This window comes from Tachyglossus aculeatus, chromosome 22, assembly GCF_015852505.1.
Source record: "Tachyglossus aculeatus isolate mTacAcu1 chromosome 22, mTacAcu1.pri, whole genome shotgun sequence".
NCBI lineage: Eukaryota > Metazoa > Chordata > Mammalia > Monotremata > Tachyglossidae > Tachyglossus > Tachyglossus aculeatus.
In genome coordinates this window covers 35,375,923-35,442,717 of record NC_052087.1, presented here as the reverse complement: position 1 = coordinate 35,442,717, position 66,795 = coordinate 35,375,923, and the positions used below count along the sequence as shown (strand labels likewise).

At 48.3% G+C, this 66,795-nt stretch overlaps 1 protein-coding gene and 1 non-coding gene across 2 annotated transcripts; one reads left to right on the top strand and one right to left on the bottom strand.

Moving 5' to 3' along the window:
- Positions 1-15,266: 15,266 nt before the first annotated feature.
- CD5 (CD5 molecule) lies at positions 15,267-39,804 on the bottom strand. Its single transcript, XM_038765340.1, has 10 exons — positions 39,752-39,804; positions 39,627-39,665; positions 36,032-36,357; positions 35,764-35,826; positions 31,159-31,458; positions 29,682-29,969; positions 29,458-29,583; positions 25,098-25,151; positions 21,002-21,148; positions 15,267-15,436 (listed from the first exon to the last, which is right to left on the bottom strand). The coding sequence occupies exons 1-10, from the start codon at positions 39,802-39,804 to the stop codon at positions 15,348-15,350; spliced, it is 1,485 nt and encodes a 494-aa protein (XP_038621268.1). The 3' UTR covers positions 15,267-15,347.
- On the top strand, positions 38,107-38,179 carry TRNAV-UAC. The gene has a single exon. It is a non-coding gene; the product is annotated as a tRNA-Val (tRNA).
- Positions 39,805-66,795: the final 26,991 nt, after the last annotated feature.

Genomic DNA, 66,795 nt, shown 5'->3' with positions numbered 1-66,795 from the left:
CGGAGAGGCCGAGCTTATCGGAGGTCCCTTGGTCAGGAGCCCCGAAAGCGAGGCCGTCCTTCGGTTGGTTCCGAAAGACCAGAGCCCCCCGTTGCCCTTGGCTAGAGGAGTGAAGGACAGCTCCGAAGAGAAGCTGGTGGCTGCAAGGACCAGTGTCTTCATAAGCAAGGAAAACTCCCTTTCTGGTGAATCCTCTCAGTGTCTTTGCCTCCTTCCCATTCCTCCTTCTCCCCTTCCTCCTTCTTCTTTTCCTCTTCTCTTCCTCCTCCTCTTCTTCCTCTCTCATCCTCCTTCTCTTCCCCTCCTCCTCCTCCTCCTCCTCTTCCTCCTCCTTTCCCCTTCAAAAACAAACCAGAAAGAGGCCCCAGGAATTGCAAACCTAAAATACAAAAATTGTATAAGTCAAATGCCATCATGAATGGCTGCTCCTCTGCCCCGGGCTTGCTTTTGGACACGTTTGCCCACTGAGGGCAGGACTACGCCCTCGATCTGTGTCATATGCAGTACCCCATCACATCATGCGTCCCTAATAACTTTGGGGAGCAGTAATGGTAAGAACTGACGGGAAGGGGTTTTTAGGGTATGGGCATTAACTCCGATCGGCAGAGCTGCTATTGAATGGAAAGTCGTTTGTGCCTTGAATGAGCCGATCCTAAATCACTAAAGAGCCGGTGGGTCTGGGATTATTGGGGGAAATGTCTAAATTTCTGCTTCTGGTGCCGCCCCCAACTCCCTGGGCTCCCGCCGGTGGGAATGCCGATTCTCTAGTGCCAGCCAGATATGCTTTGCACAGCACTTTACCAGATTTCGCCTGCTTTCCCGTCAATTATTTATAAAGAGAAACCGCTAATGGGCTCTTGTGAGACGAGCAGTTTGGAACTAGATGGGTGACGTCCCTTAGCTATGATTAATCGCCGTAATAAAATGTGATGCGTTATGCACAATAAAGTCTGATGAGTTACACAGGACGTCGTGCATCCGAAGGATTTGGGAAGTGAAAACGTGATCGGTCGGGGTCGGTATTGATCTTCTTTGGGCTTTCAGCCCAGTTTTCCATGGATCATCCTCCCTTAATTCATAGCGACGAAGTCTTAGTTCCATCCGTCTCTCTCCTGGGATACGCGTTTTGAAAGCGTGGGGATTCAGGGCTCAAGAGGAAGTTATTTGGAAGGGTCTCAGATCTGGATTACTCATGAAGGTGTGGAAGGGATAGGACCAGCTATCTTGGGCTAAGCACAGGACTGGGAGTCAAGAAGCCTGGGTTCTCATCCTCTTCTGCCACTTACCTGCCGTGTGTGATCTGGGGTAAGTCGCTTCTCAGTACCTCAGCTTTCTCAGCTGTAAAATGGGGATCAAGGGATCAAATTCTCCCATTTCCCCTCTCCCTTAGACTGTGAGCCTTATGTGGGACTGGGACTGTCTCTGTTCTGAGTGTATCATCTCCACCCCAGTGTGTAGCACAGCGCTTGGTACATAGTAAGAGCACTTTACAAATACCACAGTTTTTATTCAGAGGACGATTCCGCCGGGGAAAGGTTGAGGTCTGTACCTCATGTCTCCGAGTGTTGTTTGGTCGTCCGTCTCCCCCTTCTAGACTCTGAGCCCATTGTCGGGTAGGGACCATCTCTGTATGTTGCCGACTTGTACTTCCCAAGCGCTTAGTACAGTGCTCTGCACACAGTAAGCGCTCAATAAATACGATTGGATGAATGAATGAACAGGCAGAATTTGTGTTTAACAAGGCTCAGGGAAGGCCGGAGGGCGGTCTGCCAGGGCGTTGTCAGATGGCTAGCGTCAGAGGCGAGAAAACTTGAACGAGAAGCAGCGTGGCTCAGTGGAAAGAGCCCGGGCTTGGGAGTCAGAGGTCATGGGTTCAAATCCCCGTTCCGCCACTTGTCAGCTGTGTGACTTTGGACAAGTCACTTCTCTGGGCCTCAGTGACCTCATCTGTAAAATGGGGATGGAGACTGTGAGCCCCACGTGGGAAAACCTGAACACCGTGTATCCTCTCCAGCGCTTAGAACAGTGCTCTGCATAAAGTAAGTGCTCAGTAAATACGATTGAATGAATGACTGAATGATGGTGAGCCCACTGTTGGGTAGGGACCGTCTCTATATGTGGCCAACTTGTACTTCCCAAGCGCTTAGTACAGTGCTCTGCACACAGTAAGTGCTCAATAAATACAATTGAATGAATGACTGAATGATGGCGAGCCCACTGTTGTGTAGGGACCATCTCTATATGTTGCCAACTTGTACTTCCTAAGCGCTTAGTACAGAGCTCTGCACACAGTAAGTGCTCAATAAATATGATTGAATGAATGATGGTGAGCAGGGAGGGTTCTGGGTATATTTGGTTTTCGGGTTGATTCATCATCAATCGTGTTTATTGAGTGCTTACTGTGTGCAGAGAACACAGGAGATTCGGCCGAAGTATTCATTCATCCATTCAGTTGTATTTATTGAGCAATCACCGTGTGCAGAACACTATACTAAGAGCTTGGGAGAGTACAATGCAGGAATAAACAGTCACATTCCCTGCCCACAATGGGCCGAACGTTACCACGGAGAGCACTTGGGAGAGTACAGTCCTTAGACATGATCCCTGCCCAGGAGAAGCTTACATTCTAATGGAGGAACCAAGTTTTATTGGGGGAGAAAGGATTTTTGAATTAAGGACTCATTTCATATACCTGACTTAGAGGCACCTATAATCATCATCATCATCATCATCAATCATATTTATTGAGCGCTTACTGTGTGCAGAGCACTGTACTAAGCGCTTGGGAAGTACAAGTTGGCAACATGTGGAGACAGTCCCTACCCAACAGTGGGCTCACAGTCTAAAAGGGGGAGACAGAGAACAAAACCAAACATACCAAAAAAATAAAATAAATAGAATAGATATGTACAAGTAAAATAAATAAAAACAGTAACAAATGTGTACAAACATATATATATATATATACAGGTGCAGTGGGAAAGGGAAGGAGGTAAGATGGGAATGGAGAGGGGGACGAGGGGGAGAGGAAGGAAGGGGCTCAGTTTGGAAAGGCCTCCTGGAGGAGGTGAGCTCTCAGTAGACTCTGTAATAAGTAGACTCTAAACTCAACCTCTAGACTGTAAACTTGCCGAGGGCAGGGAATATATCATCCAGGTCTGTTGTATCGTATTCTCCCCAACGCATGGTACTGTGCCCCGCGTATTGAAAGCCCTCAATAAATACCAAGAATTGATAATAAGTGAGCCCGTTGTTGGGTAGGGACTGTTTCTATATGTTGCCAGCTTGTACTTCCCAAGCGCTTAGTACAGTGCTCTGCACACAGTAAGCGCTCAATAAATACGATTGAATAAATGAATAATAAGTAGGAAGTTCAGAGTAGCTGGGATTAGGCTTTCGGGGGCCTGGCCATTTCGTGACACCATCCCAGGCCTCTGACACAATCTGGTTTATGGTGAGTCAATCGATCACTGATGTAAAGCAGCGTGGCTCAATGGAAAGAGCCCGGGCTTTGGAGTCAGAGGTCATGGGTTCGAATCCCAGCTCCGCCACTTGTCAGCTGTGTGACTTTAGGCAAGTCAATGAACTTCTCTGGGCCTCAGTTACCTCATCTGTAAACTGGGGATGAAGACTGTGAGCCCCATGTGGGACAACCTCATCCCCTTGTATCCCCCCCAGTGCTTAGAACTGTGCTTTGCACATAGTAAGCGCTTAATAAATGCCATTATTATCATTATCATTTATTGAGCGCTCACTGTGTGCTGAGCACTGTACTTTGGGAAAATAAATATAATAGAGTAGGTAGATCCCTGCTGTCTGTCCTTACTATGGCTTGCTCGATGTCGACAAGGCGGCATTTGTCCGTTTGCTGTTTTCCCCCATTGGATGCCGATCAGTCAGTCTCTTACTTTCGTATTTCCCCCAAAAAGATAAAGTTCATATCTTTAAATAATATACTATACATTATTCATTCATTCAATCGTATTTATTGAGCGCTTACTGTGTACAGAGCACTGTACTAAGCGGTTGGGAAGTACAAAGTTGGCAACATCTAGAGACGGTCCCTACCCAACAGCGGGCTCACAGTTTAGAAGGGGGAGACAGAGGACAAAACAAAACATATTAACAAGATAAAATAAATAGAATAAATATGTACAAATAAAATAGAGTAATAAATACGTACAAACATATATACAGGTGCTGGTAATGTAATGATTCGTATTAATATCTGTTTCCCCCTCTAGACTGTAAGTTCACTGTGGACAGGTAATCATCATCATCATCAATCGTATTTATTGAACACTTACTATGTGCAGAGCACTGTACTAAGCGCTTGGGAAGTACGAATTGGCAACATATAGAGACAGTCCCTACCCAACAGTGGGCTCACAGTCTAAAAGGGGGAGACAGAGAGCAAAACCAAACATACTAACAAAATAAAATAAATAGAATAGATATGTACAAGTAAAATAAATAAATAAATAGAGTAATAAATATGTACAAACATATATACAGGTGTGGGGAAGGGAAGGAGGTAAGATGGGGGGATGGAGAGGGGGACGAGGGGGAGAGGAAGGAAGGGGCTCAGCCTGGGGTAATGTGTTTGTTAATTCTGTTGTGCTGTCTTATGCACAATAAACGTAGTAAGCACTCAATAAATACAATTGATTGATTGATTGATTTCCCTCCCATCTCCCTGCTGTAGCCGCGCCTGCCAAAGAGGCTTGCCATAGCAGCCTGGCCTAGTGGAAAGAGCCCACAGTAGGAGTATTGCATTGTCCGCTCCCAAGTGCTTAGTACAGTGCTCTTCGTACAGAAAGCGCCCCATAAATACCGTCGATTGAAAGGGTTCTGATTCTGCGTGGTCACTTGCCTGTTGGGAGACCTTGGATAGGTCACCTAAGTTCTCCGGGCCTCCTCTTCCTTATCTGTAAAATGGGGATTCAGTATCTGTTCTCCCTTCTATTTAGACCATACGGGTCAGACACTATTTCCGCCCTGATTATTCTTGTGTCTGCCCCAGTGCTTAACAATAATAATAATGATGATGATGATGATGGCACCCTGATTATTCTTGTATCTGCCCCAGTGCTTAATAATAATAATAATAATGATGATGATGATGATGGCACCCTGATTATTCTTGTATCTGCCCCAGTGCTTAATAATAATAATAATAATGGTGGCATTTATTAAGTGCTTGCTATGTGCAAAGCACTGTTCTAAGCGCTGGGGAGGTCACAAGGTGATGAGGTTGTCCCACTGGGGGGGGCTCACAGTCCTAATTCCCATTTTACAGATGAGGGAACTGAGGCCCAGAGAAGTGAAGTGACTTGCCCAAAGTCACACAGCTGACAATTGGCGGATCTGGGATTTGAACCCATGACCTCTGACTCCAAAGCCCGGGATCTTTCCACTGAGCCACGCTGCTTCTCCTGAATACAATGCTTAATGCTTAATACAATGGTTGGCACATAGTAAGTGCTTAACAAAATACCCTTACTATTATATTATTAATTTGTAGAATTAAAAGCAGCGTGGCTCAGTGGAAAGAGCCCGGGCTTTGGAGTCAGAGGTCGTGAGTTCAAACCCCGGCTCCGCCAACTGTCAGTTGTGTGACTTTGGGCAAGTCACTTGACTTCTCTGGGCCTCAGTTCCCTCATCTGGAAAATGGGGATTAGGACTCTGAGCCCCCCATGGGACAACCCCATCACCTTGTAACCTCCCCAGCACTTAGAACAGTGCTTTGCACATAGCACTTAATAAATGCATGTATTATTATTATTATTACTTAACATCTCTGTGCCTCAGTTCCCTCATCTGTAAAATGGGAATGAAGACTGTGAGCCCCCCATGGGACAACCTGATCACCTTGTAACCTCCCCAGTGCTTAGGGCTTTGGAGTCAGAGGTTATGGGTTCAAATCCCAGCTCCGCCACTTGTCAACTGTGTGACTTTGGGCAAGTCACTTCACTTCTCTGGGCCTCAGTTACCTCGTCTGTAAAATGGGGATTAAGACTGTGAGCCCCCTTGGGACAACCTGATCACCATGTAACTTCCCCATCGCTTAGAACAGTGCTTTGCACATAGTAAGTGCTTAATAAATGCCATTATTATGATTATTATGATTGGTAGATAACAGGTCTGGAAGTCAGAAGGCCATGGGTTCTAATCCCAACTCTGCTGCTTGGCTACTGTGTGATCTTCGGCAAGGCACTTTATTTCTTGGGCCTCAGTTACCTCATCTGGAAAATGGGGATTGAGACTGTGAGCGCCATGTGAAGCAGCGTGGCTCCGTGGAAAGAGCTCAGGCTTTGGTGTCAGAGGTCATGAGTTCAAATCCCAGCTCCACCAATTGTCAGCTGTGTGACTTTGGGCAACTCACTTCACTTCTCTGGGCCTCAGTTCCCCCACCTGTCAAATGGGGATTAAGACTGTGAGCCCCCCATGGGACAACCTGATCACCTTGTAACCTCCCCAGCGCTTAGAACAGTGCTTTGCACATAGTAAGTGCTTAACAAATGCTATTATTATTATTATTATGTGTTCAAATCCTGGCTCCGCCAATTGTCAGCTGTATGACTTGGGGCAAGTCACTTCACTTCTCTGGGCCTCAGTTCCTCCATCTGTAAAATGGGGATTAAGACTGTGAGCCCCCCGTGGGACAACCTGATCACCTTGTAACCTCCCCAGCACTTAGAACAGTGCTTTGCACATAGTAAGCGCTTAATAAATGCCATTATTATTATTATTATTATTATGTGGGACAGGGACTGTGTCCAACCTGATCTACTTGTATCCACCCCAGCACCTGGCTCATAGAGTTGAACAAATACCATTAGTATTTGGGAAGCAGCATGGCCTAGTGGGTAGAGCCCAGGCCCGGGAGTCAGAAGGTCATGGGTTCTAATCCTGCCTCTGCCCTTGTCTGCTGTGTGGCCTTGGGCAAGTCGCTTTGCTTCTCTGGGCCTCAGTTCCCTCATCTGGAAAATGGGGATTATGACTGTGAGCCCCCCGTGGGACAACCTAATAACCTTGTATCTCCCCCACTGCTTAGAACGGTGCTTGGCACATAGTAAGCGCTTAAGAAATACCATTGTTACTATTATTATGAGAGCCCAGGCCTGCGAGTCAGAAGGTCGTGGGTTCTAATCCTGGCTCCGCCCCGTCTGCCGTGCGGCCTTGGGCAAGTCACTTCGCTTCTCTGGGCCTCAGTGACCTCATCTGGAAAATGGGGATTGACAATGGGATGTCTACGTGCTTTGTTGTCTGTCTCCCCCTTCTAGACTGTGAGCCCGTTGTTGGGTAGGGACCATCTCTGTATTCATTTAATCGTATTTATTGAGCGCTTCCTGTGTGCAGAGCACTGTACTAAACGCTTGGGAAGTACAAGTTGGCAATGTATGGAGACGGTCCCTACCCAACAACGGGCTCATATGTTGCCGACTTGTACTTCCCAAGCGCTTAGTACAGTGCTCTGCACACAGGAAGCGCTCAATAAATATGATTGAATGAATTAATGAATTGGGAGCCCCACATGGGACAGGGACTGTGTCCAACCCGATTTGCTGGTCTCCACCCCGGCATTTAGTACAGTGCCTGGCACATAGTAAGGAGTTAACAAATAGCTTTATTACTATTAAAACAGCATGGCTCAGTGGAAAGAGCCCGGGCTTTGGAGTCAGAGGTCACGAGTCAAACCCCAGCTCCGCCAATTGTCAGCTGGGTGACTTTGGGCTAGTCACTTAGCATCTCTTTGCCTCAGTTCCCTCATCTGTAAAATGGGGATGAAGACTGTGAGCCCCCCGTGGGACAACCTGATCACCTTGTATCCTCCCCTGTGCTTAGAACAGTGCTTTGCACATAGTAAGCGCTTTACAAATGCCATTATTATTTTTTTTCTTTGCACCTCAGTTACCTCATCTGTAAAATGGGGATTGACTGTGAGACCCCTGGGGGACAACCTGATCACCTTGTATCCTCCCCTGTGCTTAGAACAGTGCTTTGCACATAGTAAGCACTTTACAAATGCCATTATTTTTTTTCTCTGTGCCTCAGTTCCCTCATCTGTAAAATGGGGATGAAGACTGTGAGCCCCCCGTGGGACAACCTGATCACCTTGTAACCTCCCCTGTGCTTAGAACAGTGCTTTGCGCATAGTAAGTGCTTAACAAATGCCATTATTATTTTTTTTTCTCTGCACCTCAGTTACCTCATCTGTAAAATGGGGATTGACTGTGAGACCCCTGGGGAACAACCTGATCACCTTGTATCCTCCCCTGCGCTTAGAACAGTGCTTTGCACATAGTAAGCGCTTTACAAATGCCATTATTATTTTTTTCTCTGCGCCTCAGTGACCTCATCTGAAAAATGGGGATTGACTGTGAGACCCCTGGGGGACAACCTGATCACCTTGTATCCTTGAGAAGCAGTGTGGCTCAATGGAAAGAGCACGGGCTTTGGAGTCAGAGGTCATGGGTTCAAGTCTCGGCCCCACCGTAGGACCTGATCACCTTGTAACCTCCCCAGCGTTTAGAACAGTGCTTTGCACATAGTAAGCGCTTAATAAATGCCATTGTTATTATTATTATTATCCTCCCCTGCGCTTAGAACAGTGCTTCGTGCATAGTAAGCTCTTTACAAATGCCATTATTATTTTTTTTCTCTGAGCCTCAGTGACCTCATCTGTAAAATGGGGATTGACTGTGAGCCTCTCTCCATCCCCCTGTCTTACCTCCTTCCCTTCCCCATGGCACCTGTATATATGTATATATGTTTGTACATATTTATTACTCTATTTATTTATTTTACTTGTACATATTTATTCTATTCATTTTATTTTGTTAATATGTTTTGTTTTGTTGTCTGTCTCCCCCTTCTAGACTGTGAGCCCACTGTTGGGTAGGGACTGTCTCTATATGTTGCCAACTTGTACTTCCCAAGTGCTTAGTACAGTGCTCTGCACACAGTGAGTGCTTAATAAATGCCATTATTATTATTATTATCCTCCCCGTGCTTAGAACAGTGCTTTGCACATTGTAAGCTCTTCAGAAATGCAATTATTATTTTTTTTCTCTGAGCCTCAGTGACCTCATCTGTAAAATGGGAATTGACTGTGAGCCTCTCTCCATCCCCCTGTCTTACCTCCTTCCCTTCCCCACAGCACCTGTATACATGTTTGTACATATTTATTACTCTATTTATTTATTTATTTATTTTACTTGTACAGATCTATTCTATTTATTTTATTTTGTTAATATGTTTGGTTTTGTCCTCTGTCTCCCCCTTCTAGACTGTGAGCCCACTGTTGGGTAGGGCCCGTCTCTATATATTGCCAACTTGGACTTCCCAAGCGCTTAGTCCAGTGCTCTGCGCACAGTAAGCGCTCACTAAATACGATCGATTGATTGATAGAGAAGCAGCGTGGCTCAGTGGAAAGAGCCCGGGCTTTGGAGTCAGAGGTCATGGGTTCGAATCCTGGCTCCGCCACTTGTCAGCTGTGTGATTTTGGGCAAGTCACTTCACTTCTGTGGGCCTCAGTTCCCTCCTCTGTAAAATGGGGATTAAGACTGTGAGCCCCCCATGGGACAACCTGATCACCTTGTACCTCCCCAGCGCTTAGAACAGTGCTTTGTACATAGTAAGCGCTTAATAAATGCCATTATTATTATTATTATTATTGATTGATTGAGCCCCCTGGGGGACAACCTGATCACCTTGTACCTCCCCAGCGCTTAGAACAGTGCTTTGCACATAGTAAGTGCTTAATAAATGCCATTATTATTATTGATTGATTGAGCCCCCTGGGGGACAACCTGATCACCTTGTAACCTCCCCAGTGCTTAGAACAGTTAGAACATTAGAAGAGTGCTTAGAAGATTTATTATGAAATGGCGTTATTATTATTATTATTATTATTAATTATTATTATTAATAATAATACAATATGTCCTCTAGGGGGAGCCTGCAACTTGCTGAGTGGAGCAGGTGAGTTAGAAAATTCTTGCCGCGTCCCCTGCTGGAGAGACAGAAGAATGCAGGCTTGTGGCAGATTGAGACGTAGCTATGGGAAGGAGGGATTCTAAAATAATAATAATGATGGCATTTATTATCATTAATAATAGTAATGATAGCATTTATTAAACGCTTACTATGCGCAAAACACCATTCTAAGCGCTGGGGAGGTTACAAGGTGATCAGGTTGTCCCGCGGGGGGCTCACAGTCTTCATCCCCATTTTACAGATGAGGGAACTGAGGCCCAGAGAATAAGAATAATAACAATAATGGTATTTGTTAAGCGCTTACTATGTGCAAAGCACCGTTCTAAGCGCAGGGGAGGCTACAAGGTGATCAGGTTGCCCCGCGGGGGGCTCACAGTCTTCATCCCCATGTTACAGATGAGGGAACTGAGGCACAGAGAAGTGAAGCGACTTGCCCCAAGTCACGCGGCTGACAAGTGGCAGAACCGGGATTAGAACCCATGACTTCTGACTCCCAAGCCCGGGCTCTTTCCACTGAGCCACGCTGCTTCTCATAGTAGATGGTAAGCGGTTTGGGGAGTTGGAAACCACGTTAGGATTGACCAAGACTTCTTTCAGGAGGGACCCGGTCTAAGATTGAATCGAGGAACAAGTGAGAGGTTGGTATTTTGGTTTCGTGCCACCCAAATAAGCCCAGGGGAAATCAGACTCGACGGTTGCGAATGTCTTGTTCCAATGCAATTTATTGGGGTTTGCCGAAGGAAGATGGAGGATCGGGTCCAGGTGTAGAACAGAGTGGGGGCCAATTCCTCATCCCTATAGGTTTGGTTTTGTTCTCCGTCTCCCCCTTCTAGACTGTGAGCCCACTGTTGGGTAGGGACCGTCTCTAGATGTTGCCAACTTGGACTTCCCAAGCGCTTAGTACAGTGCTCTGCACACAGTAAGCGCTCAATAAATACGATTGATTGATTGATTGATCCATCCAGTGAACGACGCCGGCCCCCGGAAGCAAAGGAGAGCCCCCAGTCTGGCAACTAGCAAGTTTCATCTCCCAAACCAGAGTAAGCTCTTTCAGAATAACTTTCGCTAGTCGCCTGAGGAATTGGCCGGGCCTTTGGACTGGCCTTTGAGCAGACCAGTCAAGCCAGTAAGTCAGTGAGTCAGTCAATCATACTTACTGAGCATTTACTGTGTGCTGTACCAAACGCTTGGGAGAGTGTAATATAGCAGACACATTTCCTGCCCATAACGAGCTTACCATCTAGCTTAATTAATGGCCAGCTAGAAGGCCCAGGTCATCGAAGATGGCTACGCCATTGGCTAGTTGGTGCCATTTGTATATAGCAATAATTCTATTTATTTCTTATTTTCATTCATTCATTCATTCAATCGTATTTATTGAGCGCTTACTGTGTGCAGAGCACTGTACTAAGTGCTTGGGAAGTACAAGTTATTTATTCTATTGATTCCTGTTTACTCGTTTTGATGTCTGCCTCAACGAGCTTACCATCTAGCTTGCTTAATGGCCAGCTAGAAGGCCCAGGTCATCGAAGATGGCTACGCCATCGGCTAGTTGGTGCCATTTGTATATAGCAATAATTCTATTTATTTCTTATTTTCATTCATTCATTCATTCAGTCGTATTTATTGAGCGCTTACTGTGTGCAGAGCACTGTACTAAGTGCTTGGGAAGTACAAGTTATTTATTCTATTGATGCCTGTTTACTTGTTTTGATGTCTGCCTCAACGAGCTTACCATCTAGCTTAATTAATGGCCTGCTAGAAGGCCCAGGTCATCGAAGATGGCTACGCCATTGGCTAGTTCGTGCCATTTGTATATAGCAATAATTCTATTTATTTCTTATTTTCATTCATTCATTCATTCAATCGTATTTATTGAGCGCTTACTGTGTGCAGAGCACTGTACTAAGTGCTTGGGAAGTACAAGTTATTTATTCTATTGATTCCTGTTTACTCGTTTTGATGTCTGCCTCAACGAGCTTACCATCTAGCTTAATTAATGGCCAGCTAGAAGGCCCAGGTCATCGAAGATGGCTACGCCATTGGCTAGTTGGTGCCATTTGTATATAGCAATAATTCTATTTATTTCTTATTTTCATTCATTCATTCAATCGTATTTATTGAGCGCTTACTGTGTGCAGAGCACTGTACTAAGTGCTTGGGAAGTACAAGTTATTTATTCTATTGATGCCTGTTTACTTGTTTTGATGTCTGCCTCCCGCCCCCCCATAGACTGTAAGCCCATTGTGGGCAGGGATTGTCTCTCTTTATTGCTGTATTGTACTTTCCAAGTGTTTAGTACAGTGCTCTGCACACAGTAAACCCTCAATAAATTCGATTGAATGAATGAATCGCTAGGAGATATCAAGCCTGGGGGTTACCACCTCTCGTTTACGGTTAGTATTGTCGCACACATTCAAACATGCACACATGCACAGTGTGTGCATGTGCATGTGCATTTTAGACTGTGAGCCCACTGCTGGGTAGGGACTGTCTCTATATGTTGCCAACTTGTACTTCCCAAGCGCTTAGTACAGTGCTCTGCACACAGTAAGCGCTCAATAAATGCGATTGATGATGATGATGCACAGTCACACCAGGAGTTTGCCTACGTGGCCTGTCTGTTGGCCGTCGGTGAAGGAAATTTGAGCGTAGTGGAACCTCACTCAGATACCCGACGTCGACACTGCCTGGGTGTTTAGCATAAAATAGGTCCTGGGCAGACCTACTCTCGCTGACCCTTTCCAATGTCCTCCCACCATGATACCTCATCCCCGGGGGGTTCAAGAAAACTAAATTCAGGTCAAAAGACCTGGGAAGACTCAGCTGAATGTCACTGCATGGAATTCTCAGGATGTGTAGAAAGGTTATTTACATTGAGCATTTTTTTTAAAAAAAGGACAAGCGTTCATTCTTCCCTCTTCCTCTCCTGAGGAAGAGTCTGGTGGGAGATCTGGACTGCATGTTGGTTTGTTCCCAAGCTGGCAGAGGGGTTCGGCAGCCTGGGGGCTTCCACTGGGCCCCGAGGGGAGTTCTTTTTGAGGGGGCGATCAGGGAAATAGGTGCTTGGAATTCGAGAGGACGTCTCGATTTTGGATCATCTTCGTATTCTGCGGCCTTCCCGTTTCTCGCTCTTTGTCCTGAATTGCAGGACAGTCCAGTCGAGCTTAGGAAGTCTGGGTGCCTGGCGTTCAGGAGCTCCGAGCCGGTGAAGAAGGGCGTGAGGATGAAGGGAAGCTGAGGGAAGGTTGAAGGCCAGGAAAAGCAAACGCCCTTGCAGGGCCGCCCGTTGGCCCACGGAGCCAGGCACAGTGATTGATAGAGGCATCCATAGCATCTTCGATGGCCGGAAGGCCAGAAGGAGGGTTAGACTTTTGGAAAATCATCTTTGGCCTACTGGAAAGAGCTCAGGACAGCGAGACAGGAGATTTTAGACTGTGAGCCCACTGTTGGGTAGGGACTGTCTCTATATGTTGCCAATTTGTACTTCCCAAGCGCTTATTACAGTGCTCTGCACACAGTAAGCGCTCAATAAATACGATTGATGATGATGATTTGGGTTTTAATCTTGCCTCTGCCCCTTGCCTGCTGTGTGATCCTGGGCGAGTTTCTTGACTTCTGGGTGCTCCTCATCTGAAAAATGGAGATGAAATCCTTCTCCTTTAGACTGGGGGGGATGGCTGATCTGACTGAATGTACCCCAGCATTGGTGCGTAATAAGCACTTTAAGAAATCCCACAATCATTACGGGTAAGCAGTGTGGCTCAGTGGAAAGAGCACGGGCTATGGAGTCAGAGGTCACGGGTTCAAATCCCGGCTCCGCCACTTGTCAGCTGGGTGACTTTGGGCAAGTCACTTAACTTCTCTGGGCCTCAAGTTACCTCGTCTGTAAAATGGGGGTGAAGACTGTGAGCCCTCTGTGGGACAACCTGATCACCTTGTAACCTCCCCAGCGCTTAGAACAGTGCTTTGCACATAGTAAGCGCTTAATAAATGCCATTATTATTATTATTATTTCAATTATTATTTCCCTGGCTACACTGTACTCCTCGAGCTCCAGCTATTCAAAGAGCCCTGGCCCCTTCTCCTTTCCCCCTCACAGGCCCTCTTCCAGTTAGGCTCACTCTCGACTGTAAGCTCATTACGGGCAGGAAACGTGTCTGCCAGTGCTGTTGTAGCGAACTCTCCCAAGCGCTACGTACAGTGCTCTGCACATAGTAAGTGCTCGATAAGTGCCATTGATTGGTTGATTGATTGGTGGTGGGAAGGGGGGAGGTGAAAGGAGGGGGGCATAGTGATGGGAGGGAGATATGGTGGCCAGAGTGGGGAAAGAGAAGCTGAAGTTTGTGTCTTTCTCCTTCTTTCTCAGCCTCCCTCTCTTTCTCCCTGGCTCTGGGTTTCTGGCTTCCTGGGACGGTCTCTCCTTCTTTCTCCCTTCCATTCTCACTTTCCTGTGTTTGGATAATTCTTCCCGCCTCCTGAAAGTCTCTCCTCCCCCCAGCACAGGGGCATTTCCCCTTGGGCCTCAAGAGGAGTTGATTATTCAGCTGTCACACAGCTGACAGCGTTGATCAAGCGCTTAGTACAGTGCTCTGCACATAGTAAGCGCTCAGTAAATATGATTGATTGATTGATTGATTATTCGGGGAGGAAGGAATGAGAATAAATTCAATACCTCCCCATGATCTTTGTTCTAGTTTTGTCACCCGCGGAAAGGTGAACAACTCGGGGGAGCCGATTGGAGAGATAGTCTGCATTTTTCAAGGGATGGGGTTCGATACCCTGAACTCGGGGATGCCTCCGGTTACATGGGACGAAGATATATTTGGAGGTGGACCAAGCGGGATGGGTTTATGCTTGGAGAAGAAGCCTGAGGGCTCTAAGTAGACTGGAGAATCATTCAAGGTGATTAGTGCAGAAATGGTCTCAGGAAAACAGTTTCGGGTGATTCTTTCATGTTCCTGTTTTTGTCCCCCAGCTCGGTGTGCGTGAGAAGGCCACGCTCCCCAGAGGAACAGTTTCAGGGGGCAAAAGACTGAAGAAACAACGGGAGGCTGCCCTGCAGGAGTTGTTGCTAACTGCTCTCCCTCAGATCCCAGCTCCTTGACACAATCCGTCGCCGGAGAACTCTCGGGTGGCAAAAGTTTCAGGGTCGGGCGAAGCGATCCATCCCTTCAGTCGAGTCCAGGGCCCACCTCACCGCTCTTTGGCATTTCCTGACTTCTGTGCTGAAAACTAACGAGATTTGCCGTGCGTCCCCCGTGCCGTGCCGAGAAGGGTCTACCTGTAAAGGGGGAGGCTGTGGGCCTGAGGGCGGCCGGGCGTGGGTTCGGGCCCGTGTCCCGTCACAGCCTCTGGGCCCCGTGCAGGTCGTAGTCGCTGTCAGAGGAGTTGTCCGGGGCGTTGGAGGCCTGAGTCAGGGCCCCTTCGAGAGCTGGAAAAGGCCAAGACCATTTTGTAAGGGGGTATTAGATCCAGCATCAGATCGATCTCACTTATCTGGACGCCTACCCCTTACCCACATTCCAGCTCTGACCAGGAACTCCCTCCCCTCCCTATCCGCTCTCCTTCAAAACCCTCCTAAAATCCCACGTGGGACGGGGACTGCGTCCATCCCAATTTGCTTGTAATTCATTTTGGTATTTGTTAAGCGCTCACTGTGTGCCAAGCACCGTTCTAAGCGCCAGGGAGGATACAAGGTTGTCCCACGTGGGGCTCACAGTCTTAATCCCCATTTTACAGATGAGGTCACTGAGGCCCAGAGAAGGGAAGTGACTTGCCCGAAGTCACACAGCCGACAAGCGGCGGAGCCTGGATTTGAACCCATGACCTCTGACTAGCACTTAGTCCAGTGCCTTGCACATAGCGCTTAATACCTCAGTTACTATAGAGAAGCAGCGTGGCTCAGTGGAAAGAGCCCGGGCTTTGGAGTCAGAGGTCAGGGGTTCAAATCCCGGCTCTGCCAATTGTCAGCTGTGTTGACTTTGGGCAAGTCACTTCTCTGTGCCTCAGTTACCTCATCTGTAAAATGGGGATGAAGACTGTGAGCCCCCTGTGGGACAAGCTGATCACCTTGTAACCTCCCCAGCGCTTAGAACAGTGCTTTGCACATAGTAAGCCCTTTATAAATACCATCATTATTATCATTATTACTATTACATTTTATGTACTTTTAGACTGTGAGCCCACTCTTTGAGACTGTGAGCCCGCTGTTGGGTAGGGACTGTCTCTATATGTTGCCAACTTGTACTTCCCGAGCACTTAGTACGGTGCTCTGCACACAGTAAGCGCTCAATAGATACGATTGATGATGATGTACATTATTTATTTATAGTAATGTCTGTCTCCCCCCTCTAGACCATAAGCTCATTGTGGGCAAGGAATGTCTGTTTATTGTTGTACGGTACTCTCCCAAGCGTTTAGTACAGTGCTGTGCACACAGAAAGCATTCAATAAATACAATTGAATGAATGAACGTCTGTTCCAAGGGGCCTTCTCTGACTAAACCCTTAATTTCCCAATCCGCCCACCCTTCTGGGATAATTTTGCATGTGGCATTGAACCCCTTAGGAACTTTGATGCTCTCACCCCAGCTCCAAGGTACTTATGTACCTATCCTGCTAATTCCCCTGTCTGCAATTTCTTTTAATATCTCTCTCACTGTAGACAGCAGCTCTTTGTGGTCAGGGATCGCATCCATCAACTCGGTTTAAGCATTTAGCACAGTGCTCTGCACACAATAAGCACTCTACAAATACCATTTCTTTTTTGTAATGGTATTTGGTAAGTGTTTACTTCATGCCAACCACTGTTCTAAGTACTGGTAGATATAAACTAATCAGCCTGGACGTAGTCCATGAACCACATGGGCCTCACAGTCTTAATCCCCATTTTACAGATGAGGAAAGGGAGGCACAGAGAAGCTTAAGGGCTTGCCTAAGATCACAAGGCAGACAAGTGATGGAGGCAGGATTAGAACCCAGTTCCTTTGACTCCCGGGCTCGGGCTCTTTCCACTAGGCAATGCTGCTTCTCTAATTTTTAACCGTAAGATCCCCTCTAGACTTTAAGCTCAGTGTGGGCAGGGAGTGTGTCTGTTAAATTGTTGTATTGTACTCTCCCAAGCCCTTTGTACAGATAGTGAGCGCTAAATAGATATGACTAATTGATATGATTGATTAATTGAAGATAGCCTTGCTAATAATAATAATGATGGCATTTATTAAGCGCTTACTATGTGCCAAGCACTGTTCTAAGTGCTGGGGAGGTGACAAGGTGATCAGGTTGTCCCACGGGGGGCTCACAGTCTTCATCCCCATTCTACAGATGAGGGAACTGAGGCCCAGTGAAGTGACTGGCCCAAAGTCACCCAGCTGACAATTGGCGGAGCCAGGATTTGAACCCATGACCTCTGACTCCAAAGCCCGGGCTCTTTCCACTGAGCCACGCTGCTTTCTATAGGACTGCATCCAGAGCGGAGCTTCTGCTAATAGGGGAGGCGATAATTAATTGATTCAATCGTATTAATTGAGCACTTATTGTGTGCAGAGCACTGTACTTAGTACTTGGGAAAGTACAATACAACAATAAACAACAATAAATTAATGCCTGTTTTACTTGTTCTGTTGTGTCTATATATCTATAATTCTATTTATCTTGATGCTGTTGATGCCTGTTTACTTGTTTTGATGTCTGTCTCCCCCCTTCTAGACTGTGAGCCCATTGTGAGCAGGGATTGTCTCTCTGTTGCTGAATTGTAATAATAATAATAATGATGGCATTTATTAAGCGCTTCTTATGTGCACAGCACTGTTCTAAGTGCTGGGGAGGTTACGAGGTTATCAGGTTGTCCCATTTGGGGCTCACAGTCTTATCCTCATTTTACAGATGAGGTAACTGAGGCACAGAGAATAATAATGATAATAATGATGGCATTTGTTAAGCACTTACTATAATAGTAATAATGATGGCATTTGTTAAGCACTTACTATAATAGTAATAATGATGGCATTTGTTAAGCGCTTACTATGTGCGAAGCACTGTTCTAAGCTCTGGGGGGATACACGGTGATTAGGTTGTCCCATGTGGAGCTCACAGTCTTCATCCCCATTTTACAGATGAGGGAACTGAGGCCCAGAGAAGTGAAGTGACTCACCCAAAGTCACACAGCTGACAATGGGCAGAGCCAGGATTTGAACCCATGACCTCTGACTCCAAAGCCCGGGCTCTTTCCACTGAGCCACGCTGCTTCTCTACTTTCCAAACACTTCGTACAGTGCTCCGCACACAATACAGTGCGCTGCTTAGAGAAGCAGCGTGGCTCAGTGGAAAGAGCACAGGCTTAGGAGTCAGAGGTCATGGGTTCAAATCCCAGCTCCGCCACTTGTCAGCTGTGTGACTTTGGGCAAGTCACTTCTCTGTGCCTCCGTTACCGCATCTGTAAAATGGGGATTAAGACTGTGAGCCCCACGTGGGACAACCCTGATTGCGTTGTATCTCCCCCAGCTCTTAGAACAGTGCTTGGCACATAGTAAGCGCTTAACAAAAAAAAATACCAATACCAATAAGCACTCAATAAATATGATTGAATGAATGAATGAATGAATGAATGAATAAAGCAGACACATTCCCTGCCCACAGCCAGCTTACAGCCTAGAGGGGGAGACAGATATTAACATAAATAAATATAAGCCCTTTGCAGGACGTTTCATTCATTCATTCATTCAATCGTATTTATTGAGCGCTTACAGTGTGCAGAGCACTGGACTAAGCGCTTGGGAAGTACAAGTGGTCCTTAGGACAGACGGACCGCGATAGGGATCTTTCTCTGGTCCCCATCAGGGATGAACGGACTTGGGGGAACGTAGCACACGAGTCCCTGGAGGGCAGAATCTGGGCCTGGGCAACTCTGGGGGCAACGTCATCATCATGATCAATCGTATTTATTGAGCGCTTACTGTGTGCAGAGCACTGTACTAAGCGCTTGGGAAGTCCAAGTTGGCAACATATAGAGACAGTCCCTACCCAACAGTGGGCTCACAGTCTAAAAGGGGGACACATCCCAACGTCACTGTTGTGCTGTGAGCTCCCTTTTAGACTGTGAGCCCCCTTTTAGACTGTGAGCCCACTGTTGGGTAGGGACTGTCTCTATATGTTGCCAATTTGTACTTCCCAAGCGCTTAGTACAGTGCTCTGCACATAGTAAGCGCCCAGTAAATAAGATTGATGATGATGATGATAATGATGGACAGTATCGGGGCGGGAGACCGTGACAAGCCGGGCGAAGGGGCAGCGCCTCTGCCTCAGTGTCTTAGTGAGCTGCACTGAGGTCCACTTTGGACGTGTAATAGAAGCTTTTAACACTGTGGGCAGTGAGTCTCCTAATAATAATAATACTAATAGGGGTATAATAATAATAATATCCATATTATTATAATAATATTATCCATTTAGACTGTGAGCCCACTGTTGGGTAGGGACTGTCTCTATATGTTGCCAATTTGTACTTCCCAAGCGCTTAGTACAGTGCTCTGCACATAGTAAGTGCTCAATAAATACGATTGATGATGATGATGATAATGATGGACGGTATCAGGGCGGGAGACCGTGACAAGCCGGGCGAAGGGGCAGCGCCTCTGCCTCAGTGTCTTAGTGAGCTGCGCTGAGGTCCACTTTGGACGTGTAATAGAAGCTTTTAACACCGTGGGCGGCGTGTCTCCTAATAATAATAATAACAATAATAATAATAGTAATAATAATAATATGGGTATAATAATAATATCCATATTATTATAATAATAATATCCATTTAGACTGTGAGCCCACTGTTGGGTAGGGACTGTCTCTATACGTTGCCAATTTGTACTTCCCAAGCGCTTAGTACAGTGCTCTGCACATAGTAAGCGCTCAATAAATACAATTGATGATGATGATGATAATGATGGATGGTAACGGGGCGGGAGACCGTGACAAGCCGGGCGAAGGGGCAGCGCCTCTGCCTCAGTGTCTTAGTGAGCTGCACTGAGGTCCACTTTGGATGTGTAATAGAAGCTTTTAACACTGTGGGCAGTGAGTCTCCTAATAATAATAATAATAATAGGGGTATAATAATAATAATATCCATATTATTATAATAATATTATCCATTTAGACTGTGAGCCCACTGTTGGGTAGGGACTGTCTCTATATGTTGCCAATTTGTACTTCCCAAGCGCTTAGTACAGTGCTCTGCACATAGTAAGCGCTCAATAAATACGATTGATGATGATGATGATAATGATGGACGGTATCGGGGCGGGAGACCGTGACAAGCCGGGCGAAGGGGCAGCGCCTCTGCCTCAGTGTCTTAGTGAGCTGCGCTGAGGTCCACTTTGGACGTGTAGTAGAAGCTTTTAACACCGTGGGCGGTGAGTCTCCTAATAATAGTAATAATAATAATAATAATAATAATATGGGGATAATAATAATAATATCCATATTATTATAATAATATTATCCATTTAGACTGTGAGCCCACTGTTGGGTATGGACCGTCTCTATATGTTGCCAATTTGTACTTCCCAAGCGCTTAGTACAGTGCTCTGCACATAGTAAGCGCTCAATAAATACAATTGATGATGATGATGATAATGATGGACGGTATCGGGGCGGGAGACCGTGACAAGCCGGGCGAAGGGGCAGCGCCTCTGCCTCAGTGTCTTAGTGAGCTGCACTGAGGTCCACTTTGGATGTGTAATAGAAGCTTTTAACACTGTGGGCGGTGAGTCTCCTAATAATAATAATAATAATAATAATAATAATAATAATAATAATATGGGTATAATAATAATAATATCCATATTATAATAATAATAATATCCATTTAGACTGTGAGCCCACTGTTGGGTAGGGACTGTCTCTATATGTTGCCAATTTGTACTTCCCAAGTGCTTAGTACAGTGCTCTGCACATAGTAAGCGCTCAATAAATACGATTGATGATGATGATGATCCATCCCTTACCTGGATAAGCTAAGAGGCTGGAGTTCCTGGGAGGCTGCAAGAGGTTGGAGTTCCTGGGTGTGCGGCTGTAGTCGTTCTCCGTGGTGGACGCTCCGGGGTTTTCCACCTGGGGCCGGACGGTCATGGTTTGGTTGCGATGGAATGACACTGAATGAGAGCGAGCGAGAAGAGTCGTTTACTATACTTCTCCCCCAGAGGTCATGGGTTCAAATCCCCACCCCGCCAATCGTCAGCTGGGTGACTTTGGGCAAGTCACTTCGCTTCTCTGGGCCGCAGTGACCTCATCTGGAAAATGGGGATTGACTGTGATTCCCCCCGTGGGACAACCTGATCACCTGTAACCTCCCCAGCGCTTAGAACAGTGCTTTGCACGTAGTAAGCGCTTAATAAATGCCATCATCATCATTATTATTATCTCCCCCTCTAGACTGTAAACTCGTTATGGCAGGGAACCCATCTACTAATTCTGCCTATAGTAAGCACTCAATAAATAATAACAATGGTATTTGCTAAGCACTTACGACGTGTCAGGCATTATACAAAGTGCCGGGGTGGATATGAGCAAATTCGTTCATTCATTCATTCAATCGTATTTATTGAGCGCTTACCGTGTGCAGAGCACTGTACTAAGCGCTTGGGAAGTACAAGTCGGCAAATTGGGTTGGACACAGTCCTTGTCCCACATGGGATTCACAGTCTCAATCCCCATTTTACAGATGAGGTATCTGAGGCCCAGAGAAGTGAAGTAACTTGCCCAAGGTCACACAGCAGACCAGCGGTGGAGGTATCTGAGGCACAGAGAAGTGACTTGCCCAAGGTCACACAGCAGGCAAACGGTGGAGCAGGATTTGAACCCGTGACCTTCTGACTCCAAGGTCTGTGCTGTATCCACTACGCCGTGCTGCTTCTTATTGATAGCATTTATTTAGCACTTACTATGTGCAAAGCACTGCTCTAAGCGCTGGGGACGTTACAAGGTGATCAGGTGGTCTCACGGGGGGGGTTCACAATCTTCATCCCCATTTTACAGATGAGGTAACTGAGGCCCAGAGAATAATAATAATAACAATAATAATGGTATTTGTTAAGCGCTTACTATGTGCAAAGCACCGTTCTAAGCGCTGGAGATCAGGTTGTCCCACGGTCTTAATCCCCATTTTACAGATGAGGTAACTGAGGCTCAGAGAAGTGAAGTGACTTGCCCAAAGGTCACACAGCGGGCATGTGGCGGAGCCGGAATTCAAACCCTTGACCTCTGACTCCAAAGCCCGGGCTCTTCCCACTGAGCCACGCTGCTTTATGTCTCTGGGAGAAGCTGGAAAGGGTGGAAGTTTGGGGTTAAACTATCCAAGAAGATTTCCCACAGTGTTGAAATGCTGACTTCTAACTGTGAATGCTCTCTTTCTCTCTCTCTCTCTCTCTCTCTCTCGGTGGAAAGAGCCCGGGCTTGGGAGCCAGAGGTCATGGGTTCAAATTCTGACTCCGCCAATTGTTAGCTGTGTGACTTCGGGCAAGTCACTTCACTTCTCTGTGCCACAGTTCCCTCATCTGTAAAATGGGGATTGACTGTGAGCCCCCCGTGGGACAACCTGATCTCCTTGTAAGCTCCCCAGCGCTTAGAGCAGTGCTTTGCACATAGTAAGCACTTAATAAATGCCATTATTATTATTATTCTTTTTTATGGTAGTTAAGTATTTACTATGTGCCAGGCACTGTATTAAGCAATGGGTAGACACAGGACAATCAGGTTGGGCACAGTCCCACATGGGGCTCACAGTCTTAATCCCCATTTTACAGATGAGGGAACTGAGGCACAGAAAAATGACTCTCCCAAGGTCATCATCATCATCATCAATCGTATTTATTGAGTGCTTACTATGTGCAGAGCACTGTACTAAGCGCTGGGGAAGTACAAATTGGCAACACATCACACAGCAGATAAGTGGCGGCAGCATGGCCTAGTGGCTAGAGCATGGGCCTGAGAGTCCGTTCTAATCCCTGCTCTGCCACTTGTCTGCTGTGCGAACTTGGGCAAGTCACTTCACTTCTCTGTGCCTCAGTTCCCTCATCTGTAAAATGGGGATTAATACTGTGAGCCCCCCGTGGGACAACCTGATCACCTTGTATCCCCCCAGCGCTTAGAACAGTGCTTTGCACATAGTAAGCGCTTAACAAATACAAAAAAAAAAAAAGTGGCAGACACGGGATTTGAGCCCATGACCTCTGACTCCAAAGCCCAGGCTTTTCCCACTGAGCCACGCTGCTTCTCTTCGATGAGATCCGCCAAGCTGGCTCTCTTCCTCCCTTCAAGGCCCTACTGAGAGCTCACCTCCTCCAGGAGGCCTTCCCAGACTGAGCCCCTTCCTTCCTCTCCCCCTCGTCCCCCTCTCCATCCGCCCCATCTTACCTCCTTCCCTTCCCCACAGCACCTGTATATATGTATATATGTTTGTACATATTTATTACTCTATTTTACTTGTACATATCTATTCTATTTATTTTATTTTGTTAGTATGTTTGGTTTTGTTCTCTGTCTCCCCCTTTTAGACTGTGAGCCCACTGTCGGGTAGGGACTGTCTCTCTATGTTGCCAATCTGTACTTCCCAAGCGCATAGTACAGTGCTCTGCACATAGTAAGCGCTCAATAAATACGATCGATTGATTGATTGATGATGATGATGATGATGATGGAGACGAATCGGCCCCTTTGAGAGAGCCGAGCGGGGCGCCTAGGTGGACGGAGTCAGGCCGAGCGACCGTGACAAGCAAGGCAGAGGGGCAGCCCTTACACCTCGCCATCTGAGGTCCCAGTGACCACAAACCACTTAACCACACTGCAGGTGTCAGCCCTTCAGCTGACCACAACTGAGCGGCCAACACTTGTCGAAGGAGCGCCGGAGATCAAAAGGCCCCGACCATCCTCCCCGCCGCCGCCTGCTGACTTGGGTCAGAGCGTCGTCGTCACCCCAGCGGCCCCCCACCTCCGGCCCACTGGAGCCCATCCGAGGCCAAGATGAAGCAGCGCGGCTCAGTGGAAAGAGCCCGGGCTTTGGTGTCAAAGTCGTGGGTTCAAATCCCCACTCTGCCAATTGCCAGCTGTGTGACTTTCCCCTCCTCCAGGAGGCCTTCCCAGACTGAGCCCCTTCCTTCCTCTCCCCCTCGTCCCCCTCTCCATCCCCCCCATCTTACCTCTTTCCCTTCCCCGCAGCACCTGTATATATGTTTGTACATATTTATTACTCTATTTTACTTGTACCTAGCTATTCTATTTATTTTATTTTGTTAGTATGTTTGGTTTTGTTCTCTGTCTCCCCCTTTTAGACTGTGAGCCCACTGTTGGGTAGGGACTGTCTCTATATGTTGCCAATTTGTACTTCCCAAGCGCTTAGTACAGTGCTGTGCACATAGTAAGCGCTCAATAAATACGATTGATGATGATGATGATGATTTATTTATTTATGTATTTTACTTGTACCTATCTATTCTATTTATTTTATTTTGTTAGTATGTTTGGTTTTGTTCTCTGTCTCCCCCTTTTAGACTGTGAGCCCACTGTTGGGTAGGGACTGTCTCTATATGTTGCCAATTTGTACTTCCCAAGCGCTTAGTACAGTGCTGTGCACATAGTAAGCGCTCAATAAATACGATTGATGATGATGATGATGATTTATTTATTTATGTATTTTACTTGTACCTATCTATTCTATTTATTTTATTTTGTTAGTATGTTTGGTTTTGTTCTCTGTCTCCCCCTTTTAGACTGTGAGCCCACTGTTGGGTAGGGACTGTCTCTCTATGTTGCCAATTTGTACTTCCCAAGCGCTTAGTACAGTGCTCTGCACATAGTAAGCGCTCAATAAATACGATTGATGATGATGGTGATGACTTTGGGCCAGTCACTTTGCTTCTCTGGGCCTCAGTTCGCTCATCTGGAAAACGGAGATGAAGACTGGGAGCCCACCGTGGGACAACCTGATCACCTTGTGACCTCCCCAGCGCTTAGAACAGTGCTTTGCACATAGTAAGCGCTTAATAAATGCTATCATAAAGATGGCCTCCCCCAGAGTGAGGGGCCCGGCGTTGAGAGATGGCTTACCGTTCTGGTTCATTCTCGTGGGGCCGATCCACTGACGTTGCTTCTTCTGGCGAACTATACAGGGCACAGAACAGAAAAGGTGCTCTAGTCAGCCTCCTCCGTGGTCCATCCACCTTCCCCTCCCCACAGCACTTGTATATATATTGGTACAGATTTATTACTCTATAATAATGATGCTATTTGTTAAGCACTTACTATGTGCAAAGCACTGTTCTAATATATTGGTACAGATTTATTACTCTATTTATAATAATGATGCTATTTGTTAAGCGCTTACTATGTGCAAAGCACTGTTCTAATATATTGGTACAGATTTATTACTCTATTTATAATAATGATGCTATTTGTTAAGCGCTTACTATGTGCAAAGCACTGTTCTAAGCGCTGGGGGGGATACAAGGCGATCAGGTTGTCCCACATGGGGCTCGCAGTCTTCATCCCCATTTTCCAGATGAGGGAACCGAGGCCCAGAGAAGTGAAGTGACTTGCCCAAAGTCCCCCAGCTGACAATTGGCAGGGCTTTGGAGTCAGAGGTCATGGGTTCAAACCCCAGCTCTGCCAATTGTCAGCTGGGGGACTTTGGGCCAGTCACTTCACTTCTCTGGGCCTCAGTTACCTCATCTGTAAAATGGGGACTAAGACTGTGAGCCCCACATGGGACAACTTGATCACCTTGTAACCTCCCCAGCGCTTAGAACAGTGCTTTGCACATAGTAAGCGCTTAATAAATGCCATTATTATTATTATTTATTTATTTATTCTCTGTGCCTCAGTTCCCTCATCTGGAAAATGGGGATTAAGATTGTGAGCCCCATGTGGAACAGCCTGATTACCTTGTATCCCCCCCAGTGCTTAGAACAGTGCTTGGCACATAGTAAGCACAGATACCAAAATTATTATTATTATTATTAATTGGCGGAGCTGGGATTTGAACCCGTGACCTCTGACTCCAAAGCCCGGGCTCTTTCCGCTGAGCCACGCTGCTTCTCTATTATTTATTTATTTTGCTTGTACATATTTACTATTCTGTTTACTTTGTTAAGGATGTGCGTATGGCTGTAATTCTATTCATTCTGACGATTTTGACACCTGTCTCCGGGTTTTCTTTCGTTGTCTGTCTCCCCCTTCTAGACTGGGAGCCCGTCGTCGGGTAGGGACCGTCTCTAGATGTTGCCGACTTGTACTTCCCAAGCGCTTAGTACAGTGCTCTGCACACAGTAAGCGCTCAATAAATATGATTGAATGAATGAATCCAGCCCACAGTTCCGGGATGACCAAAGATGCTTTAGAGGAAGCGTCAAAGTCACATCCATTCCTTCACTCATTCATTCAGGCGTATTTGTGTGCTTACTGTACGCAAAGCACTGCGCTGGGAGAGAACGATACAGCATCAAACAGACACATTCCCAGCCCACAACGAGCTCACGGTCTACAGGGTAAGACAGGCAGTAATATACATAAATAAAAGATAAATTACAGATTTATTATGCTGTGCTGTGGGAGTGGGAGGGAGGGTGAATGAAGGGAGCAAGTCAGGGTGATGCAGAAGGGAGCTGGAGAAGAGGAGAGGAGGGCTTAGTTAGGGAAGGCTTCTTGGAGGAGATGGGCCTTCAATAAGGCTTTGAAGTGGGGGAGAGCGATTATCCGTCTGTTATAATGGGAATGGATGAATCATCTGGAATTCCTCCCCTAAATCAATCGATCAATCAATGGTATTTATCGAGCGCTTACTGTGTGCAGAGTACTGTACTAAGCTCTGGGTAGATCCAATTTAATCCCTGTCTCCCATGCGGTTCACATCCTAAGTATAGGGGAGGAACAACATTGAATCTCCCCCGCCCAATCCTTTAGCCCATTAATCTGTTGCCAGGAATCAATCAATCAATCAATCGTATTTATTGAGCGTTTACTGTGTGCAGAGCACTGTACTAAGTGCTTGGGAAGGACAAGTTGGCAACATATAGAGACAGTCCCTACCCAACAGTGGGCTCACAGTCTAGAAGGGGGAGACAGAGGAATCGATCTAAACCCTTCTGGAGGCTTCATTCCCTTTCCCTTTCCCTTTGTTGGGTAGGGACTGTCTCTATATGTTGCCAACTTGTACTTCCCAAGCGCTTAGTACAGTGCTCTGCATACAGTAAGCGCTCAATAAATACGATTGAATGAATGAATGAATAGAGAATATTCTGTGCTATTCGTGATGTGTTTATTTCCTCCATCCTTTACCACCCCCCCATCATCCCTCTAGACCGTAAGCTCCTTGTGGACAGGGAATGTTTATTCATTCATCCAATCGTCTTTGTTCATTCATTCCTTCAATCATATTTATTGAGCACTTACTATGTGCAGAGCACTGTACTAAGCACTTGGGAAGTACAAGTCGGCAACATATAGAGACGATCCCTACCCAACAACGGGCTCACTGTCTAGCGCTTACTGCATGCAAAGCATTTTCTGTGTACTAAGCACTTGGGAGAGAACAATATAATAATAAATAGATACATTCCCTGCCCACAGTGATCTTACAGTCTAGAGGGGGAAAACGTGTCTCTAGCTGTATTATATTGTACTTTCCCAAGTGCCCAGTATAGCATTCTGCAAAAAGTAAATGCTCAATAAATGCCATTGATTAATTCACCACTCCACTACATCCAAAGATGTCCAAAGCTCAGTCCCTACCTACTGTGGCCTATAATCCCAAGGAGGAAATGGAGGCACAGAGAGGTTAAGGGACTGTCCCTTGGCCCCACAGCATGATAGTGACAGAGTTTGAAGCTGAATCCAAGAATCCTTGGCTGGGACAGTAACGATTGACTGTGGACTGAATTGCCTTTTCTCATGCAGTCAATACTCTTTATTCCTCCTGAAAAACGACTCCCCTCCCTCTTTCCGTCCTACAACATGGCCAACCCAAATCCCCTCCTGCCTGAAAAATAATAATAATAATAATAATTGTGGTTTTGTTAAGCACTACCTATCTGCCAGGCAGTATACTAAGCGCTGGGGTAGATACAAGGTAATTGAGTTGGATGCAGTCCCTGTCCCATCTTGACTGTGAGCCCACTGTTGAGTAGGGACCATCTCTATATGTTGCCAACTTGTACTTCCCAAGCGCTTAGTACAGTGCTCTGCACACAGTAAGCGCTCAATAAATACAATTGAATGAATGAATGAATATAGCGCTTTCAGTCATAATCCCCATTTTCCAGATGAGGTAACTGAGGCACAGAGAAGTTAAGTGGCTTGCCCAAGGTCATGCTGAAGACAAGTGTTTTGTTTTGTTGTCTGTCTCCCCCTTCTAGACTGTGAGCCCGTTGTTGGGTACGGACCGCTTTTGTCTGTTGCCGACTTCTACTTCCCAAGCACTTAGTACAGCAACGTGGCTCAATGGAAAGAGCCCGGACTTTGGAGTCAGAGGTCATGGGTTCAAATCCCGGCTCCACCACCTGTCAGTTGTGTGACTTTGGGCAAGTCACTTAACTTCTCTGTGCCTCAGCTACCTCATCTGGAAAATGGAGATAAAAACTGGGACAACCTGATCACCTTGGAACCTCCCCAGTGCTTAGAAGTGCTTTGCACATGGTAAGCGCTTAACAAATACCATTATTATTATTAGTGCTCTGCACACAGTAAGTGCTCAATAAATACGATTGAATGAATGAATGAATGAAGTGGCAGAGCCAGGATTAGAACCCAGGTCCTTCTGACTCCCAAGCCTGTGCTCTAGACATCAGAGTCGTGTCCAGCTGTATTGCCTGCATCTCTCCACTCAAGAAGGGCCCCTGGGTCTATCCCAAGTGCTTAGTACAGTGCTCTGCACAAAGTAAGCGCTCAATAAATATGATTGATTGATTGATTGATTGATTGATCTATTCCCTACTTTATGGCCCCAGCCCAAGGATAGAGTTAGGAGTGACACTACAGAAGCAGCATGGCTCAGTGGAAAGAGCCCAGGCTTTGGAGTCAGAGGTTGTGGGTTCAAATCCCAGCTCCACCAATTGTCAGCTGTGTGACTTTGGGCAAGTCACTTCACTTCTCTGGGCCTCAGTTACCTCATCTGTAAAATGAGGATGGAGACTGTGAGACCCCCGTGGGACAACCTGATCACCTTGTAAACTCCCCAGCGCTTAGAACAGTGCTTTGCACACAGTAAGCACTTAATAAATGCCATTATTATTATTATTATATTATTACTGGAAGGAAGCATCCATTCAGGAGCCGCTCTGGTCTTCCAGGGTCACTGTCCCTGCCTCCGAGGATCAGCTATGGCCACCTTCCCTGCCAACAGTAGGGAAAAGCATCCTGTGAAGGGAGAGACGAAGAAGTCGTCGCCCTAAAGGAGGGCGTCGTTGCCACCTACATTTCTTGACGATCTTCCTGTAGGCCGGAGGGCCGCAGATGACCAAGAGGATCCCCATGAGAATCAGCGTCAAGATGACGCTCATCACGGTGCCGGCGCCCAAGGGGGCTGGGTTCGGATCCAGACCTGGGAGAAGGAAATAGAGCTGCTTTGCTGAAGGGACCTCTGCCCAACCTCTCGGCAAAGAGCCCCAGAACCAACCCGGGAGCGGGGTTGTCACTTACACGTGACAGTGACGCCTTTGCAGGCTGAGGGGCAATCCTCGAAGGTGTAACACTCGGAGAGGTTTACTTTCAGGCATCTGATCATCTCCCGGGATTTTCTGCTGGAATCTTGTAGCGTCTCTTTGGAGACGAGGGCCCCGCACTCCTGCCGCTGACACACGTCCGTCCACACTGAATCGCTCTGGAGTTTCCCCAGAGTTTTCCAGCTGCTCTGGTGAAACACCTCCATGACTCCGCTGCAGTGGCTGGTTCCTCCCGTCAGCCGGCTTTTCACTTCTGGTTGGAAATCTGAGAAGGGGAAAGCGCAGAGACGGAGAGGACCGGAGCGAGGGGGATTGGGTTGAGTTTCCTTCCTCTGGCTGAATCATCCGGCCCCTGGTTCCCCGCTCTCCAGCCCAGCTCTGTACCCTAGATGGCAGCCCAGTATAGGCTCCTGCCCTCCTGCCTTTGGGGTATCGCTGGCCCTGGGCAGCTCTTCCCACCCTATGGCTGTTAATAATAATAATAATAATGATAATAATAATAATAATAATGATAATGATGATGATGGTATTTGTTAAGCTCTTACTATGTGCCAGGCACTGTTCTAAGCGAATCAGGTTGGACACAGTCCCTGTCTGCTGTCCCTGTCCCACATGGGGCTCGCAGTCTCCATCCCCATTTTCCAGATGAGGTAACTGAGGCCCAGAGAAGTGAAGTAATAATAATAATAATGGCATTTATTAAGCACTTACTATGTGCAAAGCACTGTTCTAAGCGCTGGGGAGGTGACAAGGTGATCAGGTTGAGCCACGGAGGGCCTCACAGTCTTAATCCCCATTTGACAGATGAGGGAACTGAGGCCCAGAGAAGTGAAGTGACTTGCCCAAAGTCACACAGCTGGCAATTGGCAGAGTGGGGATTTGAACCCATGACCTCTGACTCCAAAGCCTGTGCTCTTTTTCACTGAGCCATGCTGCTTGCCTTGCCCAAGGTCACACAGCAGACAAAGTGGCAGAGTGAGGATTAGAACCCGTGACCTTCTGACTCCCGGGCCCGTGCTCTACAGTGCTTTGCACATAGTAAGAGCGCTTAAGAAATGCCATTATTATTATTATTATTACCCACTAGGCCATGTTGCTTCTCAGTATGGATCCATGGACCCGTATGTCCCGCCGAACCCCGGGGTGGGTGAGAGAGAGAGAGAGTTTCCCAGATGCTATAATAATGCTGGCATTTGTTAAGTGCTTACTATGTGCAAAGCACTGTTCTAAGCGCTGGGGGGGGGGATACAAGGTCATCAGGTTGTCCCCCGGGGGGCTCACAGTTTTAATCCCCGTTTTCCAGATGAGGTAACTGAGGCCCAGAGAAATTAAGTGGCTTGGTGACCCAGCTGACAAGTGGCGGAGCCGGGATTAGAACCCATGACCTCTGGCTCCCAAGCCCGGGCTCTTTCCACTGAGCCGGGCTGCTACCAGGAGAGGGGCCCCACACTCACTAGAGCAGACAACAGCCAGGGACGGGGTGTCCTGGGGGCTGCTTTTGTTGAAGCAGGTGTGGAGGGGAGGGCACGAGCCATCGATGATCTCCCAGCTCATCGGTAAGCTCGCTTTCGCCTCCTGATCCTTCAAGACGTCTAGGTAGTTCCCGCAATCCAGGGTCCGGCAGATTCTGTTCCCCAGGGTCTTGTTCCAGGTGTTTTTATTGTAGCTGATGGTGCCCACGGTCAGTCCGTCGTAGAAAATCACCGTTCCGGAGCAGTGGTGGTCTCCCTGCAGCAGCCAGAGGCCCGGACTGCCTGGGAGAAAAACGGGGACAGAGAGGCTCAGAGAAACCGTGGCTGCTGCTGGGCTTCTGGGACAGAGATATGGCTGGACTTTCTCAAATCAGCAAGGAGATAATCATAACAGTGGTATTTGTTATGCGCTTACTCTGTGCCAGGCACTGTACTAAGCGCTGGGGTAGATACAAGGTAATTGGGATCTAACCACCTATCCATCTCTGAGAATTCCTCAACACCTACTCTCTCCTCGATCCCCTCCAGTCTGGCTTCTGTCCCCTACAGTCCACGGAAACTGCCCTCTCAAAGGTCACCAATGACCTCCTGCTAGCCAAATCCAACGGCTCCTACTCTGTCCTAATCCTCCTAGACCTCTCAGCTGCCTTCAACACTGTGGACCACCCCCTTCTCCTCAACACACTATCCGACCTTGGCTTCACAGACTCCATCCTCTCCTGGTTCTCCTCTTATCTCTCTGGTCATTCATTCTCAGTCTCTTTTGCAGGCTTCTCCTTCCCCTCCCATCTCCTTACTGTGGGGGCTCCCCAAGGTTCAGTGCTTGGTCCCCTTCTGTTCTCAATCTACAGTCACTCCCTTGGTGACCTCATTTGCTCCCACGGCTTCAACTATCATATCTATGCTGATGACACTCAGATCTACCTCTCTGCCCCTGCTCTCTTCCCCTCTCTCCAGGCTCGCATCTCCTCCTGCCTTCAGGACATCTCCATCTGGATGTCTGCCCGCCACCTAAAACTCAACATGTCCAAGACTGAACTCCTTGTCTTCCCTCCCAAACCCTGCCCTCTCCCTGACTTTCCCATCTCTGTTGACGGCACTACCATCCTTCCCGTCTCACAAGCCCGTAAACTTGGTGTCATCCTCGACTCCGCTCTCTCGTTCACCCCTCACATCCAAGCCGTCACAAAAACCTGCCGGTCTCACCTCCGCAACATTGCCAAGATCCGCCCTTTCCTCTCCATCCAAATCGCTACCCTGCTCGTTCAAGCTCATTTAAGCTCTCATCCTATCCCGTCTGGACTACTACATCAGCCTTCTCTCTGATCTTCCATCCTCCTGTCTCTCCCCACTTCAATCCATACTTCATGCTGCTGCCCGGATGTCTTTGTCCAGAAACGCTCTGGGCATGTTACTCCCCTCCTCAAAAATCTCCAGTGGCTACCAATCAATCTGCACATCAGGCAGAAACTCCTCACCCTGGGCTTCAAGGCTGTCCATCCCCTCGCCCCCTCCTACCTCACCTCCCTTCTCTCCCTCTCCGGCCCACCCCACACCCTCCGCTCCTCCGCCGCTAATCTCCTCACCGTTAGGCCTCGTTCTTGCCTGTCCCGCCATCGACCCCCGGCCCACGTCATCCCCCGGGCCTGGAATGCCCTCCCTCTGCCCATCTGCCAAGCTTGCTCTCTTCCTCCCTTCAAGGCCCTACTGAGAGCTCACCTCCTCCAGGAGGCCTTCCCAGACTGAGCCCCTTCTTTCCTCTCCCCCTCGTCCCCCTCTCCGTCCCCCCATCTTACCTCCTTCCCTTCCCCACAGCACCTGTATATATGTATATATGTTTGTACATATTTATTACTCTATTTTACTTGTACGTATCTATTCTATTTATTTTATTGTGTTAATATGTTTTGTTTTGTTCTCCGTCTCCCCCTTCTAGACTGTGAGCCCGCTGTTGGGTAGGGACCGTCTCTATATGTTGCCAACTTGTACTTCCCAAGCGCTTAGTACGGTGCTCTGCACACAGTAAGCGCTCAATAAATACGATTGAATGAATGAATGAATGCCCTGGCCCTCTTGCTCCTCCACAAGAAGCCCCACTAGCTTTCACCTCAGAATGAGAAGGGAGCCATAAGTATCTGCAGCAGCAAAACTGGGAGGGGTGGGGAGAGATGGGACACCAGAAGGACCCCCGGGAGATCGGCTCCTGCGGTGGTCAGGGACCCTCGGAGAAAGCAGCCTCCCCCTTCCCCCCACAACCGATGAAGGTGGAGGTTTTGGGTGCCGGATGAGGCTGTACAGCTTTATGACTTGTTGACAGGAAATGACTTCGGCTCAAATGCCTCAAGTGAGTGGGTGGAAAATGTTCTCCTTTCTCCTCCAACGCCACCCTGCCATCCTGCGGGCCCTGGGGCTGAGCCTACAATGACTCAACTGGGTCTCTCTGGCGTCAAATCGGGCCTGACCCCTTTATATGCTGAGGCTGAACCAAGTTCCATGGGACTCGCGGGTGTGTGGGGGGATCATGAGGTCCTTAGAATGGCCAATGCGATGATCTGAAGCTCTAGGATCTTCATCTATAAGTTGCCAACTTGTACTTCCCAAGCGCTCAGTACAGTGCTCTGCACACAGTAAGCGCTCAATAAATACCACCGAATGAATGAATGAACGAATAGCCATCATGAGGGGGCAGAGCGGCTCGGCCTCTCCTCCGGCCTCTGCTGCCCCTCCAAGTGGGAGGTCGACGTGACCGTGAAAACATCACTCTGCTGGTAGGGAGGAAGTGTCTTCCCCGCCCGCCCTCACCTCCTCTCTACATGTCATGACAATCAGTCGACTGTGAACAGAGCACTGTCCTAAGCGCTTGGGAGAGCATAATACTGATATAATAATAATGATGGTATTTTTTAAGCTTTAGGTGCGGTCCTAAGCTCTGGGGTGGATACAAGGCAATCGGGTTGTCCCACATGGGGCTCACAGTCTCAATCTCCATTTTACAGATGAGGTAACTGAGGCACAGAGAAGTGAAGTGATGTGCCCAACGTCACACAACAGACAAGTGGCAGAGCTAGGATTAGAACCTATGACCTTCTGATGCCCGGGCCTGTGCTCTAACCACTATGCCATGCTCACACTCTCCTTCTGGGTATAATAATAACAACAATAATAATAATTATTATTAATAATAATTAACAATAATAATAAAGTATTTGTTTACCATTTATAATGTGCCAAGCACTGTACTAAACACTGGGGTAGAAGCAGCGTGGCTCAGTGGAAAGAGCCTGGGCTTTGGAGTCAGAGGTCATGGATTCAAACCCCAGCTCTGCCAAGTGTCAGCTGTGTGACTTTGGGCAAGTCACTTCACTTCTCTGGGCCTCAGTTCCCTCATCTGTAAAATGGGGATTAAGACTGTGAGTCCCCCCATGGTACAACCTGATCACCTTGTAACCTCCCCAGCGCTTAGAACAGTGCTTTGCACATAGTAAGTGCTTAATAAATGCTATCATTATTATTATTATTATTATCCTTGACTCTGCTCTCTCATTCACCCCACACATCCAATCCATCACCAAAACCCGCTGGTCTCACCTCCACAACATCTCCAAGGTCCACCCTTTCCTCTCCATCCAAACCGCTACCTTGCTGGTTCAGTCTCTCATCCTAGCCCAACTGGATTACTGCATCGGCCTCCTCTCTGATCTCCCATCCTCCTGCCTCTCCCCACTTCAGTCTATACTTCACTCTGCTGCCCGGATTTCTTTTGTACAGAAACACTCTGGACCTGTCACTCCCTTCCTCAAAAATCTCCAGTGGTTGCCTATCAACCTTCGTATCAAGCAAAAACTCCTCACCCTGGGCTTCCAGGCTGTCCATCCCCTCGCCCCCTCCTACCTCACCTCCCTTCTCTCCTTCTCCAGCCCAGTCCGCACCCTCCACTCCTCTGTTGCTGCTAACCTCCTCACTGTGGGCCTCGTTCTCGCCTGTCCCGCCGTCGACTCCCGGCCCATGTCCTCCCCCGGCCCGGAATGCCCTCCCTCCGCACATCGACCAAGCCAGCTCTCTTCCTCCCTTCAAAGCCCTACTGAGAGCTCACCACCTCCAGGAGGTCTCCCCAGACTGAGCCCCCCCTTTCTTCCTCTCCTCCTCCCTTCCTCATCACCTCCCTCCCTCCCTCTACCCTACCTCCTTCCCCTCCCCACAGCACTTGCGTATATTTGTATATATTTATTACCCTATTTTATTAATGATGTCTATATAGCTATAATTCTATTTATTCTGGTGGTATTGACACCTGTCTACTTGTTTTGTTTCATCGCCTGTCTCCCCCTTTCTAGACTGTGAGCCCGTTGTCAGGTTGCAACCGTCTCTATATGTTGCCGATTTGCACTTCCCAAGTGCTTAGTACCGTGCTCTGCACACAGTGAGTGCTCAATAAATACAATTGATGGAATGAATGAATGCAAGATAATCAAGTTCTGCACACAGTAAATGCTCAATAAATACAGTTGATTGAATCAAGTTGGACACAGTCCCCATCACACAAGGTGCTCACGGTCTACGGTTTAAGGAGCCTTTGACTTTTCTTACCAGTGGATTTAGGCTGGGTGGTGGGCTGGGGGCTTGTGGGCGCAGGTGAGGCAGGAGTTGGCTCTGAAACGGAAAGAAGATCAGGCGAGCGAATGGGGAAAAAATATTAATAATGGTGGCATTTGCTAAGCTCTTACCGTTTGCCGAGCACTGTGCCGAATGCTTGGCACGTAAAATCATACGATCCAATGAGATCAGCCCCGGTCCCTGCCCCACCCGGGGCTCAGAGATTAGAGATCAGGTGAGGGGAGAGTTTCAGTTACCGTACCTAGACAGACCAGGGTCAGATGCTTGGGACAGCTGCTGCTTGAGGTTTGGCGGCTGCAGTTAGAAAAGGAAAGTTCTTGGCCATGACAGAGAATTTTCTGGGCCTGCTCTTCGTAACCGGGGAAATCCAGGGCGGCCCACACAATCAAGGCCTCCCCACAGTTCAGCTCTTTGCAGACACCATTCCATGCATCCTGGTTCTGGAAGTCCAGATGCTGGTGGTTCTGGGAAGTATTCTGCTTCCAGGATCCCAGGCACACATTGCTCCAGGAACCACGGATCTTCACCTCCAGGACCCCCTGGCAATGGGAGCTGGAGCCGCTCAGCCTGATTGGAAACAACCCTGAGGAGACAAAACAGGTTGGAAGCTCATGCATCCCCATCTGGCTCTCTCCCCACACCTTCATTCGCTCACCAGCTTAGGTTTTTTTGCTTTATTTCCTTCTCCCACTCTGCCGTTCCTCTATCAATCAATCATTCAATCATATTTATTGAGCGCTTACTGTGTGCAGAGCACTGTACTAAGCGCCTGGGAAGTACAAGTCGGCAACACATAGAGACGGTCCCTACCCAACAGCGGGCTCACAGTCTAGAAGGGGAGACAGAGAACAAAACCAAACATACTAACAAAATAAAATAAATCGAATAGATATGTACAAGTAAGATAAATAAATAAATAGAGTAATAAATATGTACAAACATATATACATATATAAAGGTGAACATATATGCATATATACAGGTGAGTGTATATATATATATATATATACTCGAGACCTCCTTCTCCACCCACTGTGCAAAATGTGATTTGTACTGCGATTGGAAGCAGCGTGGCTCAGTGGAAAGAGCCCGGGCTTGGGAGTCAGAGGTCATGGGTTCTAATCCCACCTCCACCACATGTCTGCTGTGTGACCTTGGGCAAGACACTCACTTCTCTGAGCCTCAGTGACCTCATCTGGAAAATGGGGATGAAGACTGTGAGCCCCATGTGGGACAACCTGATCACCTCATACCCCCCCCAGCGCTTAGAATAGTGCTTCGCACATAGTAAGCTCTTAACAAATGCCATCATTATTATTATTATTACTGGGAGGGAGAAGGGCCAGGCCCCAAAATGTCTCCTTCTGGTTTAAGGGTGGGGAGGGAGAAGAAGGGAGGTTTGAAGAGGGAAAGTTCAACTGCTCCTGCCTGCTGTGCCATCTGCCGCCTTACATTTTTGGGGTTTTAAAATTTTTTTAAATGGCATTTGTTAAGCGCTTACTATGTGCCAGGCACTGTCCTAAGTGCTGGCGTAGAGACAAGCTAATCAATTTGGACCCAATCCGTGTCCCACATGGGGCTCACAGTCTTAATCAACGTGGCTGATTAAGCTGCGTGGCTCAGTGGAAAGAGCCCGTGCTTGGAAGTCAGAGGTCATGGGTTCCAATCCTGTGTGACTTTGGGCCAGTCACTTTACTTCTCTGTGCCTCAGTTACCTCATCTGTAAAATGGGGATTAATCAATCAATCAATCAATCAATCATATTCATTGAGCGCTTACTGTGTGCAGAGCACTGTACTAAGCGCTTGGGAAGTACAGTTGACAACATATAGAGATGGTCCCTGCCCAACAACGGGCTCACAGTCTAAAAGGGAGAGACAGAGAACAAAACCAAACATACTAACAAAATAAAATGAATAGAATAGGTAGGTACAAGTAAAATAAATAAATAGAGTAATAAATATGTACAAATATGTACAAATATATACATATATACAGGTGCTGTGAGGAAGGGAAGGAGGTAAGATGCGGGGGATGGAGAAGGGGACGAGGGGGAGAGGAAGGAAGGGGCTCAGATTGTGAGCCCCCCATGGGCCAACCTGATTACCTTGTATCCTCCCCAGCGCTTAGAACAGTGCTTGGCACATAGCGCTTAACAAATACCAAAATTATTATTATTATTAATCCCCATTTTGCAGATGAGGTGACTGAGGCACAGGGTAGCTAAATGACTTGTCCAAGGTCCCACGGCGGAGGCAGGATTAGAACCCGGGGTCTTCTGGCTCCCGGGCCAGAGTTCTACCCATTAGTTCAAGTGGTTCCATAATGTAGTGGTTATCACGTCTGCTTTACACACAGAAGGTCCTGGGTTCGAGCCCCAGTGGAACCAGAAACTGATTCCTTATTTTAAGTGCTTAGTACAGTGCTCTGCACATAATAAGCGCTCAATAAATAACGATCGTTTGATTAGGCCATGCTGCTCCTTGGGTCTTGGGTTACTTGGGTCTCTGACATCTGTTAGCATCTCACCGCTTGCCCTATAAGCGACCATAATACGGTCACCCGAAAGGTGACCATAAAGCAGGTCATCTCAAAAAGTTCCCCGGCGTCCTGGCAAAGCGCTTTTACAGACCAAGTTCTGCCCCTATACGAGATGCTGATATTTCCAGACTCTCTTGCAAAAAGCCAAGGAAGAATAAAGAGGGTGAATGTGGGAATACAAGTTGGCTGTTCCTGGGAATGGGGAGGGAAAGAGGTGTGATGCTGCGGTATTCACGGACGGGTGTACGTGGGGCCCGGAGCAACTGTGTCCTCTGTCTGCTGTTTATTCATTCATTCAATCGTATTTACTGAGCGCTTACTGTGTGCAGAGCACTGTACTAAGCGCTTGGGAAGTACAAGTTGGCAACATAGAGAGACGGTCAATCAATCAATCAATCAATCGTATTTATTGAGCGCTTACTGTGTGCAGAGCACTGTACTAAGCGCTTGGGAAGTACAAGTTGGCAACATATAGAGATGGTCCCTACCCAACAGTGGGCTCACAGTCTAGAAATAATAATGATGGCATTTATTAAGCGCTTACTATGTGCAAAGCACTGTTCTAAGCGCTGGGGAGATTACAAGGTTGTCCCACACGGGGGACTCACAGTCTTTATCCCCATTTTACAGATGAGGGAACTGGGGCACAGAGAAGTGAAGTGACTTGCCCAAAGTCACACAGCTGAACCAGGATTTGAACCCATGACCTCTGACTCCAAAGCCCGGGCTCTTTCCACTGAGCCACGCTGATTAAGACTAATTATGCAACTGTGGGCGAGGGTGTCAGTCACCCCCTGGGAACTGGGCCCCAGAACTGGCCCCCTGGATGGTACGGAGCAGTGGCCAGAGAACGCGCGGGACCGTTGAGGATGACGATGACCACCCCTGCCCATCAATCAATCAATCAATCAACCATATTTATTGAGCGCTTACTGTGTGCAGAGCACTGTACTAAGCGCTTGGGAATCACTAAGCGCTTGGGAATCAATCAATCAATCCATCGTATTTATTGAGCGCTTCCTGTGTGCAGAACACTTGACTAAGCGCTTGGGAAGTCCAAGTTGGCAACATATAGAGACGGTCCCTACCCAACAGTGGGCTCACAGTCTAGAAGGGGGAGACAGAGAACAAAACCAAACATACTAACAAAATAAAATAAATAGAGTAGATATGTACAAGTAAAATAAATAAATAAATAGAGTAATAAATATGTACAAATGTATATAAATATATATACAGGTGCTGTGGGGAAGAGAAGGAGGTAAGATGGGGGGACTCTCATTGCTGCCACTGACCTAAGCCGTCCTTTCCTGGTCTTCTTTGGCTTGACATGGCTGTGGAGAGAAGGAAAAGAAGAGTCAGGAGGAGGGAGATGAGGGTGCTGGGATGTGTGGCTCCAGATTCCCAAGCTCATTCGCACCGCACGCGCTTCCCGTCGATGGCTTCTGTGTCCCTGAGGGTCCCATTCCCCATTGCTCGCCTTCCCCCAGCCCCAGCTGCGGCCTTCTCTTTCACTCATTCCTTCAATCCTATTTATTGAGCGCTTACTGTGTGCAGAGCACTGTACTAAGCGCTTGGGAATCAATCAATCAATCAATCGTATTTATTGAGCGCTTCCTGTGTGCAGAGCACTGGACTAAGCGCTTGGGAAGTCCAAGTTGGCAACATATAGAGACAGTCCCTACCCAACAGTGGGCTCACAGTCTAAAAGGGGGAGACAGACAACAAAACCAAACATACTAACAAAATAAAATAAATAGAATAGATATGTACAAGTAAAATGAATAAATAAATAAATAAATAGAGTAATAAATATGTACAAACGTATATACATATATACAAGTGCTGTGGGGAAGGGAAGGAGGTAAGATGGGGGGACTCTCACTGCTGCTACTGACCTAAGCCGTCCTTTCCTGGTCTTCTTTGGCTTGACATGGCTGTGGAGAGAAGGAAAAGAAGAGTCAGGAGGAGGGAGATGAGGGTGCTGGGATGTGTGGCTCCAGATTCCCAAGCTCATTCGCACTGCACGCGCTTCCCGTCGATGGCTTCTGTGTCCCTGAGGGTCCCATTCCCCATTGCTCGCCTTCCCCCAGCCCCAGCTGCGGCCTTCTCTTTCACTCATTCCTTCAATCCTATTTATTGAGCGCTTACTGTGTGCCGAGCACTGTGCTGAGCGCTTGGGAAGTACAAATCGGCAACATGTAGAGACGGTCCCTACCCAACGACGGGCTTCCCGCCGGAAAGCAGCACTGAGACATTTGCAGCCAGCGGGAGGTCAGGTAAGCAACCCCGTTGCTTCACAGCTTCTCCTTAGCTCTACCCTTTGGGCCTCAGTCTCCTCATCTGTAAAATGGGAAGCACAGTCTTCACCCTTTCTCTACTGCTCTGAAGGTTGGGAGGGGGCACCCGCTTCTCAGGCAGCCTCTGCAGTAAAACTTGGGGGAAAAAAAAGAACATTAAAGGGCGAATCCAACTCAGTAAGGCAGAGCAGCAGTGCGGCCTCGTGGAAAAAAACTCGGGTGAGAATCACCACTTGTCTGCTGTGTGACCTTGGGCAAGTCACTTCACTTCTCTGGGCCTCAGTTGCCTCATCTGTAAAATGGGGATTGAGACTGTGAGCCCCAGGTGGGACTGAGACTAGCCCGATTTGCTCGTATCCACCCCATTGCAAGCACTAAACAAATATCACAATTATTATTGTTGTCACGATCGTACTCTCCCAAATTCTTGGTACGGTGCTCTGCGCGTAGGAAGTGCTCAAGGGTGAGGGTGAGAATCAGAAGAGCTGGGTTCTAATCCCTCTAGACATTCCTTCTAGACTGTAAACTCGTTGTGGGCAAGGAATGTGTCTGTTTATTGTTATATATATATATATTGTTATATTGTTATATATATGTTATTATCGTGTGTCGTCCCCTCCCTAGCACTTAGTACAGTGCTCTGCACACAGTAAGCGCTCAATCCCGGCTCCCCCGCTTGGCTGCTGTGTGACTTTGGGCAGTTCACTTCACTTCTCTGGGCCTCGGCCACCTCACCTGGAAAGTCGGGATGGAGATTGTGAGCCCCATGAAAATGGGTACGCCTTGTCTGCCCTGAGAATTATTTCACTTGTACATATTTATTCTATTTATTTTATTTGGTTTATATGTTTTGTTTTGTTGTCTGTCTCCCCCTTCTAGACTGTGAGCCCACTGTTGGGTAGGGACCGTCTCTATATATTGCAAACTTGTACTTCCCAGGCGCTTAGTACAGTGCTCTGCACACAGTAAGCGCTCAATAAATACTACTGAATGAATGTTGTGCTATCCCAAGTATTTTGCACAGTACTCTGCCCCTTAACTGACTGACTGACTGACTGACTAATCTTGGCTCTGCCACTTGTCTGCTGTGTAACCTTGGACAAGTCACTTCATTTCTCCATGTCTCAGTTACCTCACCTGCAAAATGGGGATTAATAATAATAATGGCATTTGTTAAGTGCTTACTACGTGCAAAGCACAGTTCTAAGCGCTGGGGGAGATACAAGGTTATCAGGTTGTCCCACGGGGGGCTCACAGTCTTCATCCCCATTTGACAGATGAGGGAACTGAGGCCCAGAGAAGTGAAGTGACTTGCCCAAAGTCACACAGCTGACGTTTGGTGGAGCAGGGATTAGAACCCATGACCTCTGACTCCCAAGCCCGGGCTCTTTCCAGAGAAGCAGCGTGGCTCAGTGGAAAGAACCCGGGCTTTGGAGTCAGAGGTCATGGGTTCAAATCCCAGCTCCGCCAACTGTCAGCTGTGTGACTTTGGGCAAGTCACTTCTCTGGACCTCAGTTACCTCATCTGTAAAATGGGGATTGAGACTGTGAGCCCCCCGTGGGACTGAGACAACGTCCAACCCGATTTGCTTGTATCCATCCCATTGCAAGCACTAAACAAACACCACAATAATAATAATAATAATAATTTTTTAATGGCACTTACTATGTGCAAAGCACTGTTCTAAGCACTGGGGAGGTTACAAGGTGATCAGGTTGTCCCACAGAGGGCTCACAGCCTTAATCCCCATTTTACAGATGAAGGAACTGAGGCCCAGAGAAGTGAAGTGACTTGCCCAAAATCACACAGCTCACAAGTGGTGGAGCCGGGATTTGAACCCATGACCTCCGACTCCAAAGCCCGTCCTTTTTCCACCGAGCCACGCTGCTTCTCTAATTATTCTCTACGTATTCTCTAAGTATGCATTCATTCATTCAATCGTATTTATTGAGCGCTTACTGTGTGCAGAGCACTGTACTAAGTGCTTGGGAAGTACAAGTTTGCAACATATATGTGTTGTCAACTTGTATGTGTTGCCAACTTGTACTTCCCAAGCGCTTAGTACAGTGCTCTGCACACAGTAAGTGCTCAATAAATACGATTGATCAAGCAGCGGGAGAAGCAGCGTGACTCAGTGGAAAGAGCCCGGGCTTTGGAGTCCGAGTTCATGGGTTCAAATCCCGGTTCTGCCAATTGCCAGCTGTGTGACTTTGGGCAAGTCACTTAACTTCTCTGGGCCTCAGTTTACCTCATCTGTAAAATGGGGATTAAGACTGTGAGCCCCCAGTGGGACAACTTGATCACCTTGTAACCTCCCCAGCGCTTAGAACAGTGCTTTGCACATAGGAAGCACTTAATAAATGCCATTATTATTATTATTATTGATATAGAGACGGTCCCTACTCAACAGCAGGCTCACAGTCTGGAAGTATTCTCTAAATATTCTCTAATTCTCTAAGTATTATTGTACTCTCCCAAATTCTTAGTACGGTTCTCTGCACCTAGGAAGCACTCAATAAATACCACTGACTTATTTCTATCCATAATTTACTTTAATGTTCATCCCCCCGCCCCCCCGAGACTGTAAGCTCCCTGTAAGTAGAGAACGTTTACCAACTCTGTTGCACTCTCCCAGCACTTAGCACAATCTGTGCCGGAAGTAAGTGCTCAATAAATAGCATTGATTGATTGATCGATCTGGTAGAAGATGCAGGAGACTTGTTTTCTTTCTTCCCCAGTGTCCCAAGGTGACCCTGAGGTACCGGCCATTCATTCATTCATTCAATCAATCGTATTAACTGAGCGCTTACTGAGTGCAGAGCACTGTACTAAGCGCTTGGGAAGTACAAGTTGGCAACATATAGAGACGGTCCCTACCCAACAGTGGGCTCACAGTCTAGAAGATTAATTAATAATCAATAAATTCATAAATTACAAGAAATCAATATATAATATACAGTAATATAGAATGTATTAATGATGAATAATAAGTGATGATAAATATATCAATAATGATATGATGTGTAATATAATCAATAATATATGAATAATAAGTTAACGGGAAGCAGCATGGCTTAGCGGAAAGAGCCCGGGCTTGGGAGCCAGAGGTGGTGGGTTCTAATCGCACCTCGCCACTTGTCGGTTGTGTGGCTTTGGGCAAGCCACTTCACTTCTCTGTGCCTCGGTTACCTCATCTGGAAGATGGGGATGAAGACCGTGAGCCCCACCTGGGACAACCTGATAACTTTGTTTCTCCCCCAGGGCTTGGCGCAGGATGAGCGCTTAACAGATACCGTGATTATTGTCATTATTATTATTAAGACATCGAGCCCCATGCGGGACTAGGGCTGTCTCCAACCCCATAACCTGGTGTCTACCCCAGCGCGCGGAGCGGTGCTCGGCCCACAGTAAGCGCTTAACAAATACCACAATGATTCTTCTTCTTCTCCCGAGCGCATAGTGAGCGCTTAACAAATACCACAATGATTCTTCTTCTTCTTCTTTCGAGCGCTCTGCACGCGATAAATACAGTCGACTGACAGACTGAAGGTGCCGGGGGGCCTGATGCGCCATGCACCTGATGCACCATTTCAAGGTCAAATGTTGTCTCGTGACCACCCGAGCCAACAGGCGGAACTCGGAAGGAAGGGTGGGATACCGCCTCTACAACCAAAACTGCCCGAGCCGGGAATTCGGATGGTGACCCTCGCCCCCGTGCCAATCAAATCAGGTATGAAGGAGGGGGGAGGGCGGAGATTGGGTAAACTGAGGCCGGAAGCTGGAATGGCCTAGGAGCACAGGCGATAAATACCTGTCATCATCATCAATCGTATTTATTGAGCGCTTACTGTGTGCAGAGCACTGTACTAAGCGCTTGGGAAATCCAAGTTGGCAACATCTAGAGACAGTCCCTACCCAACAGTGGGCTCACAGTCTAAAAGGGGGAGACAGAGAACAGAACCAAACATACTAACAAAATAAAATAAATAGAATAGATATGTACAAGTAAAATAAATAAATACCAGTCGCTTCTGACCTTCCGGGGGCAGAACACCGAGACACGCAGCAGCAGCAGCAGCGGCCCACGTGTCTTTCTCTGCCCAGCAGGCCAGATGCCCGCTCTGCAACCCCAACCAACATGCGGAGGGAAAGGCTGTGGGACAGCTGAGTGTCTCGCCCAGTATTCGTGGGTGGGAGCCAGGTGCCCCGCTGCGGATGGGGATCATAAGTGGATTCCTCCCATGGAGGGAGGGCGCGTGGTGAGAGCTAGCCGCCCGCCACGTGCGCGGGGAATGGAATGAATTTCTCCCGTGTGGGAAAGTAAGTGGATTCTTCCCATGTGGGAAGCGCACATGGGTGAGAGCTAGCTGCCTCACTCTCCCCCGGGCCTGGAATGGCCTCCCTCTGCCCATCCACCAAGTTCGCTCTCTTCCTCCCTTCAAGGCCCTACTGAGAGCTCCCCTCCTCCAGGAGGCCTTCCCAGACTGAGCCCCTTCCTTCCTCTCCCCCTCGTCCTCCTCTCCATACCCCCTATCTTACCTCCTTCCCTTCCCCACAGCATCTGTATATATGTATATATGTTTGTACATATTTATTACTCTATTTGTACATATCTATTCTATCTATTTTATTTTGTTCGTATGTTTGGTTTTGTTCTCTGTCTCCCCCTTTTAGACTGTGAGTCCACTGTTGGGTACGGACTGTCTCTATATGTTGCCAACTTGTACTTCCCAAGTGCTTAGTACAGTGCTCTGCACACAGTAAGCACTCAATAAATACGATGATTGATTGATGAGTAACGTATGATTGTATTCCTCCCATTAGGGAAGCTCTAATATTATTAATTGATTACATTTCTTCCAAAAGGGAAGCTCAATCCATTGGGCCTAAACAATTAAATAATTCAATTCGCCTCGAGGAATAAATTTAATATGAAACTCAGGCTTCCTGTCCCCGGCCTCTCTCTCTCTCTCTCTCTCTCTCTCTCTCTCTCTCTCTCTCTCTCTCTCTCTCTCTCTCTCGCCGCGCCGATTACTGAACGAACCAGTCTCTGGATGATGGGTGATACCCAGACACTAAAATCCTTCATTAGGGCGCCGTCCATGCTCCTCCCCTCAGCCAGAGATGGTCAGTACAGTTTCCCTCCATCCATTCATTCAATCAATCGTATTTATTGAGCGCTGACTGTGTGCAGAGCACTGGACTAAGCGCTTGGAAAGTACAATTCGGCAACAGAGACAATGCTCCCTAACCTTCAGCGGTGCCCCCCCAGGCTCAACCGGTAAGATAAGAAAAGTTAGAGAAGCAGCGTGGCTCAGTGGAAAGAGCACGGGCTTTGGATTCAGAGGTCATGGGTTCGAATCCCGGCTCCGCCAATTGTCAGCTGTGTGACTTTGGGCAAGTCGCTTAACTTCTCTGTGCCTCAGTTACCTCATCTGTAAAATGGGGATTAAGACTGTGAGCCCCATGTGGGAAAGCCTGATCATCTTGTAACCTCCCAAGTGCTTAGAACAGTGCTTTGCACATAGTAAGCACTTAATAAATGCTATTATTATTACTATTATTATAAGGGGATCAGGTGCCCTCCACCCTCTGCCAGCTAAGGACACGTTCCCAGCCCCACTCTCCATCTCCTGCCCCCCAAACCGTCTCTCACCCGGAGACCACGGGGGTCTTTTCTATGGATGTGAGCTCCAGACAGCCTCTTCCTCTACTGGGACCAAATCTTTTTTTTAATGGTATTTACTAAGTGCTTACTATATGCCAAGCCCTGTACTCAGCGCCAGGGGAGATACGAAGTAATCAGGATGGACACCGTCCATGTCCCACGTGGGACTCACAGTCTTGATCCCCATTTTATAGTTGAGATATCTGAGGCCTGAAGGTCACACGGCAGGCACGCGGTGGAGCCGGGATTAGATCCCAGATCCTCTGACTCCCGAGCCCAGGCCAAGCTGCTTCTCCGATTCTCCCAGGTTTTGAAGGAGGTGTGAATTCTGCTCTGCAAGACTGGGTTTGGGAAATCACAGTTATTATCTAGTTCATGACAACTTTGCTCCTCACACTCTCATGTATTTGAACTCACCCGCCCCCAAAACAGGACAGAATAAAGTAATGTGATGGCATTTAATAAGTGCTTACTGGGCGCCGAGCACTCAGTGAAAATAATAACTTGACCTTCTAGAACACCTTATTTTCCAAAGAAGTCAAAGGACATCGCCCTCTGTTCTCCATGGCCTTAAGCACTTTGATACTTCCTTCCCCCCTGAATCAGGAGTTAGGTAATTATCTGTAATCTGTAACCTGTATCTTTTTTTTTTTAATGGCATTTATTAAGCGCTTACTATGTGCAAAGCACTGTTCTAAGCGCTGGGGTAGATACAAGGTAATCAAGTTGTCCCACATGGGGCTCACAGACTTAATCCCCATTTTCCAGATGAGGGAACTGAGGCCCAGAGAAGTGAAGTGACTTGCCCAAAGTCACACAGCTGACAAGTGGCGGAGCCGGGATTTGAACCCATGACCTCTGACTCCAAAGCCCGAGCTCTTTCCACTGAGCCACGCTGCTTCTCTGTATCTGTAATTTATTTTAATGCTTGTCTGCCCCTCGAGACTGTAAGCTCCTTGTGGGCAAGGAATGTGTCCACCAACTCTGTTGCATTGTACTCACCCAAGCGTTTGGATAGTGCTTGCACACAGTAAGCACTCAATAAACTCCATTGATTGACTGACTCTAGCAAATTTCTTTTATTAATAATAATAATAATAATGATGGCATTTATTAAGCGCTTACTATGTGCAAAGCACTGTTCTAAGAGCTGGGGAGGTTACAAGCAGCAGGTTAGGGAAGCAGCGTGGCTCAGTGGAAAGAGCGCGGGCTTTGGAGTCAGAGGTCATGGGTTCAAATCCCGGCTCCGCCAATTGTCAGCTGTGTGACTTTGGGCAAGTCACTTGACTTCTCTGGGCCTCAGTTCCCTCATCTGTAAAATGGGGATTAAGACTGTGAGCCCCCCGTGGGACAACCTGATCACCTGGTAACCTCCCCAGCGCTTAGAACAGTGCTTTGCACATAGTAAGCGCTTAATAAATGCCCATTATTAATTAATTAATTAATTACAAGATGATCAGGTTGTCCCGCAGGGGGCTCACAGTCTTAATCCCCATTTTACAGATGAGGTAACGGAGGCACAGAGAAGTGAAGTGAGTTGCCCAAAGTCACACAGCCGACAATTGGCAGAGCCGGGATTTGAACCCATGACCTCTGACTCCAAAGCCCGGGCTCTTTCCACTGAGCCTTCTAGCCTTGTCCTATCATAACAGAGAGGAATTATCGTCTTTTACAGACGGGAAAACTGGAGCACAAATAAATGACGTGCCCGGAAAGACATAGATCCTCAGGGGAATAGGCCGAACTAGAAAGCTCGGTTGCTTTCTGTAGATTACCCTGCCCTCGGGCTCAATTGATTAATCAGTGGAATTTATTGAGCGTTTACCGTGTGGTTTGGGAAAATACAATACAGTAATATTGGTAGATACAATCCCTGCCTAGAGGGACTAGATTAGCCTCCGTACAATCGTGCTGTCAGTCCCTTCCACACCATGGCTCTCCTCTAACGGGGAGATCTTCCACCTCAACATAATAAGCAGCGTGGCTCAGTGGAAAGAGCACGGACTTGGGAATCAGAAGGACCTGGGTTCGAATCCCGGCTCCGCCGCTTGTCAGCTGGGTGACTTTGGGCAAGTCACTTCACTTCTCTGGGCCTCAGTTCCCTCATCTGTAAAATGGGGATGAAGACTGTGAGCCCCACGTGGGACAACCTGATCACCTTGTATCCCCCCTCCCAGCTCTTGGAACAGTACTGGCACCTAGTAAGTGCTTAACAAATACATTATAATAATAATAATAATAACGATGGTATTTGTTAAGCGCTTACAAGGTGCCAGCACTGTTCCAAGCACTGAAGTAGATACAATGTCTACTTATCACATTGTATCCTCTCCAGTGCTTAGAACAGTGCTTTGCACCTAGTAAGCACTTAACAAATACCAAAATTATTATTAGACAATATAACATGATGTAATCAGGTCCCACCTGGGCTCACAGTCAAGAGGAGGGAGAACTGAATCCCCATTTTGCACCTGAGGGAACTGAGTCTCAGAGAAAATAAATGACTTGCCTATGTTTACATAGAAGCGATCAATCAATCAATCAATCGTATTTATTGAGCGCTTACTGTGTGCAGAGCACTGTACTAAGCGCCTGGGAAGTCCAAGTTGGCAACATATAGAGACAGTCCCTACCCAACATCATCATCATCATCAATCATATTTATTGAGCGCTTACTGTGTGCTGAGCACTGCACTAAGCGCTTGGGAAGTACAAGTTGGCAACATATAGAGACAGTCCCTACCCAACATCATCATCATCATCAATCGTATTTGTTGAGCGCTTACTGTGTGCAGAGCACTGTACTAAGCGCTTGGGAAGTCCAAGTTGGCAACATATAGAGACAGTCCCTACCCAACAGCGGGCTCACAGTCTAGAAGGGGGAGACAGAGAACAAAACCAAACATATTAACAAAATAAAATAAATAGAATAGATATGTAGAAGTAAAATGTGGGGGAGCCAGGATTAGAACCCAGGTCCTCTGAGGCCCAGGCCCGTGCTCTTTCTATTAGGCCATGTTGCTTCTTTTACGGTGGCTGGGGAGCTAACAGCACTCAGAGATCAATCAAAGGTATTTATTGAGCGCTTATTGTGTGCAGAGCACAGTACTAAGTGCACAGTAAGCGATGTGGGGAGTGTTGTGGAGTTTTCACTCTGTGCAAATGACAACCACCACCTGGTCTGTTCACTCCTATCCCAAATGCCTCCACCGATCCCCCTGCCTCCAGCACATTTGGTCACCGAGCCCCTTCCTTCCTCTCCCCCTCGTCCCCCTCTCCATCCCCCGCATCTTACCTCCTTCCCTTCCCCATAGCACCTGTATATATGTATATATGTTTGTACAGATTTGTTACTCTATTTATTTATTTATTTATTTTACTTGTACATATCTATTCTATTTATTTTATTTTGTTAGTATGTTTGGTTTTGTTCTCCGTCTCCCCCTTTTAGACTGTGAGCCCACTGGTGGGTAGGGACTGTCTCTATATGTTGCCAACTTGGACTTCCCAAGCGCTTAGTACAGTGCTCTGCACACAGTAAGCGCTCAATAAATACGATTGAACGATTCTAAAGCGTCATGCTGAGAAGCAGCGTGGCTCAGTGGAAAGAGCACAGGCCTTGGAGTCGGAGGTCATGGGTTCAAATCCCGGTTCCGTCAGCTGTGTGAGTTTGGGCAAGTCACTTCTGTGCCTCAGTGACCTCATCTCTAAAATGGGGATGAAGACTGTGAGCCCCCCGTGGGACAACCTGATCACCTTGTAACCTCCCCAGTGCTTAGAACAGTGCTTTGCACATAGTAAACGCTTAACAAATACCATTGTTATTATTACAGGAAAGTTTAGTATAACAAATACCATTATTATTATTATTATTATTATTATTACAGGAAAGTTTAGTATAACAGAGTAGGTAGACATATTCTTGTCCAAAAAGAGCTTACAGTCTAGAGGGTAAGATAGAAGTTTAGAGTCAGTCAGTCCATCGTTTTTGTTGAGCGCTTACTGTGTGCAGAACACTGTACTAAGCACACAGGAAAGTTTAGTATAACAGAGTAGGTAGATATGTTCTTGTCCAAAAAGAGCTTACGGTCTATCAATCAATCAATCAATCAATCTATCAATCAATCGTATTTATTGAGCGCTTACTGTGTGCAGAGCACTGTACTAAGCGCCTGGGAAGTACAAGTTGGCAAGAGAGAGGTCTAGAGGGTAAGATAGAAGTTTAGAGTCAGTCAGTCGATCATTTTCATTGAGCGCTTACTGTGTGCAGAGCACTGTATTAAGCTCACAGGAAAGTTTAGTATAACAGAGTAGGTAGACATGTTCTTGTCCAAAAAGAGTTTACGGTCTAGAGGGTGAGATAGAAGTTTTACAGTCAGTCGATCGTTTTCGTTGAGCGCTTACTGTGTGCAGAGCACTGTACTAAGCGCTTGGGAAGTACAAGTTGGCAAGAGAGAGGTCTAGAGGGTAAGATAGAAGTTTAGAGTCAGTCGATCGTTTTCGTTGAGCACTTACTGTGTGCAGAGCACTGTATTAAGCTCACAGGAAAGGTTAGTATAACAGGGTAGGTACACATGTTCTTGTCCAAAAAGAGTTTACGGTCTAGAGGGCGAGATAGAAGTTTTACAGTCACTCAGTCGATCGTTTTCGTTGAGCGCTTACTGTGTGCAGAGCACTGTACTGAGCGCTTGGGAGAGTACAATGGAACAATATAATAGACCCATTCCCGCCCATTATGAGTCCTGAGAAGATGGTTGAGCAATTCTCTCCTCAGAGCTGGGGAAATGGAAGCCCAGATTGGGGGTTGGCTCAACCATTATCCGTCGGGCCCTGCTGCCCAACGAGCCCCTTGGCTTCTGTCAGGCCTGCCCCGGGTTGGGGGACACAGATGGTAGACACCGAGAAGGAGCATGGCCTATGGATACAGCACGGGCCTGGGAATCAGAAGGACCTGGGTTCTAATCCCGGCTCCTCCTTCTGTGTGCTGTGTGACCTTAGGCAAGTCACTTCACTTCTCAGTTCCCTCATCTGTAAAATGGGGATTAAAACTGCAAGCTCCACGTCTGACATTCATTCATTCATTAATTCAATCGTATTTATTGAGCGCTTAATGTGTGCAGAGCACTGGACTAAGTGCTTGGGAAGTATAAGTTGGCAACATATAGCGACGGTCCCTACCCAACCTGATTTGCACGTATACACCCCAGCACTTCATTCATTCAATCGTATTTATTGAGCGCTTACTGTGTGCAGAGCACTGTACTAAGCGCTTGGGAAGTACAAGTTGGCAACATATAGAGATGGTCTCTACCCAACAGTGGGTACAGTGCCTGGCACATTCATTCATTCATTCATTCATTCAATTGTATTTATTGAGCGCTTACTGTGTGCAGAGCACTGTACTAAGCACTTGGGAAGTACAAGTTGGCAACTTATAGAGACGGTCCCTACCCAACAGTGGGCTCACAGTCTAGAAGGGGGAGACAGAGAACCAAACAAAACATATTAACAAAATAAAATAAATAGAATAAATATGTACAAATAAAATGAATAGAGTAATAAATCCGTACAAACATATATACATATATACAGGTGCTGTGGGGAGGGGAAGGAGGTAAGGCGGGGGGGATGGAGGGGGAGAGGAAGGAGGGGGCTCAGTGTGGGAAGGCCTCCTGGAGGAGGTGAGCTCTCAGTAGGACTTTGAAGGGAGGAAGAGAGCTAGCTTGGCGGATGTGCGGAGGGAGGGCATTCCGGGCCAGGGGGAGGACGTGGGCCGGGGGTCGACGGTGGGACGGGCGAGAATGAGGTACGGTGAGGAGATTAGTGGCAGAGGAGCGGAGGGTGCGGGCTGGGCTGTAGAAGGAGAGAAGGGAGGTGAGGTAGGAGGGGGCGAGGGGATGGACAGCCTTGAAGCCCAGGGTGAGGAGTTTCTGCTTGATGCGTAGGTTGACTGTCAGCCACTGGAGATTTTTGAGGGGGGGGAGTGACATGCCCAGAGCGTTTCTGCACAAAGATGATCTGGGCAGCAGCGTGAAGTAGAGACTGAAGTGGGGAGAGACAGGAGGATGGGAGATCAGAGAGGATCAGAGAGTGAATCTTGTTAAACATATACCCAAGGTCATCCTGCAGGTCAGGGGCAGAGCCTGGACTAGATTGTGGTGGCCTAGTGGATAGAGCAGGGGCCCAGGAATCAGGAGGATCTGGGTTCTAATGCTGGCTCCGCCACTTGTCTGCTGTGGGGCCTTGAGCAAGTTGCTTCACCTCTCTGTGTCTCAAGTCCCTCATCTGTAAAATGGGGATGAAGACTGTGAGCTCTAGGTGGAACAGAGACTGTGTCCCATCCAACTACCTCATAACTACCCCAGTGCAAACTAGAAGTAGTGCTCAGGGAATGAGCCTGGTATAGTGGCTAGAGCCCCGGCCTCGGAATCGAAAGGTCATGGGTTCTAATCCCGGCTCCTCCACTTCATTCATTGATTCAATTGTATTTATTGAGCGCTTACTGTGTGCAGAGCACTGTACTAAGCGCTTGGGAAGTACACTTGTCTGCTGAGTAGCCTTGGGCAAGTCACTTCAATTCTCTATGCTTCAGTTACCTCATAATAATAATAATAATAATGATGGCATTTATTAAGTGCTTACTATGTGCAAAGCACTGTTCTAAGTGCTGGGGAGGTTACAAGGTGATCAGGTTGTCCCACGGGGGTGCTCACGGTCTTCATCCCCATTTTACAGATGAGGGAACTGAGGCCCAGAGAAGTCAAGTGACTTGCCCAAAGTCACACAGCTGACAACTGGCAGAGCTGGGATTTGAACCCATGACCTCTGACTCCAAAGCCCGGGCTCTTTCTACTCATCTGTAAAATACGGATTAAGATTGTGAGTCCTGTGCGGGACAGGGCCTATGTCCAACCTAATTTGCTTGTATCTACCCTAGCGCTTAGAACAGTGCCTGGAACATAGTAAGCGCTTAACAAAAATCGCAATTATTATTTCCAAGTGGGACAACCCGATAACCTTGTATCTATCCCAGTGTTTAGAACAGTGCTTGGCACATAGTAAACGCTTTATTCATTCATTCATTCATTCATTCATTCATTTAATCGTATTACTCGATTTATTTCACTTGTACATATTTACTATTCTATTTATTTTGTTAATGATGTGCTTATAGCTTTGATTCTGTTTGTTCTGACAATTTTGACACCTGTCTACATGTTTTGTTTTGTTGTCTGTCTCCCCCTTCTAGACTGTGAGCCCATTGTTGGGTGGGGACCGTCTCTATAGGTTGCCGACTTGTAATAATAATAATAATAATAATGGTGGCATTTACTAAGTGCTTACTATGTGCTTTATAAATACGATTATTATTATCATTATTATTACCATGCCCGACACATAGCAAGCGCTTAACAAATATCACAATTATTATTTTAAGATCTTCTAGAGCAGGGATTATGTCTACTTATCTTAACATAGTCTCCCAGATGCTTAGTACAGTGCTCTGCACACGATAAGCATCCAGTAAATAGCATTGATTGATGATCTGATTGGCTGATTGAACGAATCCAGGCCTCCGAGCTCCCAGCCTGGGTTTTGCCGGCCCAGGAAGCCAAATCAGAAGCCCAGCTAGAACCCTGCAAGATTAACCACGTCCAGAGTGGTTAATCTCACATCAGTGAGATTTCTCCCTAGATGCGGTCCAGTCTCCCCATTACCCCCGGGGGCTTCAGGAGGACAATGCTGTTGATGATGGTGGTATTGGTTAAGCTCTTACTACAGCCTGATGGCGAGGCGGGGCTGGGAGCTTGTTCATGATCATCATCATCAATCGTATTTATTGAGCGCTTACTATGTGCAGAGCACTGTACTAAGCACTTGGGAAGTACAAATTGGCAACATATAGAGACAGTCCCTACCCAACAGTGGGTTCACAGTCTAAAAGGGGGAGACAGAACAAAACCAAACACACTAACAAAATAAAATAAATAGAATAGATATATACAAATAAAATAAATAAATAGAGTAAAAAATATGTACAAACATATATACATATATACAGGTGCTGTGGGGAAGGGAAGGAGGTAAGATGGGGAGGATGGAGAGGGGGACGAGGGGGAGAGGAAGGAAGGGGCTCAGTCTGGGAAGGCCTCCTGGAGGAGGTGAGCTCTCATCAGGGCCTTGAAGGGAGGAAGAGAGCTAACTTGGCGGATGTGGGGAGGGAGGGCATTCCAGGCCCGGGGGATGACGTGGGCCGGGGGTCGATGGCGGGACAGGCGAGAGCGAGGTACGGGGAGGAGATCGGCGGTGGAGGAGCGGAGGGTGCAGACTGGGCTGTAGAAGGAGAGAAGGGAGGGGAGGTAGGAGGGGGTGAGGTGATGGACAGCCTGGAAGCCCAGGGTGAGGAGTTTCTGCCTGATGCGCAGATTGATTGGTAGCCATTGGAGGTTTTTGCGGAGGGGAGTGATATGCCCAGAGCGTTTCTGGACAAAGATAATCCGAGCAGCAGTATGAAGTATGGATTGAAGTGGAGAGAGACACGAGGATGGGAGATCAGAGAGAAGGCTGATGCAGCTTGTTCATGATGTGAAAAGCTGAATTGATTCTCATTTACGGTCTCCCCTTTTTAGACTGTGAACCCACTGTTGGGTAGGGACTGTCTCTATATGTTGCCAATTTGTACTTCCCAAGCGCTTAGTACAATGCTCTGCACGTAGTAAGCGCTCAATAAATACGATTGATTATTTAGCTTGGCCATGCTGGTAACAATAATAATAATGATGATGGCATTAAGCACTTACTATGTGCAAAGCACTGTTCTAAGCGCAGGGGAGGTTACAAGGTGATCAGGTTGTCCCCCGGGGGGCTTGCAGTCTTCGTCCCCATTTTACAGATGAGGAATATTCAAGTTAATCAGGTTGGACACAGTCTATATTCCAGATGGGGCTCACAGTCTCAATCCCCATTTTACAGATGAGATAAGTGAGGCACAGAGACCTGAGGTGCCTTGCCCAAGGTCACAAAGTAGACAAGCAGTGGAGCAGGGATTAGAACCCAGGCCCATGCCCGCTTGTATGTGATGGGGCATTTGGGAAAAGGTGGAGCGCCTGGCCGTCACCCCAGAGATCTAGAGCGAGAAGGAAAGAGAAGCAGCGTGGCTCAGTGGAAAGAGCCCGGGCTTTGGAGTCAGAGGTCATGGGTTCGAATCCCGACTCCACCACGTGTCTGCTGTGTGACCTTGGGCAAGTCACTTAACTTCTCTGAGCCTGAGTTACCTCATCTGTAAAATCAGGATTAAGACTGTGAGCCTCACGTGGGACAACTTGATCACCTTGTAACCTCCCCAGCGCTTAGAACAGTGCTTGGCACATAGTAAGTGCTTAATAAATAAATGCCGTTATTATTATTAAGGGCAGTGCGGCCACTGTTGCGAGCGACTTCCGGTCTCCCTCCCTCCCGGCCTCCTCCACCGTGTGCCCCCAGCCTCCTGGTTGCAGGATACTGGCCACGGGCAGGGCGTGGGGGCATTAGAGAAGCAGCGTGGCTCAGTGGAAAGAGCCCGGGCTTTGGAGTCAGAGGCCATGGGTTCAAATCCCGACTCCGCCACATGTCTGCTGTGTGACCTTGGGCAAGGCACTTAACTTCTCTGAGCCTCAGTGGCCTCATCTGTAAAATGGGGATTAAGACTGCGAGCCCCACGTGGGACAACTTGATCACCTTGTATCCCCCCCAGCGCTTAGAACAGTGCTCTGCACATAGTAAGCGCTTAACAAATGCCATTATAATAATAATAATAATAATCCTCCAGGGTGCAGGGGGCTCACTGGGGTGTCCCTCACAGGGGGCTCCATCCCACTGTCCGCAATCCCTGGGTCCGAACGCCAGATCCTCCATTCCTGGTGAGAGAGAATCCTCTGGCTCCCAATTCCCCCAGGCCCGGATTCTATCCTACTGTTTTCCCAGTGACCGGAGAGGCAAGGAGTGTTTTCCTCTGGAGAGGTCAAAGATGGAAGCAGAGCCTCAGATGTGCTGCTCGTCTTTTGTAGTGGAACCCAGAGATGTGCAAGTACCCTATCTGGGGGGGATCCCGCTATCTTCCGCCATCGCTGCCTCCCGCCATCGCTGCCCCCCGCCATCACCGGCCTTATTCCTCAGACCCCGCCTCAGGCTGGAGAGGGAATTCTCTGGAGAAGATGGGCTTGTTCCTCGCTCTCCTCTGTCCCTCTAGCCCTGAGACTGTGAGCCCACTGTTGGGTAGGGACTGTCTCTATATGTTGCCAATTTGTACTTCCCAAGCGCTTAGTACAGTGCTTTGCACACAGTAAGCACTCAATAAATACGATTGATGATGATGATGATGATGACAGGAGGTGGAAGTGAGCCTCAGTGTTAGCACCCCGCCTGGTGCTCCCCCTTGACATCCAGGACTCCACCTTTGCCATCTTGGGCTCCCGACCGTGCTCCCGAGCAGCCCTGGAAACCCGAGCCCGAGAGGCCGGATTTAGGACGGTGTGCTCAAGTGGTAGGGGGAATGGCGGGGTGACCCGGGATCCAAGGAGCCGGGCGAGTCTGTTTGGCCTCCGACAGCGCTGCCATCAATCAACCAGAGGTATTCATTAAGCACGCACCGTGTGCGCAGCGCCATGCTAAGCGCTTGAAAGAGTAGACAGTAGAGGAAATAGAGATCATTCCTGCCCTTGAGGAGTTTACAGTCTAGCTGGGAGTCAGGCACTAAAATAAAATACAGCCTGATGGCGAGGCGGGGCTGGGAGCTTGTTCATGATGTGAAAAGCTGAATTGATTCTCATTTAGCTTGGCCATGCCGGTAACAACAATAATAATGATAATGATGATGGCATTATGCACTTACTATGTGCAAAGCACTGCTCTAAGTGCTGGGGAGGTCACAAGGTGATCAGGTTGTCCCACAGGGGGCTCACAGTCTTCGTCCCCATTTTACAGATGAGGTAACTGAGGCCCAGAGAAGCGAAGTGACTTGCCCAAAGTCACACAGCTGACAATTGGCGGAGCCAGGATTTGAACTCATGACCTCTGACTCCAAAGCCCAGGCTCTTTCCACTGAGCCACGCTGCTTCTCCAAGGTAGAAAATCCGGGGGTCAACAAAGAGTCGGGGAGAAGCTGGGGGAGCTGACCCATGGTGGGGGGGGGGGGGGGGACCCAGGGGTCAGAGCGGTGGATGGAGCAGAGTAATAGCGTTTAGCTGGGATGCCCTTGAATTCTCAGTTTTGCCATCTGTAAAATGGGAACATAATCCTTTTTCCCGTCCTCCCAGCTTCTGTCAAAGCAAAGGGGATTTTGAGAGAAAATTTGAAACTAAGGTACAGCCTCAAAGGGGTCAGCGCAGATGGGTTCCCAAAGGACTCTCTCCTTAGGGCAGCGTGACTTAGTGGAAAGAGCATGGGCTTGGGAGTCAGAGGGTGTGGGTTCGAATCCCAGCTCCTCCACATGTCTGCTGTGTGACCTTGGGCAAGCCACTTAACTTCTCTGTGCTTCAGCTACCTCATCTGTAAAATAAGGATTAAGACTGTGAGCCCCATATGGGACAACCTGATTATCTTGTATCTACCCCAGTGCTTAGAACAGTGCTTGGCATGTACTAAGCGCTTAGCAAATACCATTGTTATTATTATTATTATTATTGAAGGAAGCACTCTAGACAGACATGTTATTTTGGCAGGGTCTTTCAGCTGGCTCATGCAGAGGAGAGGACCATTCCCCGTGACACAACCGGCCACATAATAATAATAATGATGGCATTTGTTAAGCGCTTACTATGTGCAAAGCACTGTTCTAAGCGCTGGGGGAGATACAAGGTCATCAGGTTGTCCCATGTGGGGCTCACAGTCTTCATCCCCATTTTACAGAAGAGTGAAGTGACTTGCCCCAGGTCACACAGCAGACATGTGGTGGAGCCGGGATTAGAACCCATGACCTCCGACTCCCAAGCCCGGGCTCTTTCCACTGAGCCAAGCTGCTTCTCTACTTCCTTGCGCACTTGCACTCCATCATCACCCTGCACGGTGAATCCATGTACGTGCTCTTACATCCATGCTCTCGCGTGTGCTCACATGGATACAGACGTGCATAGGGAACTGCAAGATCCCGTTGCTCCTTTCACCTTTGGAAAAGCCCTTGGATTTGGCTCAAACTGGGGCAGGGGCTCTTCGCTGCTGCCCGGGGCCTCCTTTCCCCTGAAGAAACCGACCTCACTTTAGATTTCCAGCTTCTTCCTCTTTGCCATTCCTTCTCCCAGTGTTCCCCTGGAGTGGCTGGTTTGTGGGAAGCACGTGTTTTCCCAGCCATTTTAAGGGCTGTGGTCATCCTGAAAAGCAGCGTGGCTTAGTGGATAGAGCACAGGCCTGGGAGTTGGAATGACCTTGGTTTTAATCCCGGCTCCGCCACGTGCCTGCTCTTTGACCTTGGGCAACTTCTCTGGGCCTCAGTTACCTTATCATCATCATCAATCGTATTTATTGAGCGCTTACTGTGTGCAGAGCACTGTACTAAGCGCTTGGGAAGTACAAGTTGGACCTTATCTGTAAAATGGGGATGAAGACTGTGAGCCCTACGTGGGACAGGGACTGTGTGCAACCTGATTAACCTCAGTGCTTAGAACGGTGCTTGGCTTGCAGTTAGCGCTTAACAAATACCATTATTATGATTATTATTATGATTATTATTATTATTGGCTAGATCTCGTGGCTCAGTGGAAAGAGCCCGGGCTTGGGAGTCAGAGGTCGAGGGTTCAAATCCCGGCTCTGCCAATTGTCAGCTGCATGACTCTGAGCAAGTCACTTCACTTCTCTGGGCCTCAGTTACCTAATCTGTAAAATGAGGATTAAGACTGTGAGCCCCACGTGGGGCAACCCGATCACCTTGTATCCTCCCCAGTGCTTAGAACAGTGCTTTGCACATAATAAGCGCTTAAAAATGCCATTATTATTATTATTATTATTATTATCCTCGAGCGCTCAGCACGACACCCCTTGAATTCTTGAGACTCAAAGGGTCAGACAGCCCAGGGACCCCTGAGCCCTACCCCATCGCTTCATCTCCAAACCGTGGCTGAGCCACTACCATAGTAAGCGCTTACTATGTGCAAAGCACTGTTCCAAGCGCTGGGGGAGATACAAGGTCATCAGGTTGTCCCACATGGGGCTCACAGTTTTAATCCCTATTTTCCAGATGAGGTAACTGAGGCCCGGAGAAGTTAAGTGGCTTGGTCACACAGCTGACCTGATCACCTTGTATCCTCCCAGTGCTTAGAACAGTGCTTTGCACATAGTTAGCGCTTAACAAATGCCATCATTATTATTATTATTGTTAGCAGAAGCCCCTCGCTCTCTTCTGTCCTCTCTTCCAGAGGCCAAGTGGGTCTTGGGCTGCTCTCTGGGCAGGGCTGGGGGGATCCAGAGCCCCCTTATTAGGCTTAGATTGTGAGCCCCTGAGGGGCCACCCCATCTAATTCTCTCCCATGTACTAAGTCTCGGCACAGTAGGCATTTGAAGCAGCGTGGCTCAGTGGAAAAGAGCGCGGGCTTTGGAATCAGAGGTCATGGGTTCAAATCCCGGCTCCGCCAGTTGTCAGCTGTGTGACTTTGGGCAAGTCACTTCACTTCTCTGGGCCTCAGTTACCTCATCTGTAAAATGGGGATGAAGACTGTGAGCCCCACGTGGGACAACCTGATCACCTTATAACCTCCCCAGTGCTTAGAACAGTGCTTTGCACATAGTAAGTGCTTAATAAATGCCATTATTATTATTATTATTATTACATCTACTGCCGCTGCTGCTAGGTGGAGACCCAATGCCCTAGTGGCCCCCTAGCCAATGTGGCCACCCAGAGTGGAGGCATAGAGGTCGGAGAGATCTTTTTGGCCCAGTGGTGGTTAAAAGGGTTTTCTGGCCTTGCGGCCCCTCCCCGCCCCACTCTACTGCCCAGCCCCAGTAGCAGAAGCCGGAGCCTGGTGTCACGGGAAAAATGCCGCTGGGGAAGAGACATGTGCCCAGCTGCCTCAGAGACCCTAATTAAGATGGATCAGGGACGGGAGGTTGCGGAAAACTCCGGCAAGCGGAGCTGAGCCCCGCAGCAGCTCCACAGGGAAAATCTCACTTGGCTTATAGAGCCCGGGGTCAGAGCCAGGGTCAGTGCCGGGGCCTGGGTTACATCCAAGATCAGGGGCAGGGGCAGGGTGGGCGGAGGAGAAGGGATCTGGGGAGTGAGGTACCCCTACTCAGGCTGAGCGAGCGAGTACTTTGGGGTGGAAAAGCAACTGCTGAGTTGTAGAAGGAAGAGGGGGACAGGACAGCTGCCCTTGGGACTTTCTGAGGGCGCAATCTTTCGAGGTTCAGCCGCGCTCCCTCGCCTCCCTCCTCGCCCCCAGACGTACTCACCGGGCAACCCCGACAGGAGCAACAGAGCCAGCAGAGGCCGGAGGAGCCCCATGGGATCAGGGCCGCTGGTGCCAGTGAGGGGCTTGGCACCCAGAGGGCGAGGACGCGTGGGCGGCGGTGGCAGCCGTCTGCTCCCACCGGAGGGGTGCCCGGGGAGAAGGAGCGGGCAGCGGCCCTCCCGGCAGCGGGGCCGTGCGTCACCTGTGTTTGAAGCCCGAACTGCCAACTTCCTCCCAACAAACCACCCTTCCGCGCGTGAGCGAGGTAGCCCGGCTTCCTGCTCGCAGTTCCCATAGTGCCTTCTGCTTCTCCTCCCTCAGAGGGGAGCAGCCCACACATAGCCCCCCAAGAGGAGCAGGCCCTGGGGAAGGGAGGATGGGGGGTGCCCAGAGCTCCAAAGTTGGGGTGGGACCCCCTGGGCAGGCCACAGAAAGGCACCACGGCGTAGTAGGCTCCCAGCATGAACCTGGGAGTTGGAAGGACCTGGGTTCTAATTCCGGCTCCGCCACTTGTCTGCTGTGTGACCTTGGGCTAGTCCCTTCACTTCTCTGGAGCTCAGCTTCCTCATCTGTGAAACAGGGATTAAGACTGGGAGGCCCAAGTGGGGCAGGGACTGTGTCCGACTTGATCTGCTTGTATCCACCCCAGCGCTTAGTACAGTGCCTGGCACTAAGGAAGCGCTTATCAAATACCAGAATTATTATTATTGTTGTTACCACAGGGACACAGAAGTGGGGGTCGCCTCACAGATGGGGCGGGAAGTGGGCCACCGGACCCTCGCCCCACTTCAGTCGATAACTTCCCAGACTGGATGGGAATGGTCATCTGTAGTGTGCCCGTGGATGTTGCCAACTTGTACTTCCCAAGCGCTTAGTACAGTGCTCTGCACACAGTTTAAGCGCTCAATAAATACGATTGAATGAATGAATTACCATCACATACGTAGCTACCATATGAATGACGGCGCGGGCTTGCGTTACGGTGCGTACACTATGGCCGAGTAGTAGCAGGACGGTCAGTCAATCCATGGTGTTTGTTGAGCGCTTACCGTGTGTGGAGGAGCACTGTACTAAACGCTTGGGAGAGCTCAGCGCAACAGAGCGGGCAGTCACGCTCCCTGCTCACCACGAGCTTACAAGTCTAGAGGTCCTTCGGCAGGTGTGAATGAAAGTGCCAGCGTGCGTTTGGGGGGTGTGTGTGAGTGCGTGGGTCTGTGAGTGTGTCTTGTGTGTTTCTCAATCTATATTTAAGTCTCTTATCTCCTTCTGTGGTTGGCGTTTTAAGTGAGAAGTTTTGGTACCTCGTGGCAGGAAACTAACAACCTGTCCTTTTTGTCTCAGCGAAGAATTGAATAATCAGCCAGGGAAGGGCGTTCTGGGGAGAAGGAGGGGGTGGAAGCGAGGCAGGGGCAGGGACGGGTGAGACCAGGGGTGGGGGCGGTGACTGCAGAGCCAGGGGGGCCGCTAAGCGGGGCTCGCGTCCCGTCCTGCTAATGAGGCCAAGGCCTGGTCCTGTCCCTGCCCCACCCAGGGCCACCCTTGGGTTGCCGGGGCTTTGGGCCCCCTTCAAGACCCTACTGAGAACTCACCTCCTCCAGGAAGCCTTCTCAGACTGAGCCCCTTCCCTCCTCTCCCCCTCGTCCCCCTCTTCATCCCCCCCTTCTTACCTCCTTCCCTTCCCCACAGCACCTGTATATATGTATATATGTTTGTACAGATTTATTACTCTATTTTACTTGTACATATCTATTCTATTTATTTTATTTTGTTAGTATGTTTGGTTTTGTTCTCTGTCTCCCCCTTTTATCAATCAATCAATCAATCAATCAATCGCATTTATTGAGCGCTTACTATGTGCAGAGCACTGTACTAAGCGCTTGGGAAGTACAAATTGGCATCACATAGAGACAGTCCCTACCCAACAGTGGGCTCACAGTCTAAAAGGGGGAGACAGAGAACAGAACCAAACATACCAACAAAATAAAATAAGTAGGATAGAAATGTACAAGCAAAATAAATAAATAAGTAGAGTAATAAATATGTACAACCATATATACATATATACAGGTGCTGTGGGGAAGGGAAGGAGGTAAGAAGGGGGGATGGAGAGGGGGACGAGGGGGGAGAGGAAAGAAGGGGCTCAGTCTGGGAAGGCCTCCTGGAGGAGGTGAGCTCTCAGCAGGGCCTTGAAGGGAGGAAGAGAGCTAGCTTGGCGGATGGGCAGAGGGAGGGCATTCCGGGCCCGGGGGATGACGTGGGCCGGGGGTCGATGGCGGGACAGGCGAGAGCGAGGTACGGTGAGGAGATTAGTGGTGGAGGAGCGGAGGGTGCGGGCTGGGCAGTAGAAGGAGAGAAGGGAGGTGAGGTAGGAGGGGGCGAGGGGATGGACAGCCTTGAAGCCCAGGGTGAGGAGTTTCTGCCTGATGCGCAGATTGATCGGTAGCCATTGGAGGTTTTTGAGGAGGGGAGTAATATGTCCAGAGCGTTTCTGTACAAAGATAATCCGGGCAGCAGCATGAAGTATGGATTGAAGTGGAGAGAGACACGAGGATGGGAGATCAGAGAGAAGGCTAGTGCAGTAGTCCAGACGGGATAGGATGAGAGCTTGAATTAGCAGGGTAGTGGTTTGGATGGAGAGGAAAGGGCGGATCTTGGCAATGTAGACTGTGAGCCCACTGTTGGGTAGGGACTGTCTCTATATGTTGCCAATTTGTACTTCCCAAGTGCTTAGTACAGTGCTCTGCACATAGTAAGCGCTCAATAAATACGATTGATGATGATGATGATGATTTATTTATTTATTTTACTTGTACCTATCTATTCTATTTATTTTATTTTGTTAGTATGTTTGGTTTTATTCTCGGTCTCCCCCTTTTAGACTGTGAGCCCACTGTTGGGTAGGGACTGTCTCTATATGTTGCCAACTAGGACTTCCCAAGCGCTCAGGACAGTGCTTTGCACACAGTAAGTGCTCAATAAATACAATTGATTGATTGATTGATTTGGGGAGCGAGTTCGAGCACTGCACACCGAGTCCGTTCCTTCCTCTGGACACCCCCTGAGTCCAGAGAAGCAGAAAGAGAAGGGAGCCTGTCCGGACGGAGCCAGGCGGCCTAAGGACCATCCATTCATTCAGTCGTATTTATTGAGCCCTTACTGTGTGCAGAGCACTGTATTAAGCGCTTGGCCAGGCTCCGGTCCACCCACTTCGTTTCAGTTTGGCCCCTGCCCGTACCCTTCTGGGATGACCTAGCAGTCCCACCCTCATCCGCGATGGGTTTCTTGTTGGGGGCCCCGTGGAGCAGAGGGGAGCCCCTGGAGCAAGGTGGGAAGGGACCTTTTTATTTATTATTATTTATTATACATATTTATTACTCTATTTATGTTACTTGTACATATCTATTCTATTTAATTTATTTTGTTAGTATGTTTGGTTTTGTTCTCTGTCTCCCCGTTTTAGACTGTGAGCCCACTGCTCGGTAGGGACTGTCTCTATATGTTGCCAACTTGTACTTCCCAAGTGCTTTGTACAGTGCTCTGCACACAGTAAGTGCTCAATAAATACGATTGATGATGAAGGGGCCTTGGTATGGAGGGAGGCAACTAAGAGATGTGTGGGCCTCCAGAAGTGTGGCCTGGTGGTAGTGCAGTGCCCCCTTTCATTCATTCATTCAATCGTATTTATTGAGCGCTTACTGTGTGCAGAGCACTGTACTAAGCGCTTGGGAAGTACAAGTTGGCAACATATAGAGATGGTCCCTACCCAACAGTGGGCTCACAGTCTAGAAGGGGGAGACAGAGAACAAAACAAAACGTATTAGCAAAATAAAATAAATAGAATAGATATGTACAAGTAAAATAAATAAATAAGTAGAGTAATAAATACGTACAAACATATATACATAAGGTTAAGGCTGCAGGGGCCCAGGGAGGCAGGGCGGAATCCAGCCTTCGACTCCCACCGCCTTGCGACTCTTCCCAACCTGGGATGCTGCTCACTGAGGCCTAATCAATCGATCAAATCAGTCGTATTTGATGGAGTGCTTGGTACAGTGATCTGTGCAAGGTAAGCACTCAATAGATAGCATGGATTGATTGATGAAAACCTTGTCCATGAGCCCTGGACGTCTGCCCTTTCCTCTCCATCCAAAACGCTACCCTGCTCGTTCAAGCTCTCATCCTATCCCATCTGGACTACTGTATCAGCCTTTTCTCTGATCTCCCATCCTCATGTCTCTCCCCACTTCAATCCATACTTCATGCTGCTGCCTGGATTGTCTTTGTCCAGAAATGCTCTGGGCATGTTACTCCCCTCCTCAAAAATCTCCAGTGGCTACCAATCAATCTGCACATCAGGCAGAAACTCCTCACCCTGGGCTTCCAGGCTGTCCATCCCCTCGCCCCCTCCTACCTCACCTCCCTTCTCTCCTTCTCCAGCCTAGCCCGCACCCTCCACTCCTCTACCGCTAATCTCCTCACCGTATCTCGTTCTCGCCTGTCCCGCCGTCGACCCCCGGCCCACGTCATCCCCCGGGCCTGGAATGCCCTCCCTCTGCCATCTGCCAAGCTAGCTCTCTTCCTCCCTTCAAGGCCCTACTGAGAGCTCACCTCCTCCAGGAGGCCTTCCCAGACCGAGCCCCTTCCTTCCTCTCCCCCTCGTCCCCCTCTCCAGCCCCCTATCTTACCTCCTTCCCTTCCCCACAGCACCTGTATATATGTATATATGTTTGTACATATTTATTACTCTATTTATTTATTTATGTTACTTGTACATATCTATTCTATTTATTTTATTTTGTTAGTATGTTTGGTTATGTTCTCTGTCTCCCCCTTTTAGACTGTGAACCCACTGTTGGGTAGGGACTGTCTCTATATGTTGCCAGCTTGTACTTCCCAAGCACTTAGTACCGTGCTCTGCACACAGTAAGCGCTCAATAAATACGATTGATTGATTCAGGTGGAAAAGGTGCATTTCTGGAGCTACGGGCTTGGCTCCGAGTCCCAACCAGACACTTCTCTTTCCCCAGAGGTCCGGTCCTGTATGCGCCGACATCTGTCCCCTGGTCCTCCATGTCTTCCCTCCTCCTCCCCCAAACTGCACTGGGCCTTCCTTTCCCTCCCTCCTTCCTTCTCCATCAATCAGTGGTCCTCCCTCTCACATCTCCCCCATCCCGTTTCTCTCCCTCTTCCCTCCTGTCCACCTGGTCCCCTCCATCCCCTATGGGGTGTGTCGCCCACCCCCTGGGCCGGCCCCATGTCAGCCCTGCCTCTGTGGAGCCCCGCTCTGTCCCGGGAGTTTCCTGCCCCGGCCCTCAGCCCTCCTCAGCCCTCAGCCATCCTCAGCCCTCGAGATTTTCCATGACACAAGAGGAAGTCATCTGGGCCGCTCGCCCGGGGTGAGTTTTCTGTGACCAACCCCATGTCCTGGGGCTTGCGTCAGGTGGGGCAGGATACAGGGGACAGGGGGTATAAACTAGGGGCAGGGGATGGGGGCATCGGTTAGGGACAGGGAGGGCAGGAGATGGGAAGGGGGCAGGGGCAGAGAGGGCTGAGGAAGGTGGGAGCCCAGGCAGGGCTCGGTCGGGGCAGCATCAACAGCATCAGCATCAGCATCAGCATCAGCGGTTGGGCCGGCTGGTCCAGCAGGTAACCGGTGGGTCCTTCCCCTGGGGAGGGGCAGAGCTGCTGGGGGGTGCGGGAGAGGAAATGGGGAGGGGGATAATCCAAGGCAGAAGCAGGCCGGGTTGGGAGAGGGGGGAGGCAGAGAGGAGAGAGAAGGGAAAAGAAGAGAGGGAATAGAGCCAGAGAGAAAAGGGGAGAGGAGGAGGAAGAGGAAGGAGAGACAGAGGAAAAGAGAGAGAGACAGAGAGAGAGACAGATGGACAGAGAGAGACAGAGAGAGATGGGGGAGAGAGAGACAGAGATCGGGGGGAGGAATAGAGAGAGAGATGGGGAAGAGAGAGATGGGGGAGGGAGATACGTATCAATCAATCAATCATATTTATTGAGCGCTTACTGTGTGCAGAGCACTGTACTAAGCACTTGGGAAGTACAAGTTGGCAACATATAGAGACAGTCCCT

Excerpts from the sequence above, each read along its gene's own strand:
- CD5 (XM_038765340.1), bottom strand. The coding sequence starts at position 39,804 with ATGGGGAATGGGACCCTCAGGGACACAGAAGCCATCGACGGGAAGCGC. Across the intron at positions 31,459-35,763 it reads CACCCAGCCTAAATCCACTG|GCAGTCCGGGCCTCTGGCTG; the intron begins GTAAGAAAAGTC and ends TTTTTCTCCCAG. Across the intron at positions 15,437-21,001 it reads CAGCCTCTTAGCTTATCCAG|CTCTCGAAGGGGCCCTGACT; the intron begins GTAAGGGATGGA and ends GGCCTTTTCCAG.